This window comes from Rhinichthys klamathensis, unplaced genomic scaffold (assembly GCF_029890125.1).
Source record: "Rhinichthys klamathensis goyatoka isolate OS25496 unplaced genomic scaffold, OSU_Roscu_1.1 h1tg000093l_1, whole genome shotgun sequence".
NCBI lineage: Eukaryota > Metazoa > Chordata > Actinopteri > Cypriniformes > Leuciscidae > Rhinichthys > Rhinichthys klamathensis.
The window spans coordinates 2132533-2204621 of NW_026606632.1; the positions used below are offsets into that span (position 1 = coordinate 2132533).

The following is a 72089-nucleotide window of genomic DNA, read 5'->3' on the forward strand; positions in this document are numbered from 1 at the left end:
GCTGACACACAAAATTACTTCTCATTATTAAATATTGCGCATTGTAGGTATTTAGCATTAGGTTTATTATTAGTAATACTACTACTACTTCTACTACAAAACAATCCAATTGTAGACTACAGTCTCTGACAAAAAGTTTTATTGTCTGTATTTGTAGTTGTTAAACATGTCCTCCTATACCATGATTGAGCTGACACACAAAATGACTTATTATTATTAAATATTGCTCATTGTAGGTATTATTTAGCATTAGGGTTATTATTAGTAATACTACTACGACTACTACAAAACAATCCAATTTTAGAGTAAAGTCTCTGTCAAAAAGTTTTATTGTCTGTATTTGTAGTGGTTAAACATGTCCTCCTATACCATGATTGAGCTGACACACAAAATGACTTATTATTATTAAATATTGCTCATTGTAGGTATTATTTAGCATTGGGGTTATTATTAGTAATACTACTACTTCTACTACAAAACAATCCAATTTTAGACTAAAGTCTCTGACAAAAAGTGTTATTGTCTGTATTTGTAGTAATGTTGAACATGTCCTCCTATACCATGATTGAGCTGACACACAAAATTACTTATCATTATTAAATATTGCTCATTGTAGGTATTTAGCATTAGGGTTATTATTAGTAATACTACTACTACTACTACTACTACTACTACAAAATAATCCAATTTTAGAGTAAAGTCTCAGACAAAAAGTGTTATTGTCTGTATTTGTAGTAATGTTGAACATGTCCTCCTATACCATGATTGAGCTGACACACAAAATTACTTATCATTATTAAATATTGCTCATTGTAGGTATTATTTAGCATTAGAGTTATTATTAGTAGTACTACTTCTACTACAAAACAATCCAATTTTAGACTAAAGTCTCTGACAAAAAGCTTTATTGTCTGTATTTGTAGTAATGTTGAACATGTCCTCCTATACCATGATTGAGCTGACACACAATATTACTTATCATTATTAAATATTGCTCATTGTAGGTATTATTTAGCATTAGGGTTATTATTACTACTACTACTACTACTACTACTACTACTACTACTACTACTACTACTAATACTACTACAAAACAATCCAATTTTAGAGTAAAGTCTCTGACAAAATGTGTTATTGTCTGTATTTGTAATAATGTTGAACATGTCCTCCTATACCATGATTGAGCTGACACACAAAATTACTTATCATTATTAAACATTGCTCATTGTAGGTATTTAGCATTAGGGTTATTATTAGTAATACTACTACTACTACTACAAAACAATCCAATTTTAGAGTAAAGTCTTTGACAAAAAGTTTTATTGTCTGTATTTGTAGTTGTTAAACATGTCCTCCTATACCATGATTGAGCTGACACACAAAATTGCAATATTATTATTAAATATTGCTCATTGTAGGTATTTAGCATTAGGGTTATTATTAGTAATACTACTACTACTTCTACTACAAAACAATCCAATTTTAGAGTAAAGTCTCAGACAAAAAGTGTTATTGTCTGTATTTGTAGTAATGTTGAACATGTCCTCCTATACCATGATTGAGCTGACACACAAAATTACTTATCATTATTAAATATTGCTCATTGTAGGTATTTAGCATTAGGGTTATTATTAGTAATACTACTACTACTACTACTACTACTACTACTACTACAAAATAATCCAATTTTAGAGTAAAGTCTCAGACAAAAAGTGTTATTGTCTGTATTTGTAGTAATGTTGAACATGTCCTCCTATACCATGATTGAGCTGACACACAAAATTACTTATCATTATTAAATATTGCTCATTGTAGGTATTTAGCATTAGGGTTATTATTAGTAATACTATTACTACTACTACTACTACTACTACTACTACTACAAAATAATCCAATTTTAGAGTAAAGTCTCAGACAAAAAGTGTTATTGTCTGTATTTGTAGTAATGTTGAACATGTCCTCCTATACCATGATTGAGCTGACACACAAAATTACTTATCATTATTAAATATTGCTCATTGTAGGTATTATTTAGCATTAGAGTTATTATTAGTAATACTACTACTACTTCTACTACAAAACAATCCAATTTTAGACTAAAGTCTCTGACAAAAAGCTTTATTGTCTGTATTTGTAGTAATGTTGAACATGTCCTCCTATACCATGATTGAGCTGACACACAAACTGACTTATCATTATTAAATATTGCTCATTGTAGGTATTATTTAGCATTGGGGTTATTATTAGTAATACTACTACTTCTACTACAAAACAATCCAATTTTAGACTAAAGTCTCAGACAAAAAGTGTTATTGTCTGTATTTGTAGTAATGTTGAACATGTCCTCCTATACCATGATTGAGCTGACACACAAAATTACTTATCATTATTAAATATTGCTCATTGTAGGTATTTAGCATTAGGGTTATTATTAGTACTACAACTACTACTACTACTACTACTACTACTACTACTTCTACTACAAAACAATCAAATTTTAGAGTAAAGTCTCTGACAAAAAGTGTTATTGTCTGTATTTGTAGTAATGTTGAACATGTCCTCCTATACCATGATTGAACTGACACACAAAATTACTTATCATTATTAAATATTGCTCATTGTAGGTATTTAGCATTAGGGTTATTATTAATAATACTACCACTACTACTTCTACTACAAAACAATCACATTTTAGAGTAAAGTCTCTGACAAAAAGTGTTATTGTCTGTATTTGTAGTTGTTAAACATGTCCTCCTATACCATGATTGAGCTGACACACAAAATTACTTATTATTATTAAATATTGCTCATTGTAGGTATTATTTAACATTGGGGTTATTATTAGTAATACTACTACTACTACTACTACAAAACAATCCAATTTTAGACTAAAGTCTCAGACAAAAATGTGTTATTGTCTGTATTTGTAGTAATGTTGAACATGTCCTCCTATACCATGATTGAGCTGACACACAAAATTACTTATCATTATTAAATATTGCTCATTGTAGGTATTATTTAGCATTAGGGTTATTATTAATAATACTACTACTACTACTTCTACTACAAAACAATCACATTTTAGAGTAAAGTCTCTGACAAAAAGTGTTATTGTCTGTATTTGTAGTTGTTAAACATGTCCTCCTATACCATGATTGAGCTGACACACAAAATTACTTATTATTATTAAATATTGCTCATTGTAGGTATTATTTAACATTGGGGTTATTATTAGTAATACTACTACTTCTACTACAAAACAATCCAATTTTAGACTAAAGTCTCAGACAAAAAGTGTTATTGTCTGTATTTGTAGTAATGTTGAACATGTCCTCCTATACCATGATTGAGCTGACACACAATATTACTTATCATTATTAAATATTGCTCATTGTAGGTATTTAGCATTAGGGTTATTATTAGTACTACAACTACTACTAATACTTCTACTACAAAACAATCAAATTTTAGAGTAAAGTCTCTGACAAAAAGTGTTATTGTCTGTATTTGTAGTTGTTAAACATGTCCTCCTATACCATGATTGAGCTGACACACAAAATTACTTATTATTATTAAATATTGCTCATTGTAGGTATTATTTAGCATTGGGGTTATTATTAGTACTACTTCTACTACAAAACAATCCAATTTTAGACTAAAGTCTCTGACAAAAAGCTTTATTGTCTGTATTTGTAGTAATGTTGAACATGTCCTCCTATACCATGATTGAGCTGACACACAAACTGACTTATCATTATTAAATATTGCTCATTGTAGGTATTATTTAGCATTGGGGTTATTATTAGTAATACTACTACTTCTACTACAAAACAATCCAATTTTAGACTAAAGTCTCTGACAAAAAGTGTTATTGTCTGTATTTGTAGTAATGTTGAACATGTCCTCCTATACCATGATTGAGCTGACACACAAAATTACTTATCATTATTAAATATTGCTCATTGTAGGTATTTAGCATTAGGGTTATTATTAGTAATACTACTACTACTACTACTACTACTACTACAAAATAATCCAATTTTAGAGTAAAGTCTCAGACAAAAAGTGTTATTGTCTGTATTTGTAGTAATGTTGAACATGTCCTCCTATACCATGATTGAGCTGACACACAAAATTACTTATCATTATTAAATATTGCTCATTGTAGGTATTATTTAGCATTAGAGTTATTATTAGTAGTACTACTTCTACTACAAAACAATCCAATTTTAGACTAAAGTCTCTGACAAAAAGCTTTATTGTCTGTATTTGTAGTAATGTTGAACATGTCCTCCTATACCATGATTGAGCTGACACACAAACTGACTTATCATTATTAAATATTGCTCATTGTAGGTATTATTTAGCATTAGGGTTATTATTACTACTACTACTACTACTACTACTAATACTACTACAAAACAATCCAATTTTAGAGTAAAGTCTCAGACAAAATGTGTTATTGTCTGTATTTGTAATAATGTTGAACATGTCCTCCTATACCATGATTGAGCTGACACACAAAATTACTTATCATTATTAAACATTGCTCATTGTAGGTATTTAGCATTAGGGTTATTATTAGTAATACTACTACTACTACTACAAAACAATCCAATTTTAGAGTAAAGTCTTTGACAAAAAGTTTTATTGTCTGTATTTGTAGTTGTTAAACATGTCCTCCTATACCATGATTGAGCTGACACACAAAATTGCAATATTATTATTAAATATTGCTCATTGTAGGTATTTAGCATTAGGGTTATTATTAGTAATACTACTACTACTACTACTACTACTACTACTACTACTACTACTTCTACTACAAAACAATCCAATTTTAGAGTAAAGTCTCAGACAAAAAGTGTTATTGTCTGTATTTGTAGTAATGTTGAACATGTCCTCCTATACCATGATTGAGCTGACACACAAAATTACTTATCATTATTAAATATTGCTCATTGTAGGTATTTAGCATTAGGGTTATTATTAGTAATACTACTACTACTACTACTACTACTACTACAAAATAATCCAATTTTAGAGTAAAGTCTCAGACAAAAAGTGTTATTGTCTGTATTTGTAGTAATGTTGAACATGTCCTCCTATACCATGATTGAGCTGACACACAAAATTACTTATCATTATTAAATATTGCTCATTGTAGGTATTTAGCATTAGGGTTATTATTAGTAATACTACTACTACTACTACTACTACTACTACTACAAAATAATCCAATTTTAGAGTAAAGTCTCAGACAAAAAGTGTTATTGTCTGTATTTGTAGTAATGTTGAACATGTCCTCCTATACCATGATTGAGCTGACACACAAAATTACTTATCATTATTAAATATTGCTCATTGTAGGTATTATTTAGCATAAGAGTTATTATTAGTAATACTACTACTACTTCTACTACAAAACAATCCAATTTTAGACTAAAGTCTCTGACAAAAAGCTTTATTGTCTGTATTTGTAGTAATGTTGAACATGTCCTCCTATACCATGATTGAGCTGACACACAAACTGACTTATCATTATTAAATATTGCTCATTGTAGGTATTATTTAGCATTGGGGTTATTATTAGTAATACTACTACTTCTACTACAAAACAATCCAATTTTAGACTAAAGTCTCAGACAAAAAGTGTTATTGTCTGTATTTGTAGTAATGTTGAACATGTCCTCCTATACCATGATTGAGCTGACACACAAAATTACTTATCATTATTAAATATTGCTCATTGTAGGTATTTAGCGTTAGGGTTATTATTAGTACTACAACTACTACTACTACTACTACTACTACTACTACTACTTCTACTACAAAACAATCAAATTTTAGAGTAAAGTCTCTGACAAAAAGTGTTATTGTCTGTATTTGTAGTAATGTTGAACATGTCCTCCTATACCATGATTGAACTGACACACAAAATTACTTATCATTATTAAATATTGCTCATTGTAGGTATTTAGCATTAGGGTTATTATTAGTAATACTACTACTACTACTACTACTACAAAACAATCACATTTTAGAGTAAAGTCTCTGACAAAAAGTGTTATTGTCTGTATTTGTAGTTGTTAAACATGTCCTCCTATACCATGATTGAGCTGACACACAAAATTACTTATTATTATTAAATATTGCTCATTGTAGGTATTATTTAGCATTGGGGTTATTATTAGTAATACTACTACTTCTACTACAAAACAATCCAATTTTAGACTAAAGTCTCAGACAAAAAGTGTTATTGTCTGTATTTGTAGTAATGTTGAACATGTCCTCCTATACCATGATTGAGCTGACACACAATATTACTTATCATTATTAAATATTGCTCATTGTAGGTATTTAGCATTAGGGTTATTATTAGTACTACAACTACTACTAATACTTCTACTACAAAACAATCAAATTTTAGAGTAAAGTCTCAGACAAAAAGTGTTATTGTCTGTATTTGTAGTTGTTAAACATGTCCTCCTATACCATGATTGAGCTGACACACAAAATTACTTATTATTATTAAATATTGCTCATTGTAGGTATTATTTAGCATTGGGGTTATTATTAGTACTACTTCTACTACAAAACAATCCAATTTTAGACTAAAGTCTCTGACAAAAAGCTTTATTGTCTGTATTTGTAGTAATGTTGAACATGTCCTCCTATACCATGATTGAGCTGACACACAAACTGACTTATCATTATTAAATATTGCTCATTGTAGGTATTATTTAGCATTGGGGTTATTATTAGTAATACTACTACTTCTACTACAAAACAATCCAATTTTAGACTAAAGTCTCAGACAAAAAGTGTTATTGTCTGTATTTGTAGTAATGTTGAACATGTCCTCCTATACCATGATTGAACTGACACACAAAATTACTTATCATTATTAAATATTGCTCATTGTAGGTATTTAGCATTAGGGTTATTATTAGTAATACTACTACTACTACTACTACTACAAAACAATCACATTTTAGAGTAAAGTCTCTGACAAAAAGTGTTATTGTCTGTATTTGTAGTTGTTAAACATGTCCTCCTATACCATGATTGAGCTGACACACAAAATTACTTATTATTATTAAATATTGCTCATTGTAGGTATTATTTAGCATTGGGGTTATTATTAGTAATACTACTACTTCTACTACAAAACAATCAAATTTTAGACTAAAGTCTCAGACAAAAAGTGTTATTGTCTGTATTTGTAGTAATGTTGAACATGTCCTCCTATACCATGATTGAGCTGACACACAAAATTACTTCTCATTATTAAATATTGCGCATTGTAGGTATTTAGCATTAGGTTTATTATTAGTAATACTACTACTACTACTACTACTACTACTACTACTACTACTACTACTACTACTACTACTACTACAAAACAATCCAATTGTAGACTACAGTCTCTGACAAAAAGTGTTATTGTCTGTATTTGTAGTAATGTTGAACATGTCCTCCTATACCATGATTGAGCTGACACACAAACTGACTTATCATTATTAAATATTGCTCATTGTAGGTATTATTTAGCATTAGGGTTATTATTAGTACTACTACTACTAATACTACTACTTCTACTACAAAACAATCCAATTTTAGAGTAAAGTCTCTGACAAAATGTGTTATTGTCTGTATTTGTAATAATGTTGAACATGTCCTCCTATACCATGATTGAGCTGACACACAAAATTACTTCTCATTATTAAATATTGCTCATTGTAGGTATTTAGCATTAGGGTTATTATTAGTAATACTACTACTACTACTACTACAAAACAATCCAATTTTAGAGTAAAGTCTCAGACAAAAAGTGTTATTGTCTGTATTTGTAGTAATGTTGAACATGTCCTCCTATACCATGATTGAGCTGACACACAAAATTACTTATCATTATTAAATATTGCTCATTGTAGGTATTTAGCATTAGGGTTATTATTAGTAATACTACTACTACTTCTACTACAAAACAATCCAATTGTAGACTACAGTCTCTGACAAAAAGTGTTATTGTCTGTATTTGTAGTAATGTTGAACATGTCCTCCTATACCATGATTGAGCTGACACACAAACTGACTTATCATTATTAAATATTGCGCATTGTAGGTATTTAGCATTAGGGTTATTATTAGTAATACTACTACTACTACTACAAAACAATCCAATTTTAGAGTAAAGTCTCTGTCAAAAAGTTTTATTGTCTGTATTTGTAGTTGTTAAACATCTCCTCCTATACCATGATTGAGCTGACACACAAAATGACTTATTATTATTCAATATTGCTCATTGTAGGTATTATTTAGCATTGGGGTTATTATTAGTAATACTACTACTTCTACTACAAAACAATCCAATTTTAGACTAAAGTCTCAGACAAAAAGTGTTATTGTCTGTATTTGTAGTAATGTTGAACATGTCCTCCTATACCATGATTGAGCTGACACACAAAATTACTTATCATTATTAAATATTGCTCATTGTAGGTATTTAGCATTAGGGTTATTATTAGTAATACTACTACTACTACTACTACTACTACTACTACTACTACAAAATAATCCAATTTTAGAGTAAAGTCTCAGACAAAAAGCTTTATTGTCTGTATTTGTAGTAATGTTGAACATGTCCTCCTATACCATGATTGAGCTGACACACAAACTGACTTATCATTATTAAATATTGCTCATTGTAGGTATTATTTAGCATTAGGGTTATTATTACTACTACTACAAAACAATCCAATTTTAGACTAAAGTCTCTGACAAAAAGTGTTATTGTCTGTATTTGTAGGAATGTTAAACATGTCCTCCTATACCATGATTGAACTGACACACAAACTGACTTATCATTATTAAATATTGCTCATTGTAGGTATTATTTAGCATTAGGGTTATTATTAGTAATACTACTACTACTTCTACTACAAAACAATCAAATTTTAGAGTAAAGTCTCTGACAAAAAGTGTTATTGTCTGTATTTGTAGTTGTTAAACATGTCCTCCTATACCATGATTGAGCTGACACACAAAATTACTTATCATTATTAAATATTGCTCATTGTAGGTATTTAGCATTAGGGTTATTATTAGTAATACTACTACTACTACTACTACTACTACTACTACTACTACTACTACAAAATAATCCAATTTTAGAGTAAAGTCTCAGACAAAAAGTGTTATTGTCTGTATTTGTAGTAATGTTGAACATGTCCTCCTATACCATGATTGAGCTGACACACAAACTGACTTATCATTTTTAAATATTGCGCATTGTAGGTATTTAGCATTAGGGTTATTATTAGTACTACTAATACTACTACTACAAAACAATCCAATTTTAGACTAAAGTCTCTGACAAAAAGTGTTATTGTCTGTATTTGTAGGAATGTTAAACATGTCCTCCTATACCATGATTGAACTGACACACAAACTGACTTATCATTATTAAATATTGCTCATTGTAGGTATTATTTAGCATTAGGGTTATTATTAGTAATACTACTACTACTACAAAACAATCAAATTTTAGAGTAAAGTCTCTGACAAAAAGTGTTATTGTCTGTATTTGTAGTTGTTAAACATGTCCTCCTATACCATGATTGAGCTGACACACAAAATGACTTATTGTTATTAAATATTGCTCATTGTAGGTATTATTTAGCATTGGGGTTATTATTAGTAATACTACTACTTCTACTTCAAAACAATCCAATTTTAGACTAAAGTCTCAGACAAAAAGTGTTATTGTCTGTATTTGTAGTAATGTTGAACATGTCCTCCTATACCATGATTGAGCTGACACACAAAATTACTTCTCATTATTAAATATTGCGCATTGTAGGTATTTAGCATTAGGTTTATTATTAGTAATACTACTACTACTACTACTACTACTACTACTACTACTACTACTACTACTACTACTACTACTACTACTACAAAACAATCCAATTGTAGACTACAGTCTCTGACAAAAAGTGTTATTGTCTGTATTTGTAGTAATGTTGAACATGTCCTCCTATACCATGATTGAGCTGACACACAAACTGACTTATCATTATTAAATATTGCGCATTGTAGGTATTTAGCATTAGGGTTATTATTAGTAATACTACTACTACTACTACAAAACAATCCAATTTTAGAGTAAAGTCTCTGTCAAAAAGTTTTATTGTCTGTATTTGTAGTTGTTAAACATGTCCTCCTATACCATGATTGAGCTGACACACAAAATGACTTATTGTTATTAAATATTGCTCATTGTAGGTATTATTTAGCATTGGGGTTATTATTAGTAATACTACTACTTCTACTTCAAAACAATCCAATTTTAGACTAAAGTCTCAGACAAAAAGTGTTATTGTCTGTATTTGTAGTAATGTTGAACATGTCCTCCTATACCATGATTGAGCTGACACACAAAATTACTTATCATTATTAAATATTGCTCATTGTAGGTATTATTTAGCATTAGGGTTATTATTAGTAATACTACTACTACTTCTACTACAAAACAATCAAATTTTAGAGTAAAGTCTCTGACAAAAAGTGTTATTGTCTGTATTTGTAGTAATGTTGAACATGTCCTCCTATACCATGATTGAGCTGACACACAAAATGACTTATTATTATTAAATATTGCTCATTGTAGGTATTATTTAGCATTGGGGTTATTATTAGTAATACTACTACTACTACTACAAAATAATCCAGTTTTAGAGTAAAGTCTCAGACAAAAAGTGTTATTGTCTGTATTTGTAGTAATGTTGAACATGTCCTCCTATACCATGATTGAGCTGACACACAAAATTACTTATCATTATTAAATATTGCTCATTGTAGGTATTATTTAGCATTAGGGTTATTATTAGTACTACTACTACTAATACTACTACTTCTACTACAAAACAATCCAATTTTAGAGTAAAGTCTCTGACAAAATGTGTTATTGTCTGTATTTGTAATAATGTTGAACATGTCCTCCTATACCATGATTGAGCTGACACAAAATTACTTATCATTATTAAATATTGTTCATTGTAGGTATTTAGCATTAGGGTTATTATTAGTAATACTACTACTACTACTACTACTACTATTACTACTACAAAATAATCCAATTTTAGAGTAAAGTCTCAGACAAAAAGTGTTATTGTCTGTATTTGTAGTTGTTAAACATGTCCTCCTATACCATGATTGAGCTGACACACAAAATTACTTATTATTATTAAATATTGCTCATTGTAGGTATTATTTAGCATTGGGGTTATTAGTAGTACTACTACTACTACTACAAAACAATCCAATTTTAGACTAAAGTCTCTGACAAAAAGCTTTATTGTCTGTATTTGTAGTAATGTTGAACGTGTCCTCCTATACCATGATTGAGCTGACACACAAACTGACTTATCATTATTAAATATTGCTCATTGTAGGTATTATTTAGCATTAGGGTTATTATTAGTACTACTACTACTACTACTACTACTACTAGTTTTGTTTTGTAGTACTACAAAACAATCCAATTTTAGAGTAAAGTCTCTGACAAAAAGTGTTATTGTCTGTATTTGTAGTAATGTTGAACATGTCCTCCTATACCATGATTGAGCTGACACACAAAATTACTTATCATTATTAAATATTGCTCATTGTAGGTATTTAGCATTAGGGTTATTATTAATAATAATACTACTACTACTACAAAACAATCCAATTTTAGAGTAAAGTCTCTGACAAAAAGTTGTATTGTCTGTATTTGTAGTAATGTTGAACATGTCCTCCTATACCATGATTGAGCTGACACACAAAATTACTTATTATTATTAAATATTGCTCATTGTAGGTATTATTTAGCATTAGGTTTATTATTAGTAATACTACTACTACTTCTACTACAAAACAATCCAATTTTAGAGTAAAGTCTCAGACAAAAAGTGTTATTGTCTGTATTTGTAGTAATGTTGAACATGTCCTCCTATACCATGATTGAGCTGACACACAAAATTACTTATTATTATTAAATATTGCTCATTGTAGGTATTATTTAGCATTAGGTTTATTATTAGTAATACTACTACTACTTCTACTACAAAACAATCCAATTTTAGAGTAAAGTCTCAGACAAAAAGTGTTATTGTCTGTATTTGTAGTAATGTTGAACATGTCCTCCTATACCATGATTGAGCTGACACACAAAATTACTTCTCATTATTAAATATTGCGCATTGTAGGTATTTAGCATTAGGTTTATTATTAGTAATACTACTACTACTTCTACTACAAAACAATCCAATTTTAGAGTAAAGACTCTGACAAAAAGTTTTATTGTCTGTATTTGTAGTAATGTTAAACATGTCCTCCTATACCATGATTGAGCTGACACACAAACTGAAATATTATTATTATTCAATATTAGGCATCGTAGGTATTATTTATCATTATTGGTATTATTATTATTAATAGTAGTACTACTTCTACTACAAAAAAGATATTTTTTTTTAGAGTAAAGTATCAGACAAAAAGCTTTAGTGTCTGTATTTGTAGTAATGTTAAACATGTCCTCCTCTACCATGATTGAGCTGACACACAAACTGACTTATTATTATTAAATTTTAGTCATCGTAGGTATTATTTAGCATTAGGGTTATTATTAGTAGTAGTACTACTACTTCTACTACAAAAAATATATATATTTTAGAGTATAGTATCAGACAAAAAGCTTTAGTGTCTGTATTTGTAGTAATGTTAAACATGTCCTCCTATACCATGATTGAGCTGACACACAAACTGAATTATTATTATTAAATATTAGTCACCGTAGGTATTATTTATCATTATTGGTATTGTTATAAATAAAACAACCCCATTTTAGACTAAAGTCTCTGACAAAAAGCATTATTGTCTGTATTTGTAATGTTAAAGGATTAGTTTGCTTCAGAATGACGATATTCATGTCTTTCTTTCTTCAGTCAAAAATAAATATGTTTTTTGAGAAAAACTTTCCAGGATTTTTCTCCGTTTAATGGACTTCAATGACAACCAACGGGTTGAAGGTCCAAAATAATTTAGTTTCAATGCAGTTTCAAAGGGCTCTACATGATCCCAGCCGAGGAATACATCTTATCTATTGAATCATTTATTTTATATATCATTTTTAACCACATATGCTCTTCTTGCACTGTTCTGCGGTAGATGACATATTACGTCATCACGGCGGAAAGGTCACGCAGGTGGAAATACCGACCCAGTGGCGAAAAACTCGCTGGCGACATTTCATTTTCTCCTCCAACTTCAAAATTGTTGTTTTACCGATCATTGTTTTACCTTTACTTTTGTAAAGGGCATTTGATTTAATCTTTGCACATTCGTTTGAACACTGGATCGGTACTTACACCTACGTCATGGGCATGACTTTTCTGACAAAGTTCGGGAGGAGCATGTTCAGGTAATCAACCAATCAGCACAAGAGGAAGCCTGTAGCCTTCCCTCACCTCTGTCCCATGACAGTTTCAGAGCATCCCTCCACCACCCCATCGCCTCACTCTTGGCTGGTTTATATCCCAGTCAGGGGGAGGAGGGCATGTGGGGTGGGACGGGACTCTGGGTTCTGGACAAATTTCCGAGCTCAGTTTCATGTACGTGTGAACTCTTGAATTAGATCTCAAATGCCACATTTACTCACAATATTTCATTAATACATTAAAATGATCACATAAAAACCAAAATCAAAAAAAATTTTATTTTACCATAGGGTCGGGTTGGTCTCAGTTTAGTTTTGTCGTTTTATTTCACTTACTTTATGAAAAATATAATTATATAGGTTTATATTAATACAGCACTTATGTGCAGAATAATTTAGTTCACGATTATACAGGAGATTTGTTGAACTTGACCAATTGCTCTTAATGAACTGGACTTTTGTGAAGAAAATTGATGATTGGATATGTATTGAGTTTAAGGGATATCATCAAATATATTTTTTGCTCTCAAATAAAATGTAATTCTACTGTATATAGCCTATGTTACTAAATCTTTTAAAACATGTTCAGTTTTTGATAAATGAATACCAAATCAGGTTTCAAGCTGTGATCATATATTTATTTTGTCAGTAATATATTTGAGAAGAATATATTTAACATCTCAATCATTTTAAGGAATCTATGTATAATCATGAAATACAATGAAAACTTTCTTGTAACTCTGAACCAAATTCTCAATAGCTTAAACCAATTTGTGAAATAAATCACTCTTTCTGTAAAACATTAAACAAGTTCAGGTAGTTAAATCACTGTTTGCAAATCTCATGCACTCTTATTGCAAAACTCTAAACACATTCTAAATCACTAACACACATTTCTCGCTGTGTTGCAAAATGGAAAACATCAGCGGCAAAAGTTAAACACAACTAAAACACAGTTGTCATCCTTTACACACAACGACTCAAATTGTTCACACTCGTTTCTAATGATGTGATCAAACCAACTGTACGAAATATAGGCCAGTTCAGAGTGCACAGTTGGCAAGGGTGCTGTCACGGGTATGTGCGGGTTGAAGACAATGGTCGACAGGTTCCAATTCAAACATAGATTTATTCCTATTTCCAGGATCAGGTTAAGGCATACACACAAAGGTGACGTATAAACAAAGACCGACAAGGAATGACTGAACAGAGGGAACTAAATACACAAACCAATGAACACTAATGATGTGCAAACAGGTGAGACAGATGATGACGAGGAAATGAGGGAGTGAGATCAGGTGTGGAGACAAGAGGGATTCTGGGAGATGTAGTGCAAACAAGACAGAACAGTGCAGACGAAGACTGTGACATAACGCCCCCCTCAAATAGGCGCGACCTCGCGCCGTATAACATCAATAGGGGTGGGGGGGGGTGGGCGCCCTGGAGGCTGACGAGAGCGTGGCCTGTAGGAGTCCAACGCCTCCAGGGCGGAGCAGGAAGTTCAGGCGGCCAGGGCGGAGCAGGCTGTGGGCGTGGCCAGGGCGGAGCTGTCGGACCCTCGGGCGGCCATGGCGGAGAATCCCCTTCGGGCGGCCATGGCGGAGAGTCCCCTTCGGGCGGCCATGGCGGAGAGTCCCCTTCGGGCGGCCATGGCGGAGAGTCCCCTTCGGGCGGCCATGGCGGAGAGTCCCCTTCGGGCGGCCATGGCGGAGAGTCCCCTTCGGGCGGCCATGGCGGAGAGTCCCCTTCGGGCGGCCATGGCGGAGAGTCCCCTTCGGGCGGCCATGGCGGAGAATCCCCTTCGGGCGGCCTATATCCCCCCCCCCAAAACTTTCTTGGGGGGAATCACAGGCTCTGGGACAGGCTCTGGGACGTGGACAGTCTCAGGATGGGCAGACGGGACGTGGAAAGTCTCTGGCTGGGCTAGTGGTGAAGGCCCGGCTATGCTGGATGGAACCAGCGGTGAAGGCTCAGAAGGGCTGGACGGGACCAGCGGAGAAGGCTCTGAAGGACTGGACGGGACCAGCGGAGAAGGCTCTGGCTCGGCCGGCGTGACGCGAAGCTCCGGCTCGGCAGGCGTGCAGGGAAGCTCAGGCTCGGCAGGCGTGCAGGGAAGCTCAGGCTCGGCAGGCGTGCAGGGAAGCTCAGGCTCGGCAGGCGTGCAGGGAAGCTCAGGCTCGGCAGGCGTGCAGGGAAGCTCAGGCTCGGCAGGGCTGCAGTGGGGCGCAGGCGGGCAGGCGACGTGAAGCTGCGGTGCAGGCTTGGCTGGGTTGGGCGGAACCAACGGTGAGGGCTTGGCTGGGCTGGACAGAACCAGTGGTGCAGGCTGCTCTGGACTGGACAGGACCAGCGGCGAAGACGGCTCTGGGCTGGACAGGACCAGCGGCGAAGAGGGCTTTGAGCTGGACAGAACCAGCGACGAAGAGGGCTCTGAGCTGGGCAGGACCAGCGACGAAGAAGGCTTTGAGCTGGACAGGACCAGCGGTGAAGAGGGCTCTGAGCTGAACAGGACCAGCGGCGAAGAGGGCTCTGAGCTGGACAGGACCAGCGGCGAAGAGGACTTTGAGCTGGACAGGACCAGCGGCGAAGAGGGCTCTGAGCTGGACAGGACCAGCGGCGAAGAGGGCTCTGGCACATCTGGACCGATGAGAGGAGGAAGATCGGTGAAGTCATCAAACTCGTAATTAAACTTAAATGGTAAATGGTAAATGGACTGCATTTATATAGCGCTTTCACAGACCCAATGGCCACCAAAGCGCTTTACATTTGCCTCACATTCACCCATTCACACACTCATTCATACACCGACGGGCGACTTAATTAAACTTAACTGTGCAGATGACTGGTTCTGGTTTAACTGGACTATATCGCCCATATCCTCCCCTGTGACCTCCACGGTTCCCACGGAACACAGCTTGGCGGGTTCCCACAAAGGCTTGCTTCCAGCTCTCCATCTTCCCTTTTTTCCTTTCTTTATGGTCGGTTCTTCTCAGCCTGGACGAGAATTCTTACCCTATCGTCCAACTTAGGGTGGTCGGTCTTTCTGTCACGGGTATGTGCGGGTTGAAGAAGACAATGGTCGACAGGTTCCAATTCAAACATAGATTTATTCCTATTTCCAGGATCAGGTTAAGGCATACACACAAAGGTGACGTATAAACAAAGACCGACAAGGAATGACTGAACAGAGGGAACTAAATACACAAACCAATGAACACTAATGATGTGCAAACAGGTGAGACAGATGATGACGAGGAAATGAGGGAGTGAGATCAGGTGTGGAGACAAGAGGGATTCTGGGAGATGTAGTGCAAACAAGACAGAACAGTGCAGACGAAGACTGTGACAGGTGCGCTGAATGATGGAAACAATCTGAGAGGGAGACGAGGAAGAGTGTGTGTAAGAGGTGGTGGATGAGGAGGAAGAGCAGGTGTGGAGAATGTTGTCAAGACTGGATGCCTGTGATGTCCTCAACAATATTCAATATTATTCAGCAATATTATTTATCTGACTGCACTGACACTATTGGATGAGAACTGAATTGAGCAGGGATGCTTTTCCCATAATATGACAGAATTTGCTGGTTCACTACCATAGTACGATGCATTTTTGAAGAAGTCAACTTGCTAGTCACGACTGTTACGGCGATAGTTTCGGGAAACACTGACTCGTTGATCTATGCTGATAACGACGGAACTTGTGACCATAGTTGCCTAACGATGCTTTTGGGAAACTCACCCCTGGATGATGACATCACTGTTTTCTGCTGAACTGCATTTATAGATAAAATAAACTATTTTATGTAATAATTGATGATCTTAGCAATGGAACTAAATTAACACGGATCTGACTTCAGCTGAACAATGACAGTATTTTCTTTTTAAGCTGCTGTACAGCTGAAATGAAGTATTTGCATTACTGATCATCATTTCCCTGTCATCACTTGAAAAGTTGCTTTGAAACAATCTCCATTGCATAAAGCACTATAGATATAAAGGGGACTTGACTTGACTCAGGTCAGACCCAACATGAAGACATGATGCTAAGGCAGAATGAATCTCTCACTGACTTTGAGTTTGCAGTTGCACAACTTCTTTGAGTGTACTGTAACATACTTTTCATTTAGAGTTTTTTTTTTTTTTTTTTTGACCTTTAAAAAAATAAGAACTCGGCCGTTCTTATTTTTTTAGAACGGCCGAGTAGTGGTGATGTTATTTTATTATTTTATTTTGTGACTATGATGGCTGGTGAAAAAAAAAAAAAAACATACAAATAATAACCTGGTTTGCGGGGACAATTTACACATACACAACATGGTTTGTAAGGTCATTTTTTGAAAATGCTTAAAACTCCATATGGTTATCTATTTATGCTTCAAAATAACATACATGGCCTAAGGTCTATGAGGACACTGAGATGTCATCATAAATCCTCCATATAATCATCTATTTATGCTTGAAAATAACATATATAGCCTAAGGTTTATGAGGACACTGAGATGTCCTCATAAACCCAAGTGTCCTCGTAATGCTGGTGAGTAACCTGACATTTTGTCCTTGTAAACCACATTTGCCAGTTCACACACACACACACACACACACACACACACACACACATCAAATTCATGAAATTATCTATCATGACATAAATAGACAATTACATGAAATTCATCAGTGTCTGTAAACTTCACCTACATAAATGAGTTTCACAGCACTACACTGTTTCAGCTTTGATCGCCTCGGTAAACACGTCATAAACGGGGCGTTAACATAAGCCTACTGGCATTTTATGGTTGTCAGCTTTGTTGCATTACATTTACTTCACCAGGAGATGGTGCTGCAATTTCTATCTGAATGAAGCTTCGAGTAATGAACCATTTTCGACCAAGGGGGTAATCCATCGACCGGAAGTTGAAGTCGGCCGGGTGCCGCCATCTTGTAGCAGAACTTCACTTGCGTTAGCATTTCCATTGACTCCCATTCATTTTGGCGTCACTTTGACAGCGAATAACTTTACATCTGAGGCGTTTAAAGACTCAATTTGTCCATTATTTATTTCTAAAGAAATACGACAATGTATAAAAGGCTCCATTACCTTCTATGTTACATTATGGCCCCGTAGAAACAGATTTAGTAAAAATAGGCTAACGATTGCGTCATAACCACTCGACTCTCTGTCGCGCTGTACAGAAATTACCGTATAGACAGAAGTAGAAACTCGCGCGCAATCGGGGGGACGTCGAGGCATAAAGTCAAGGGAGAAGCCCATAGAGAGTTGTAAAGCTGCTCCTGCTGCGAGCTCATGGACAGCTAATACTCACGATCTCCGGCTCTGCAAGTTTCGGAAGGGAATGATTCAGATTCCTCTTGGCACAGCTACTAGAAGATTAACGTCTCAGACAGGTTGCTCACGTCATCAAGCTTAGTTTGAGTCGGTTTGAGTCTGCGCGTCAGGAACGGAAGTGCTCAAAAATCGCTAAAAATGGGCTTCAACTGTCTCAACTGAGTTCCAATGAGATGGCTCTGTCCATTTCTTTTACTGTCTATGTTTTCGACACAATTGACCGTTCGCAGGCCCCTCCCCCAAAACGGCTATTGTCCAATCACACATCATAGCAACCGTTACTATGTGAGCAGGTCCGTCAAGCATTGACTCCAAGCAAGATGGTGAAGCGGTGCGCCCACGGCGTTTGTAAATCGGACACTAGATACCCCGAGAGATTGTCTGGAGGAGTTGTGTTCTTTCCGTTTCAAAAGCCGAAAACACAACGTGCGCTGTCCCTACAATGGATAAAACAGTGTGGACGGCCCCACTCCCAGTTACATGTGTCGAACATGGTTAACTCGCGTGCAGCGTGCGTGAGACTGAGACAATGAGATTAGTCAAAGACACATGGAGAAAGCAGATCAAGAGGATCCACAAAGGAAGTACGTTTTCTAAAGTGTTGTTGTTAACATGATATTTTCGGGGGGAAATGAGCAGCAGCACCTGTAGACTACAGTTTAGACTGAGGAGTGCACGTTCGCAACGGGGAACGCGTGAAGCTTACTTGACAACATCAGTTCATATCAATATCGTAACGAATAGAAATAATGATTGGTTATCTGCATCTCTCCGTCTATTATGTATAGCTAGTTACTTTTTAAACACGAAAATCGCATTCAGCATGACACGCAAGCGGTTGCCGTGGTAATGAACAACCTGCTTGTTAAAGCGAATGAATAATCCTGTATCTGAGGCAAAATTACTAAATATGCAGCGCGAGTTATATATTTCTAACTCCAAACAATTAGCCACTGAAACAGCTTATAAAATCTTCTTCAAGGCTGTGCTGGTTGCATTTGAGGTAACGTTAGCAGCTACAGGTCATGGGGTTTCTCAGATTTCGCTTGAGACTGGTTTGAGAGCTTGAGAGGATTATTAGGCTCGATAGTAGTCGTGTCTCCTTCATTGCGTATTTTTATATTTTGAATATATCCCTCCACTGCATACTGTAACCCCTTTTGCCTCGATCTGGAGGATATCGCGGAGGTTTTGCTCCAAAAAAGGTCACTGACGCACCTCTTCCCGTCATGGCAATCTGTGGCGCTGGTCGTGTTTGACCATTTGTTTGACGGGCGTAGCAACAATAACTAGGGGGCGTGGCTTTTGCGAACGGTCAATTGTATCGGAAAGCAATAATGCTTCGAAACGCTTCATTTGGCCATCACTAGCGGGAACCGGCGAACATTTAAACATTTTAATAGTAAAACAAACAAATACAAAACAAAAGTATAAGCCAGCTGGCCACACACAACAGAAACAAAACATAAAATCAGGCCTGTTCCTTTTGTGCTTCCGCTCCTCCGTGAGAGATATGAGACCGCTGCACAGGTGTCATTCATCACTCGCGTCGTCCTCTCACGTCCCTCGCCCTCGTCCTACTCGCCACAGCCAACTAACTAGACATTTTGTGTGAAATGAATTTCAAACTCATTTGGCAGCTAACGTTAGCCTTGTAGACGGAAGAGTGATTTCTCTGATGTTTGCGCTGCTGTTCTGGATTAGTGGGAGTGGCTTGCGGAGCTGTGCAACGTGGTGCATTGTGGGAGTTGTTGTCTTACATACAAATGCGCCCTAAAGTTATTTTCTGTCTTTTCTTGGTCAAGAGGGCACCAAAATCAAAATTTCTTTTACATTTCGACTACATATATAACCCACTTTCAATTAAGATTAATGTTGAAATGGGTGAAGTGACCCTTTAATAGGGAGCCAATGCAGTGTTGACATAACCGGGCTAATATGGTCATACTTCCTGGTTCTAGTAAGAACTCGAAGCTGCTGCGTTTTGCTGTAATTTGTTTATTAAGCGTGCAGGGCAACCACCCATAATAGCATTACAATAATCTAGCCTTGATGTCATGAACACATAAACTAACTGTTCCGCATTTGTCAATGAGAGCATATGACATAATACTCATCGCTTTGCCTCAGAAGGCCTTTATTAACCCCTTGGAGCCGTGTGGAGTTCGTTTATGATGGATAGATGCACTTTTTTGAGCTTCAAACTGATGGTTGCAATCCACTGCCATTATAAAGCCCGGAAGCGTCATGGTGTTTATTAATATAAATCAGATTGTTTTTGTCTGAAAGAAGAAAGTCATATACACCTAGGATGGCTTGAGGGTGAATAAATCATGGGGTAATTTTCATTTTAAAGTGAACTACTCATTTAATGCAAAAATTGTTAGTACATGTCTCCATTTGTAGAATGTTGTGTGTTGGTCTGGGCACTTAAAGGGTCATGAAACCCCCCTCTATCAGCTCAAGTCTAGCTCATAATCTTTTTGAAAAATGCAACTTAAATGGGCGTGGATGGCTGTGAGAAGAAGTGAGGGAGTGGGTGTGGCACGGTAGGGGAGAGGGGGAACTGTCATCAGCCAGCAGTGTTGCCAGATGTACGATAATTATCGTATTTGTACAATAATTTTGACCTCTGTACAATGTACGATCAATAATGAACAATAATCTCAGAGTTTTCAGTCGTTCGTCCAAACACACATCCTACCGCTTCTCTCTCTGACCCCGAATCATTTCGCAGGCTCGCCTGCCTGCACGTACACACACACACACACACACAACACGGTGTCGCCCGGCTCGCACGTCAATACTACACATTCACAAGTCTCCCGCATTAAGCATACAATTGATATATTATCGAAATATCTAAAATGTTCATAACGACCGCTTATTTAACAAAAGGCAAGTAAAATGACCAGGGTTACATTTTAGACACACACTCTGAAGGGATAGAAAAGTCCTCAGGACTTGGTACCGCATTACTCGCAAGACGTAACTTGCATTGGTCATCGACAAGGCCGAAGTCCACCATTCTCCAATTCTCGAAGCTCTCTCGGGTAAAATGTTTGCGGCACTTGCGTCCCATGATTGTCTCTCTCCTTTACTACCCGTACGCGATATCACAGTTTGACATGTCTGTGGAAAGATCCACGTGGTGTCATGAATAATTAAGAGACAGTGTCTTCTCATAGGATATAAAAATTCAGTCTCATTAATAATTATGAGAGACCGATGAGTCATCAACGCACTACACTGTGCACTGCCACGTCACAGCCTGCGATGAAGATTTTAAACCCGGAAGACGAAAATAGCTGGAAAAAAAAAAAATTTAACCATTTTCGCCCTACTATTAAATCTAACAGATGCTAACATTGTCTTCAATGTTGTTCAACACACATACCTCTGTTAAAATCTCAGAAAATTTGGTTTAGGGTTTCATGACCCTTTAAGTAAAAGGTTGCAAAAGGCTCATGGTGATGCTGTAGCCAGAAGCCCAGTATGGAGTGCATTCCATACAGTCAGCACTATGTAGCTTTCTGATGTCAGGTATCTTCTACTCTTAACTTTAGGTTTGAGCGTTTGATGTTTTGTATCGAGTATCTTTGAATCAATTATGCAACTGGCATGATACACGTTTACCTGACTAATAAGAAAGTGTTACATTTCATTTTATTCTTATCTACTCTGAAATAATTAGACAAATTAATATTGGTCTATCTTTGCAAATTGACTTCCGACTAGAAATAATGTTAGTGTCTACTATCTAAAGGGACTAAACAAAGTACTTTTTGAAAAAAAAGCAAACATGGACTGCCATCTAAATAATATTGTCAGTAATATTGTACTTCTAACTTGACCAATACCGGCAAGTTATCTAAGATTGGAAACTCAAAAATGTCAAGATAAATTATTATGTAAATGACCAATTATCAATTGGCATTCCAACCTAAATTCAAGGTCATGATAAAATGGAGTCAAACAGTGATTTAATTAGAACTAAATAACTTAAACTGCAATAACTTATGCACAGCAGTGCAAGGAAAATACAGAATGCGCAGAAAACCTTCAGCCACACCATTGGATTAAGTCGTTGGGCCAGTGGCCCTTAGAGGATGCAACACTCACTTTTCACAATCCAATCTACATTTTTGTTCTTGTCCAAAAAGCAGTTTCACTTGGAAATACACAATACGATTTTAAAGTCAGTAATTTCATACCCACTTCAACAAGATGTGAAAAATGAAATCCTTGATAGTGTACAGAGACAATTTGAACTTGTAAAAAATCCTCAGATGGGTTTTTAAAAATGTTTTTTATTGTACAAAACCCCTGTGTGTAATTTGATATCAATATCCAAAAGTAATTCTCACAAAAATCCTAAAATATGAATAATCTGAATTGGCCAAGAGACACCTGAATCAATCCCCAAACAATTATGAGTAAAAATGTAAAATAACAAAATAAAAAAAATTAAAAGAATCAAACAACAAATGCACATCTACACATTTGGACCTTACACAAAACCTTTTCCTCAAACCACACATATTTAAAAAAAAATAAAAATAAAAAAAAAAAATAAAGAAGGAGAAAATTGTGATGGAGACCATGTGAGTGATATTCTGGAGCATCTCACTGAGCGTAGTAATGTGTGAACTGCCATTTTTGAAAAGTATTGATGGGATCACAGTTCTTAAGGTAGATGCCAGCTTTAACTCCAGCTTCCAGACAGATGGGTTGGGAATGACTCTCTATCATCACATGCTCCGTCTAGACAGATATAGAAGGTAGACTTTGGTCAAAACATTATTACACACTTGAACTAATCACACTTAAATCTTGAGCTAGGTACCCAAGAGTACATACAACTAGGGATGCACCGATCTGATACTCAGTATCTGAGTTTTGCCAGATCGGGTAACAGTCAGACAAGACTGATCCAGTCAAGCTCAAACAAAAGGACAAAAAAGCACCACAAAAGGTTTAGTGAATTATATTCCAGGTGTTCTGAAGCCATTAAATTGCTTTATTTGAGGAACAGATAAATTGAAGTTCACAGAAACGGTTTCATTCGCAGCAGCTGTCAAATGTCATTCTCCATTCAGCATCTTCAAACAGTGTCACATACATTTACTACAGTCAGCACAGTAAATCTCTCTCCAAGATGTTCCAATGTTCCCATTATTATGCATAATCTGAACATAAAGGTCAGGGCTTTTGTTTAAAATGAGTTTATTGGTGATTCTGAATGGTGTGGTGCTCACTATCAGATGAAAGGACTGAATAAAACTCGTCATTCACACAGTAATTGGAATATAAAACTCAATGAAAAAGTTTCAGTAAACAGTTGGACAGACAGATACTCTCAGTGTTGCACACACACGCACACAATATAACATATACCTGGGACTCCATGTGCTTTAAGCATATCATCATATTCATTTAGTGCCGCTCTGTATTGGAACCTTTCATATGATAGTTTTGCTCAATAAAAGATAATTAATATATACTGTATATGCTATTTATTTGTTCTATCATTTAAAAAAAAAAAAATTAAATCTGTTTTAAATTTTAATTTTACAAAATGATTGTTGAATTTAAGAATTTATTAATGCTGCGTCTCAATTTGCCTACTTATACTACACCCTAAAATTCTGTACTGATTTTGAGAAGAAAAAGTACATACTTTTGAGTTTGTATCAGATTAGTAGGCAAGCTTTGGGACATACTAATTCATCATAATTGCGTCTTTAACGGACCACTCTGTCGCTCAGTTATGTAGATCCTGTCACCGTTTAAACTACCCTGTCAATCATCGTGTCACAGTTAAAATCCTTCACATTCAATTTAATGTCCTACTGTATTGGACAGAAATGTATTAGCATTTTTTGAAATGTATTAGCATTAGTTGATCTTTAATGTGGATAACTCTCCTTATGTGTTTTTGCATAATGATACATTTAAAAGTTAATGACCAAACATATCTTTATAAAAGTTCACAATTAAGTTTTATGTAACTTATTTCCTGTACTAATATAGAGCACTGCTTTTGTACTTTTGGCTGAACTGTTTACTTGTTTATTTCCTATTGTAAAAACTTCCTATACTTTTATAATGGCCATTGTTGTTCATTTAAATATTATTTGTTCAACAAATAATATTTTATTTTATAAAGAGGAAATGGTCCGTTAGTGATTGTGATTTCGACTTCAGTGAAAGTTACATTATTATGCCATTAGATGGCGGCATAGACAGTCTTAATGATTGAGTCGATACAGTTAGATAGAGTTTGATCACTACTGGGGCACAGGCCCCCCAAGAATTTTCCAAAAGTGCTAAATTTACAAGGGGGGTCTGAAGTCATGTTTTTAACAAACATCAATGTAAGTATGTGCTGCAGATAATTTAATTAGTTTGCTTTTACAGTGTAAGGGCTTTAAATCGCCTGTAAAAATTATTTTAGGTATCAGAAGTGGTTACGGTTTGATTGATGACAGTTAAAATTACCTTTGGAACTCTGTTTTACCGTGGTAATTTTTAACCCCTTAACTGTCACCCCCTTTTGGAGAATAGATGTGAAAATGCACTTTCCAAACTTAAATGGTTGTTATTCAAGAATGCTTTGGAATATATACCTAAGTTTGGTCTTGTTTTAAAGAAGACACAGACTATTGAACATTTTAAAAAAATGAAAATATGAAAACATTTTGGAAGTTTAAATTGCCTGTAAATCAAATGTACTGTACAAAATATTTTATTTTATTTTATATAATATATATATTTTACAAAATAATTTTTACTATAAAATTACAAAAAAATTAAAGCCATATGTCTATATCATAAAATTTGAAGTTGATTTCACAAAAATTGAAGTTCCTATAAGATTGTTTAGGCGCTGCACCAAAATTATCCACCGGGTGTCACCCACATTCCATTGACATTTTTTTGATGGGTTCTCCTGTAACAAATTACTCAATTTCTATCCAAATTTCACTTCTATCACAAAACAGACACCAAACATGGAAACTTGAGACTCAGACCTTTCCAGCAATATGTTTTGTCAAGATTAAAAAAAAAAGGTTTTGATTATAAAGTAGTTAAAAATACATTTTGTAATAGTAGGTATGTAATGGATCAGCTGGACTGAGTGGCAAAATAGCTGCTGCATGACTGGATTTAATAGGGGAAACTGCGAAAACGTGAGTAAAACAAACCATTATCAGTTTAAACTAAAGGTTGGACTCGATACAGTGTTCCTTAACAACTTAACAAAGATCCAGTGATCCATGGATATTGACATGCAGCCAGGAATCATGTTTCCTGATATTTGTATGTGCCTGATTTCGACGCCAGGGAAATACATAAAGCAAATTTGACTGTGAATGCTTTATATAAATAAAATATAGGTAGGTCTAAATCCCGGTGATCACTTATATCAATGCTATAAATATCGTCCCTATTGCCCAGGCCTAAAACTTGTATAGTTTTTGTCAGTGTTTATTTAAAAACATCCAATTATGCAGAATATACAATGGTAAATATTTAATTGAGGAATTGTCAATACAATATATAACAATACAAAATATAGAGTATGATTTTACCCCAAAATTCAACATTTTTACAGTCTGTAAAAATATACCTCAGATTTCTTGTCAAATCTATCTGTACAGTCAATCTCAAAGCTCTTTCCCGTTTTAGTTGTGTTTTGTGTGTTTTGTGCAGCATTTTTTCACGCTGAAAACAAATGCTCAGTCTTTTTGCCAATCAGTGTGATTAGGTGACGTCACGCTCATAACCGCTATATGAAACCTGACTGCCTGATATGGATGAGAAGGTTCAAGTTAAGTAAAAAAAACCTCTCTTTTATTTTAAGGGTAATGTTTTCATTAGATATGCTTAACATGTCGATGCAGCGTCAGAGCATGCTCCTGTCATTCATTATCGCTCCTAATGGCTTTTAATTAATCAAATAATAAGAGTATAAAGGTTTTGTAATCATTATCAAATTACTTATTGATGATACTTGCTCAGGTGGTTACTGGGTTCCTCTGTCAGCTTGCATCGTTATATCTATAGACTATTGTTCACGAGAACACATAGCATGCATTTCTAGGGTTGTCAAAAGTACCGGTACTTCGGTACCAAGTCGGTACTGAAATTTTTTTAATGTGAAAATACCACGTACTGCGTACCGGGTATATTCGGTACCCACTAATAGGCAGCGGCTTTCAGCCGCTTCCGTGTTTATCTAAGCGCGGGGCTCCAGACTAACTTTTTTACTAGGAGTACTGTAGCCGATGTATACCACGATATATACTAGTATCTGTGAATATAAAACCGCAAAAAGACTATTTAAATGTCCCATATTGTCAAAAATGAAATTTCCTGGCTTTTTTCATGACAACAGGTCTAGGGGCTATGTAACAACCATATATGTTTCAAAACAGTCAATCCACAGACAAATGCACACAGCCTGCATAAAGTAGCTGTGCCTTTTCACGAGCCGTTGTGACTTCCGTAAAAACGTGATGTCAGAACTACTCAGTCACCACGCCGAGCACTGCCCACCGTCTCTCCCTCCTTTTGCCCAACCCCCCGACAACATCGATGCTGAGCAACAACAACACGGAAACATGTTGAGAAAATGCTGTTCAGTCGATGGATGTAGAGACCTGCACTCCCGAGTGCAGATTTGATGGCCGTGTGCGGGTTGTGGGAGAATAAAACGATTTGCGGGACTGCCGCAAAATAGAAATATCTAAAAATAAAACATCTAAAAACAAATAAATTGTTATTCATATGTTGCACAAAAGCAACAAGAATAACTAAAACTAAATAAAAATGATTTACAGGCCAGAACAAGTTTCTATTTATAACATGTTTGCAGCATTGAGCAATGTAGCCAATCACAGACAAATGTGTTGATTTCTTCAACGCAATGGCCAATGAGATGCATTTATGATAAAATCCACTCACCGCTCAAAACAAAATTTTTGTTCAGTGCTGAATTCTGCATGCTGGCAAATCCTCTGATTATAACAAACGAAGTGATGAAATTATGAAAGATTTATTGTGCAGTCAGCTTCATTGATAATAATGGAGCTTTGTGAGATCGCGATGAACTGATGTCAGCTTTTTAGGAATTATTAAGGGAGCACACTGCCAAACCATGCACGCAGTAGCCTATGCTTGCTTTTATGTTAAATTAACAGTGGTTTGTGAATGTTTATGTTTTAATAACAAATAATTTATCACCATTATTACAGGTGTTTTATTTACCTTACTTGCGAGCATCACCAAGCCACAGCAAGCTACAGCATACATGACCCTAGTTACTTGTGGTTGGCCTGGCCGTGCGTCACTCAGAAAACAACAGGCCAATCAGAGGAGAGGCTCATGAATATTAATTAGACAGGCCAAAATCGACCTGTTCTTGGCAGAGCTGCTGAGAAAGGAGCTGTACAAATATATTGAGATGGTTTTTGGTACTAATTCCACAAATATATATTCTTAAGGACATCAAAACCTAAAATAAATTTAGAAAGGTGTACAATATGGGACCTTTAAATATTAATCATGTTCCGCTTGTCTGAAGCATGCATGACACTCGCAGTGTTTTCAGTATTTGCTGCCTCATGATATGAGGACATGAATGCATGAACTTCATCTCCAGAGCCGCTCTGAGAGTCACTTAATGAGCATTTTGTTGTTTTATTTGAGGAAAAACTAACGTCATATTATACACACACAGAAACTCAAAGGTATTCACGGCAACCCGTCAAAATTTGGTTTAACTTGAAATTGACAGAAATAACTATATTAGACTACTGTTGTACAGTAGATTTAGCTACGTCTCAATGTAATAATACTACTACTACTATTTTTTTCAAATAGTTAAATAAAATAGAAAAATAGTTCCAACAGATTTTGCTGTGGGGGTTAATTCATGTATGTTACATGTGCAGAAGCAGCATGTCTTACATGCTCACAGCAATGTCTGTGAATGTATTGGCAGCAAGTCTCGGTACTTGCTCTGCAGCAGCAGCGTAGCAGATCTATTCTGCCAAGACCAAAGACCATATCCATTACAATTTAAATATTATTGTTCAATAAATAATATTTTATTTTATGTAAATAATATGCCATATTTGGTATTAAGAAAGGGTTTGTAATGCCTGGCTCACACTACAGGAGTTTTAAAATCCTAACCAATTTTGAAATCTGGTTGCAGCTCACAAGGAGAATCTTTGCAGATTTTCTTCCCTCAAATCTTAAACATGCTCACACTACAAGATTTGAAAATCGCAGCGCATCACACACTACACAATGTTATTAAGATTATCGTGCCAGAGGAAGTGCCTCACGTGATCTCACGCAGCAGATCGGAAGCAGAAAAGCGGATGTAAACAAAATATCTGTCCCTCATATCAAGTCATATTTGTGAAAAGGTTGCCGTGACCAAGGAAAGAGATTTTTTTTTTTTAAATCATCCTTTTAACATTTAAGGTTAAGGTATTTCTAATGAATGGCGTCAGCTCTGGTCAATACAATGAAAAAATGCCATTGATCTCTATGAAGTGAAGCATCAGCTTCGCGTTGCCCATGCACCGCATTGCTGCTCAGCTGAGCCTTGTAAAGTGGAGCTCAAAGTTAAAATTAAATATTAAAATAATTAACAGCTCGTTACATTACATCTATATTTGAACGAATCCGCATTTTTTTAACATTTCCGTTGAATGAACAGTTTAATGACTCACTCAAAGACAGTCCTTTGCCGCCACCTAGTGGCGTAACAATGTAACTGGACTGAGCGACAGCCTGTCTAAAACACGCAGAGACGAGCAATGCCGAGTGGTAAAATATCAGCAGAAAGCCTTTAGTAAAGTGAGATTCGAGGATCGAAACTAACTGTTATATAACAATGGCCTAAAAAGCTTATTGTCAGGTTTATGTTCTGTTATTATATTATGTGGACCCATATGTTGACATTGTATCTTCTGTTTACTCCACTTCGTTTCAATGCGCTTTTTAGTTTCGGTTTCATTACTGAACATGTAGGCTACTCGTCTTCGTGCCTGCTGACCACAGCGTAACACTTATTTATTAAGCAAAATTACAAACATGGAAATTCCTTCACCACGACAGCCCAATTGTTTCTTATTGGCTATTGAGACAGTAGCCTACTGACGTACCGGTAATCACAATCTTGCTCATCCCGATAAATATCAAACATGTTTGATAGGATCGGGGCGAGCCCGATTTGTGTGAGAGCAGATCGGGAGGTGCAAGATTCGATCTGTGAAAGCCTCACATTACCAGATAATCTGCGCCGAACATCGGAACCGATTCTCGTGAGGGGAAAATCGGGCATAAATCGGCCTAAAACTCCTGTAGTGTGAGCCAGGCATTAGTGATTGTGATTTCAACTTCAGTGAAAGTTACAGTATTACTCCATTAGATGGACGTGACCTTATTCTGAATAAGACAATATTCTGATTAAGGTGTTTACATGAGTTGCATGTAGAATATTCCTTTTAATGTTCCCGTTTTACATGTTATAGAATATAGATTGATTAATGGCACACGTCATTACGTCACCATGCCACGCAGTTCGACGTTCCCTCTGTATCAACATACTGTTCATCTTCTTTATGGTACCATATACAGTTCTGGGTGTTTCTTTTTAAAATTTTACTTTTTACAATTTTCAGTTAATTATTTGTTATGCTATACGTGCAAATGCTATAAGTGTGGCTTTAATCGGCTTAATATCGGAATATTGCTGTCCGTGTAAACATACTGTGTGTGAGTAGCATAGTATTGAAGTAAAATAATGACAAATGTTTTCGAAACAAAAAAGCTTGTTGAATTGCACTACTTGAAAAAATATGCATTGCATTAACCCTGCTTGCATTTTAATGCATTGTGTTTTTAGGGCTTGCATTTTTACGGGCTGAAATTCAACATGGTTGTATATTTAAGCTGTGAATATTTCAATTCAAAACATTTCACACACGTTTTCATTATTAAAAATTCAATAATCCATATTCACCTTTCAGATTTCACTTCCAAAATTTTCATTCTGTTTAAAAAATACAACCTATAATCTTCGACAGGCAATTTTCGGGCCATTTTATTTTGCTTTACAAATTCGCTTCCACAAATTCAGTGGTTCAAATTCGACAGATATATTCAACATTTGACATCCAGAAACGGCAGGAATATCAGTAGATTGTCGATTGATAATCTCCATAGCTGTTAGTCGACATCACCAGCAGGGGGTGCAAGTGCGTGTTGACGAAGAAGACTAGAGCAACGGGTGAGAGAGTCATTCATTCACGAAAACGGATTTACAGAAATGGAGCAAGTGGTAAGTATTTGTGATGATTATCAGGACCAGTTTATATATGGAAAAGCTGATAAAGACACAAAAGCTGTTTTTACATTTAAGTCTTCACAGTTAGTTTTGCACATGTACAGTAAGCAGCTTTCTCTACCGTGAACAAGATTATACTGTAATCGACTAACTACCCCGATGTACAGATAAAACGTTAAATCTGAGGTAGTAGACATATATTCCTCTCGGTTTATTCCTTAGTGATGTCGACTAACTACCCCGATGTACAGATAAAACGTTAAATCTGAGGTAGTAGACATATATTCCTCTCGGTTGTTTAGTTTTCTTAACTTTATAATGCAGCGCTGTGCTGCAAAACTGGGGATTCCCTCAATAAGTCATTCTCCAGGATTCCCTTGCGGTCAGGCCTCTTAATGCTTAATGGACTAATACAGTGATGTAAAAGACCAAACTCGCACCTTATTGGGGATGTAGGCTATACTATACAGTAACAGGCAAAGCAGACTCAGAATATGAATGTAATGCGCAAAGTTTCACGCTAAGCGATTCAAAGTAAAATACTGGCATAAAGTTGGCATGACACTGGATATTCGATATTCGCACATTTAGAAACCGTCTCTAAAGTTACATACGGCATTGGTACACACGTTTCTAACTTCGGTAACACTTTACAATAAGGTTTATTAGTTAACATTAGTTAGCATGAACTAATAATATACTGCACGTATACAGCATTTATTAATCTTTGTTAATGTTAATTTCAACATTTACTAATACTTTATTAAAATCTTGTTAACATTAGTTAATGCACTGTGAACTAACATGAACAAACAATGAACAGCTGTATTTTTTCTTAACTAACGTTAAGAAAGATTAATAAATACAGTAACAAATGTATTGCTCATGGTTTGTTCATGTTAGTTAATACATTAACTAATGAACCTTATTGCTCATGGTTTGTTCATGTTAGTTAATACATTAACTAATAAACCTTATTGTAAAGTGTTAGCCTAGCATTTGAAGAGAATGACTTACAGTCATAAAACCAACTGTAAAGTGTTCATGTAGGTGCCAACCGAGAGGAATATATGTCTACTACCTCAGATTTTACATCGGGGAATAACAGTATAATCTCGTTCACGGTAGAGAAAGCTGCTTACATGTGCAAAACTAACTGTGAAGACTTAAATGTAAACAAAGCTTTTGTGTCTTTATCAGCTTTCCCATATATAAACTGGTCCTGATAATCATCACAAATACTTACCACTTGCTCCATTTCTGTAAATCCGTTTTTGTAAATGAATGACTCTCTCACCCGTTGCTCTAGTCTTCTTCGTCAACACGCACTTGCACCCCCTGCTGGTGATGTCGACTTACAGCTATGGAGATTATCATTCGGCAATCTACTGATATTCCTGCCGTTCCCGGATGTCAAATGTTTAATTTTCTGTAGAATTTGAACCACTGAATTTGTGAAAGCGAAATAAATCGGAAAATTGCCTGTCGAATATTATAGGTTGTATTTTTAAACAGAATTTATATTTTGGAAGTGAAATCTGAAAGGTGAATATGGATTATTGAATTTTTAATAATGAAAACGTGTGTGAAATGTTTTGAATTGAAATATTCACAGCTTAAACAACTATGTTGAATTTCAGCCCATAAAAATGCAAGCCCTAAAAATACAATGCATTAAAATGCAAGAAGGGTTACTGCAATGCATATTTTTTCAAATAGTGCAATTCAACAAGCTTTTTTGTTTCAAAAACATTTGTCATTATTTTACTTCGATACAAAGACTTTTATATTGAAAGAAACTGAAACAAGGGTGTAGGACGTTATTTTACGTCTCAAATCAAGGGAAATTATGTCTGTGTGTGAAAGCTCACTACAGAGCTACTAGAGGTCAAACTTAAATCAAAGAAAGTGCTGGAGCGACGTTCTCACTGCTGAGCCTCAACTAAAGAGAACCGTGTCGATATCACCACAGTGATACTTCTCATGCTGAGAGATAAGCAGCTGTATTTTTATGAGGAAATATCACATATTGTGTTTAAAAAAAAAAAAAAGACACAATGAGAAGGGTTCCTAATCTGTTTTATTTGAGCGCATGAGATGATGCATATTACACATAGGATTAGGAATATTTTGTTGCTGTTCATGGTCAGCGACTATTTTTTTCCAGTGGAAGGAAAGCATTTAGTGATTTTACTTCATGAAAGTAGCATTAATACATATTTTTGGCTTTAATATTTATATTGTGTGGTTTTATAAAAGCAATAAGGTACTCGAAGCTAGTGATGTATGGTGAATAAGTCACGACTGAAGGGTATCAATGATGCTATACCTAGAGATTGTATTTTGGCCAGGACTTACCAAAACTTTACCAGACTTGTGCATCCAGCGGAGATGTGGCTTAGTGTTGTCACATGGTTCCATGATAATCTGTGTTTCCTGAGGAGCCAAGCAGGAAGTGTTCTGTCGAAGCATCCTTAACCAGGTGTAGCTAAATTGTTGACTCTGTGAGGCATGAGAAAGCAGAACAGTGCTGTTATGATGAAAGATTATACAGCAGAATAGAATACCTAATACATCTGCATTGGATTTACCTTATCTGTGAGCTCACATTTATCAAAAGAGAATATGCCATTTTGAAATACCAAACATTTTCTGGCTCCAACATTAAAAATCTGAAAAAAGAGATGTAAATTTCTAAACAGAAAACAACGAACAAACAATACAAGAAGAATGTCTCTAAGATTAGTTACAGAAGAATTAGGCAAATCAAATATATATCTTCTATAATAAATGTCCCCTAAAGTTTAGATATTTTCTACCTACCACTCCTTCAGCTTTGACCAGAGGGGCGTCCAGGTCTGGGTACACATTCTCCAAGTACCATTTAAAGCTTTTACACTTGAGTTTTTCTCTCAGCTGAATCTGTTCTGTCAGATTTCCTATATCAGTCACACTTTTGTCCAGGAGGTGGTGGTAGCCATGACCATAAAATATCTCTTTATATTCATCCATCCACACCTCTACAACCCTGGCCAAGTTTCTCTCGACTGTCTTCACACGGTCTTTAGGGAACTTGTAAGGATTATCGCCACGGAAGATGTGGCCGACACGTGAGCAGGGGATGATTTCAATCTCGCCGCCACACATCCAGATCTACAGCACAAGTAACACATTACCTGCTACCATTGGGCAATCTATACAATTATTTAAGTATAGCTCAATAAAAGTTTAAAAGGACTCATATAAAAAGAAAATTCCCCCAGTTTTAGACCAAACATAGTCATATTTCTGTTTTTCATTAAAAGTCCATGCTGATATGTCTACAAGACTGTGCTCGATAATTTTAAAAAAGGAGGGAGAGAGAGAGAAAGTGGCCAAAAATGCAATACAATGAACTATTTTATAAAAAAGAAAAAGAAAAAAAGATCCCTTTAAATCTTTGGTCTCTGGACTCAGCTAATGCACCTTTGCTAATTTACCTTGAAAGAGATTTCCATGTTTTCACCACCCCAGACATCCAGGCCTGGGTCGTATGCCCCCAGCTCATAGAAATAGCTCTTATCTATAGAGAAAAGACCCCCTGCCATAACAGGACACCTGTGCAAGAATAAAAACACATTTAGAACCCCAATTAGAACTGAAAGTACACATAAACGTCTAGGTTACTATTGTAAACACCGTTCCCTGAAGGAAGGAACAGAGAAATTACGTCAGAATTGAACTGACGAATTGGGAACTCGCCTTAGAGCCCAATCACCTTCGAGTGTAAATTAAACGAGCCAATGCACATTGGAGTGCAAGATTTGCATCGTGAACTCTGCCCCGCAGAGCGGATATATAAAAAAGTGCATGTGCAATGCACATTCAAGTTTGTACAATCCTGGAGTACACTGGCTCTACACAAAGATTATTAAATCACAGCGAGGCGCTGTGTGCTAACACCCATGAGGAAGCAACACTCCTGGTAGAGTGCGCTCTCACCCCAAGGGGGCACGGCTCGTCTTGGACCTGGTACGCCAAGAAGATGACATCCACTATCCAGTGGGCCAACCTCTGCTTAGAGACAGCCTTTCCCTTCTGCTGCCCTCCATAACAGACACAGAGCTGGTCTGAGGTCCTGAAGCTCTGCGTTCAGTCAATGTACAGGCATAAAGCGTGGACGGGACAGAGAAAAGCAAGGGCTGGGTCTGCCTCCTCCAGGGGCATCGCTTGCAGGTTTACCCCCTGGTCCCTAAAAGGAGTGGTGGGAACCTTGGGCACGTATCCGGACAGGGGGTCTCAGGATAATGTTAGAGTTGGCCTGTCCGAGGATTTAACCTTCCTGTGCCTCTCAGGTACCTGATGATCAGGTCGTGCCTTCCCACAGATTTACCATTTACTGCATCATGATGTGCGGCAATAGCAGCAACATACACTTTCAGGATGGAGGGAGACAGCCTTAGCTCCAACCCTTCCTGCAGGAAGGAAAGCACAGCCCTGATCAGGCGTCTCCGGGGGGTTTTACCTCAAGGCAAGTCTTACCTCAGAGGAATGTGGCAGGGAGTGGATGTCGCGAGGAGCATTAGTTCTGGGAACCAGGTCCAGTTGGGCCAGTAGGGCGCAACTAGCAAGACCTGCTCCTCGTCCTCCCTGACTTTGCACAGTGTCTATGCGAGTAGGCTCACTGGGGGAGGGAGTAAAACAACCGACAATGGGACGTGTCCAGAGAGGCAAACAGGTCTACCTGTGCGGCTCAGAAGCGTCTCAAGATCAGCTGGAACACCTGGGGATGGAGTCTCCACTCTCTCGGAAAGCTTGGGCTGTCGTGAGAGCTCGTCAGCTGTACGATTGAGCATGCCCGGAATATGAGTGGCACGAAGCTACCTCAAATGCGTCTGACTCCAGAGGAGGAGATGGCGGGTGAGTTGCAACATGCAACGGGAGGGTAGATCAGTGGCTTTCAAACTTTTTTAAGAGCGACCCCTTATTTTTCTTTTTAAATTGATGCGACCTATATAGGCTATAGGCTTCAACCATTTACATGCAATCAAATCAAGCCAAGCATAAAGCCAGGAACACACCAAGCCTAAGGAGTAGAATACAGCAAGTATAACTGTTTTGGGCTTTGACTAAACATGTTTTTGTAAGTGAAGCCCTGCAAGACCCATATGTAAATAATATATGGATACGACATTTATGTCACGTTCTCGCTTGTAACTTCATGACACATGCTCCAAATGTCAATGGTGATTGTAAACCATTATTTACAGCAGATTCTCACGATAAAAATAAGTCCAAAATCAACATAATCCATTGCGTCGATCACAAGATATTTCTCACGGAGTTACGACACAAAACACAGGCGCACATGTAGCTAAGTAAAATCTAATGTAGCGGCCGCGGTGCTGTCCGTACGGACCAGTACGTGCTTGCCTTGCAGCAGCGATTTGAAGCTTGCACGTCAATGTGCATTGGCTCGTTTAGTTTACACTCGAAGGTGATTGGTAGAGCCCGACCGATTTATCGGTCTGCCGATTTAATCAGCCGATATGAGCCTGTCGCAGATATATCTATATAAGAATTTTCTTTTACAGAACATATAACGAAGATAAAATGCTTGTAAAATGCTTGTACATTATAGTCCTTCACGTCTATTACAATCTCAAAACTCTGGCCAGTTGATAATACCTAAAATATCAAAATCGACTGCTGGCGGTAGATCATTTTCCTATTTAGCAGCTAAACTCAGGAACAGTCTTCCTAACATTGTCCGGGAAGCAGACACACTCTGTCAGTTTAAATCTAGACTAAAAACACATCTCTTTAACCTGACATACAAATAGAAAATTATACATTATTATTATTCAAATCAGTTAAATGTTTATTAGGCTGCATAAATTAGGAACCGGGAACACTTCCTATAACACCCGATGTACTCGTTACATCATAAGAAGAATGGCATCTACGCTAATGTTAGTCTTTTTGCTTATTCCGAGGTTTACTGTAATCAACCGGATCTGGGCCGTATCCAGATCATATGGTGGACCTGCACCTAGACACGACCGCAATGCATGATGTAGTCAGCCAGATCCGGGCCGTATCCAGACCAGATGGAGGACCTGCACCTAGACACGACCACAACGCATCCCTGAAGTGTCAGCAGAGGTTGTCAACTAGACTCTCCACTGTGAAGGCCTCATCGACACGACAGCCATCGGCACTAGGGGTGGAACGGTACATGTATTCGTATCGAACCGAAACGGTACGGGCGTCACGGTTCGGTGCACGAATTTACACGGAGAATACACGGTATAAAAATAAATAAAACTCGCGTGCAAATTAATTAATGTAATGCGGAACTACTGTTAGATACGCGGGTTCTTTAGGGACACATAATCTGTTCCATCGGCTTAGCTCTGAACGCGCGTTCACTTCAAACGTTGGCTTTATACGCGCGTCCTATTCGCTTTGGACTAGCGTCGAACAACACGCGAATTTGACGCTCTATTCGCGTTTGGTGTGACCGTGACCACATAATGAACAGGCAGCGATGTCAAGATTGCAATGCTGGAGTGTGTGTGTGTGTGTGTGTGTGTGTGTGTGTGTGTGTGTGTGTGTGAGAGAGAGAGAGAGAGAGGAGAGAGAGAGAGAGAGAGAGAGAGAGAGAGAGAGAGAGAGGAGAGAGAGAGAGAGAGAGAGAGAGAGAGAGAGAGAGAGAGAGAGAGAGAGAGAGAGAGAGAGAGAGAGAGGCGATCGAACAGTGGAAACATAAAAAACATACTCCGTCATTTTGTTCAGATCATTAAACCTGCAAAGTGTTTACTTATATTTGTGTACACTCGCAATAAAACACAACATTGTGCTTTTGTCACACTGTAAACTCCATTTCAAAACAGTCTGTGTGTTCCATCTTTTGGACATTCGTCATATTGCATTGGTTTCCATTTCTTGTCCTCGGAGCACTAATCTTACACATTCAACATTGATTAAAAAAAGAAAATCGAATGTGTTTTTAATGGTAGTATTATTTTATACAGAAATCAATCATTTATAATTCAGAAGAGAATAATGTTACATTGTCAATTAATAATGTTAATTAAAATTAAGGAAAACAAATATATTGATCTGAAATATAGCAAAATAATTTAAAATTAATTCAGGTACAATTACCAAACATATCGCAAGGTCTTTTTGTCTTTTTATTAATTTAATTAATAAACTAATTATATAAAACTATTGTCAGTGCACTACAAATAAACTGATTCTGTCTTTGTTAAAAAAAACTTATTTAAAAAATACAATGCCTTCTGCATTTTTGTTTTGCTTTTCCCTCCATTGTACCGAAATCGTACCGAACCGTGATGTCTGAACCGAGGTATGAACCGAACCGTGACTTCTTCCACCCCTAATCGGCACTGATCCTCATCAAACCGTCTCCATACCGGCGTGACTCCAATCTTCAAACAGATGGAACTGGATAATATTCTGATTGTTTCAAACTAATCTGACTTCTGACCTATAATGCTGCCTGAAACATAATCATACACTGTGCATTCATTGGCCAGAGGAGAACGGGTACCCCGACTGAGCCTGGGCTCTCCCAAGGTTTTTTTTCTCCATTCTGCCACCTGATGGAGTTTTGGTTCTATGCCACTGTCACCTTTTTCCACCTTTGTTGCCATTGGCTTGGCTTGCTTAGTTGGAGACATTACATTTAACATTTAATTTAATATTCAACAATAATATTGATTTGCCTGCATTGACACTATAATACAAGAACTGAACTGAGCTGGACGATGACATCACGGTTTACTCCAGAGCGGCTATATATAAATAAACTAAATTAACCCCCTGGGGTCGGCGGTCGCGCCGGCGATACCAGCTCGCTTTTTTCTTATCAGTGCCAAATAAACTCAAAATACTCTGTTGATTTTGATTTTACATATAAGTGTTAAACATCATTCAAAACTGTTAAATGTCTTCTTTTATTTGTGTACACTCACAATAAAAACAAAATGTTGTGTTTTTCGTAAAATAAAGAAAATAAACATGATGCGCGTTCTGCCGTCTCTCTCAATGTGAAGTTCATTCTGAAACGGGACAGAAAATTAACTGTAACTCAGCGAATGTTTGTCATACAGACTTGAGACATGTCTTTACAAAGCTTGAAGTCTCTTTTTTCAAATGATGTAAATTATATCAAAAACAAATATTCTCTAAGTAATCCATATGAAAGCAACGACATGTACAGTTTCTTCAGTCCGTGTTCATTTCTCTAATGTGACCACACCCACGAGCGCACAAGCGATTGACATGCAAATAATCCACATGAAGAATCAGAGAATCAGAGACTTCAGTAAAGTACTCCTCTGCTTTTCATCGAATTTGGAAGACACGTTGTGTTTGTGCTGTGCTGTTTACCTTGGATTTACCTCAGAAGAATTAGAAGAACGCAATTTGAAGATGAGAAAGATTTTTAAGGTAAGACATGTCCACTCATAATAGTAAGCATGTTATTATTATATAAACTTTACATTGTAGCAACTAGTCAAACTGGTGCCAGACTAAAATGTATGTCATGAAATGAGATTGGAGTAAAAACATGAAGCCTTCTGCAAAATTTATGTATGTACACGAGGATGTTTTTATATTCGATAATAAAACACAGCATGATATAAAAGTAGGCTAGTATGAGTGTTTAATATGGTGAATATTATAATGTTTAGACCCGTGTTTACTGTTAAATACTGTGTTTGTGGATATCTGCTCAAACGTAGATATGTATAATGTGGTAACAATAATGTTTCATAGTTTGGAGCGGCTTGATCGCTTCAGTAAATGTTCTCTGCACATGCTGTTTGAGTCACTCCCGCTGTGCGTTTGAAAAGCAAAACGCACCAAACATTAGGCTTCATGTTTTTACTCCAATCTCTTTTCATAACGTCATAACGAATGGAAAAATTTTAAGTAACATGATAATCCATATATTTTTCTCTAGTGTAGTGTTACTGAAGTGTTCATTTTTAACTATTTATAGGCCGCCTGCAATAGACTATTGTTATTATTTTACGCAGCCCTACACGTATATGGCTACAAGGCACAACAAACCTGGTGTTTCTATATATATATATATATGTGTGTGTGTATTTTATCAATTTTAAATCGCAATTTTAACTAGAAAAAACTAAAATGTATTTCTAAGATCGTGCAGCCTATCGTTTATCTTGATATCAGCATGTTCACAGTTGTTTAGTTTTTTTTACAGGGACCAGATGCCACTGATAAGTCCTGCTGACTTGTTCATGTACAGACTCATGTGAATGTTTATGGTAAAATGAAAAATCAAACACATTAGAATGACAGGTATGTACTATGTTTCAGGAATGGCACAAAGTTATGTGACTGTTCAAGTCTCTGTCTTTAGATCAGTGTGTTCAATAATGTGCTTTTTTGTCCTTTGTTGTGTATCTTTGGATTATGTTGTGTTGTAAATAAATCCAAACAATCAAAAAGCCATTCTTTTTTAAATCTCTACTCATTTGTGCAAGGTTCCTCATAATGATAGGGCCTGATAGCACCTGATAGGGCCATTATGGGAGGGTCTTTGTCTTTCTCAGGTGTGAAACATAAATATTTATGATGATTCAGGCGCTCCTCGCATAGAGCTTTCTTACACAAAACATGTCTTACAAATTTTAAATCAATATATTGTTTTATCTGAATGAGTACGCAGGATGATTTTCACATAGTTTTGAAGCAAATATCCTAGGCTGCTTGATACAATTTTCAAAAGTCTTGTGAAGAAATAATCAGTATGGGTTTCATGACCTTATTTCAGTGACAATATTTTTTTTTTCACAAACCACGCATGAACGTCATTATCTCAAAACTACAAACTTTTACATACATGCTGCTGAGTGCTGACATATTATTGTAGCAGAGTTTGTGCTAAATACAGTGTAATCAGACTTTAGCCATGAAAATGTCACAAGTAATAGAAATAAGCACAAACGTCAGAGCATATCAGAACACCTCCAGGACCCAGAAAACACCTCAGACACCAGAGGGTTAATAACTTTTTTTAAACAAAAAAGAAACATCACTGAACTTATTAAAGGCACACCGTGGACTTTGTGACCTAAAGAGTTGGTAAAGAGTTGACGCATATGAGTTATTTTAAATGATTACTCAGGCCAATATAGTCTTTGGCCAGGTCATGTGACCTGGAGAATGCAACCTGAATCAGAGCCAGGTCATCGTGACCACAGTCTCTGATATACTCATGGAGCTAAGGCGACGTCACACACATCAACAACAACATATATGAAGCACGAAGACACTTGCGTGCATTTCAGACGTGATACTCGACGATGGAAAAAGCTAAGAAAACGCGGTCGGAAGACACTTAGGAAAAGGAAAAGAGAATCTGACCGCGTGAGGAACCGGACAAGAGTCCAACTCGGTCGGGCTTTCACTAGTTGGCGCGAGCTAAAAAGCAGCACTGGAGGCAACAGCGATGCTAACCTGGTGGACTAGTAAATAAATCTCTTATTTCTAAACTTGTTTGCGTTCTATGTTGTATGTTGTTGCGCTTGCTTGTAGTATGTCATTTTTTTACGATGCTGTTCATTCATCCATTGTTGATAATTATACCAGTCCAATAATTTTCACATATGTCTAGCTAGCTATTTACGACAGTGCAAGTAATCCACACTTAGGAAAAGGAAAAGAGAATCTGACCGCGTGAGGAACCGGACAAGAGTCCAACTCGGTCGGGCTTTCACTAGTTGGCGCGAGCTAAAAAGCAGCACTGGAGGCAACAGCGATGCTGACCTGGTGGACTAGTAAATAAATCTCTTATTTCTAAACTTGTTTGCGTTCTATGTTGTATGTTGTTGCGCTTGCTTGTAGTATGTCATTTTTTTACGATGCTGTTCATTCATCCATTGTTGATAATTATACCAGTCCAATAATTTCCACATATGTCTAGCTAGCTATTTACGACAGTGCAAGTAATCCACAGCGACCATAGGGGTCGCTGTTTGACAAAAACACAATTTCTACATAGTGTGCCTTTAAGCTGGACTGTGACGCTATTTTCGTTTGGAAACAAACGTTTTTGCATTGTTCCCGGTTATCTCTGTAAAGCTGCTTTGAAACAATCTGTATTGTAAAAAGCGCTATATAAATAAATGTCACTTGACTTGACTTATGTATATGTATTCTATATACAGTACCAGTCAAAGGTTAACTGTACTATAATATACACATAAAGAATATCTGCCTATATATCAATATTAAACTTAAAAAAAAAAATCCATATCGGTCGGGCTCTAGTGATTGGGCTCTCAGACGAGATTGAGTAATTCGTCAGTTCAGTTCTGACTTAAAGGAGAACTCCGGCGCAAAATGAACCTTTGGTCCTATTACGCATTGTTACCTAGTCAACCGTTCCCTGAGATTTGTTTTCATGATTATCGAATGTAAATAGTTTTATCTCTAAAAACAGTTTAGCCTATAAAGCTAGTATAACGGTAGTATATTGGGCATAGATCAATGACAAATAAAAATCGCTTGTTAATACCACTAACAAGGCTCAAAATAGCCGCACACTAACACGGTAGCATAATGAGGGTCCCTACCTTCAAACCGAAGCATTGAGTCAACTTCGCGTATACAGACGGGAGCCATCTTTGAAAAAGAGTCTCTACCAGTTGATCTACGAACGCCGATCCAAGTGCGCTGGTGAGATGTGAACGAGCTATAAGTTGTGATAAGGTGAGTGCGAACAGCAGGCTTGGATCGGCGTTCGTAGATCGACTGGTAGAGACTCTTTTTCAAAGATGGCTCCTGTCTGTATACGCGAAGTTGACTGTATGTAAAAAATATCTTCTTATTAAACTGTCTGGATACTGACAAAGTTCTCAATGCTTCGGTTTGAAGGTAGGGACCCTCATTATGCTACCGTGTTAGTGTGGGGCTATTTTGAGCCTTGTTAGTGGTATTAACCTCTTAACCTTCTCCAGAGCGTCGGCGCACTGAAGCGTTTTTTTATTTATTTAGTTCAAATATACTATCAGATTTAATGTTATACCTTGACAAACTATACATCATTAAAAAGATATAAGACTCAAGATTCAGTATTTGACCACTATTGTATTCTGAGAAACTTATAGTGACAGTTATGTCTTAATTTGTGTCAGGAGTTATGAAATTAAAAAAATGAGTCGATACCTTTAATATGAATTATGAGCGTCAGCTGGTCCATTCATAAAAAACACTCCGTGCTGTCGTCATGACAGCGATTCACAAAACAACGTCCCTGAGGGCTTTTAGCTCAACAATGTGCAGATGTGGAGAAATATTGATATATTCTCATAGATTCACATCATATTTCTATAGACAGGAATAATATTTATTGAATTTATACCCAAATGCGTCGATGTAATCATAATGATCGCTTCTTACTGAGATGTGCTGTGTTTTCCATTCATACCAATAGCATGGGGGCGCTATTATGTCCAATAAAAGTCCATATATGGATCATGAAGAAGACCCATAGTCATGTGACATTCCAGGACGTCACTGAGTGATACAGAAAGTACAGAGATCGCTGTAACATGCAGATAAAGATGTTTTGAAGACAATAAACATGATTGCAATGATATTTGAGTTACCTGTGTTCTTCAAGCCATGCCAGGTATTTCATAATAATAGATTATATTTATAATGTAATGCTAATCGATATAGATTTCATCATCGTTCAGAACACTAAATAATACATTTTCTGTCTGATTTTTTTTTATCTGAAGCCAAGTTAGATCACAGAAGATTATTTAAAACACTAGACTTGCGTTATATAGTGAGTTTGGAGCGCAAACATAGTTTTAATCTCATAAATGGTCGTGTATTGATGGTGTGCTAAGCTAACATGCTAGCGGGCCCAGGCGCACCTGCCACGAGCAGTTATTGTTTTATGATTTTTTTTCTAAATAGGAATGCTTACTGAAATGTTTCAGTGCATTTGATACCAGTTTCAAATATTTAGTGAGAACTTTGATAAAATAAATTAGGGTTTGAAACCCTATGAATAGCTTGTGAATAGCCAGTCGTTAGTAGCTATAATGCAGACAAAAGAAATGCATATTTAGAGCCATAATAACCAGTCTGGAGAGGTGTAAATGTGTGCAGAGGAGACTGAGACTGAATGGGGCACCACAAAACAATAGAGACAATAGACTGAATAGATGACTCAGAAGATGACTAAACATCAGTTTGCTAATAGAGTCTAATCAAAATAAAGTAATTTGACATGATCTTGAAAAACATTTAACTAAATACAGAGCTTTATACTTATCATTTTCAGATTTTAAATATAAAATGGTCAGACATGTGGCTTTAGCTGCTGTGCATTTCTAGATTGCTCCAGGGCCAACTTCAATTTTATTTTCATGAAGATGTTTCATAAAAATAAATTTCTAATAACTTTACAAAACTTTGAAGCTATTTAAAATTGTTTTTTTCATTATGACAATAATTAATTCTACATTTACAATAAACAACCAGGTGTCAGCTTTCAAATGAGATCATACTTGTGCTTTTAGTGCAAAGGGTTCATGAACTGTATCTGTTTCAGTTTGTGTATGTCATTTCTGGGGATTTTTCAAAAGTGGGCTTGAAGCTTAACAGGTTAACAAGCGATTTTTATTTGTCATTGATCTATGCCCAATATACTACCGTTATACTAGCTTTATAGGCTAAACTGTTTTTAGAGATAAAACTATTTACATTCGATAATCATGAAAACAAATCTCAGATAACGGTTGACTAGGTAACAATGTGTAATTAGACCAAAGGTTCATTTTGCGCCGGAGTTCTCCTTTAACATCCAACGTGACTGACTGATAGGGAACTACTACGTCTAATATTCTTCATAGTTAATTTGTAAGAGCGTAGTATCTGCATGGACATTGAAAAAACAATTATACAATATGGTGTTTCATTTATGAAAGAATCAATGACTTTGATTTTTTTTTTTATGTTTACAACTTTCTTTTTTCATGAACTGAGATGAGCGGGGTCATCTAATTGTTGAACAAAACGAATGAATTGGGACATAAAACTGAATCTCTCCTGTGAATGGGAATCTGCTGACCAATTAAATATTAAGGATATGCTTTATGTAAATCACTTGTTCACAGTAAAGAGAGAAAGGGCTCAGAAATATTATCTACATGTAAAAATGACTGATAACAATTAAAAATATACCTGGAAGAGGCAATTATCAAAGCACCAACGACTCATGTAAACGATACGCCGATACATGGCCATGTACTTATGAGTGCCTTTAGGGAAGTATTATTCTATGTATTATGTTAAAAGAGACAAAAAATATTGTATCTTCATTTAATTGGACATGAACTTTAGTCCATGTCTGGCAACATTTAGTTTTTACAAACTGATTATATTAAACTCTCAAACGATATTAAAATAAAATGTATATATATATATATATATATCTATATATATATATAAATATTATATTGTATCTATGAGACATAAAAGGCTTTCTTATCCTTTGGCTCTCTCTGGTGGACAACATTAGTTTCACGCCTTAATTCCCATTGACATACACTTATCAGTCAAAAGTTTTTAATCGGTAAGATTTTTAATGTTTTTAAAAGAAGTCACTTCTAAAAAAATAAAATAAAAATAAAAACATTAAGAAAGGGTGGCAGTGGCTCAGTGGTTCATGTGGGTTGTCTACAAACCGGAAGGTTGGTGGTTCAATCCCCGGTTCCACCTGACCAAGTGTCGAGGTGTCCATGAGCAAGACACCTAACCCCAGCTGCTCCCGACGAGCTGGATGGCGCCTTGCATGGCTGCCGTCGCCCGTCGGTGTATGAATGAGTGAGTGAATGGGTGAATGTGAGGCAAATTGTAAAGCGCTTTGGTGGCCATTGGGTCTGTGAAAGCGCTATATAAATGCAGGCCATTTTAATATTGTAAAATATTATTTCAATTTAAAACTGCTGTTTTCGATGTGAATATATAATAAAGGGTAATTTATTCCTGTGATCAAAGCTGATTCATCAGCATAATTTCTCCAGTCTTCAGTGTCACATGATCCTTCAGAAATAATTCTAATGTGATGATTTGATGCTCAAGAAACATTTCTCATTATTATCAATGTTGAAAACAGTTATTTACAATTTTATTTCAGGATTCTTTGATGAAAAGAAAGTTCAAAAGAACAGCATTTATCTGAAATAGAAAGCTTTTGTAACATTAAACACTACTGTAACTTTTGATCAATTTAATTAATACAAATTCTTACTGACCCCAAACCTTTGAACAGTAAAGACATTTATACTGTTACAAAAGATTCTATTTCAAACAAATGCTGTTCTTTTGAATTTTCTATTCATCAAAGAATCCTGAAAAAATTTGTACACAACTGTTTTCCACATTGATAACAATAATGAATGTTTTTTGAGCATCAAAGCCGCATAGTAGAATGATTTCTGAAAGATCATGTGACACTGAAGACTGGAGTAATGATGCTGAAAATTCAGCTTTGATCACAGGAATAAATTACATTTTAAAATATATTAAAATAGAAAACAGATATTTTAAATTGTCATAATATTTAACAATATTACATTTTTGTTGTTGTATTTTTAATCAAATAAAAGCAGCCTTGGTGAGCAGAAGAGACTTCTTTTAAAAGCATTAAAATCGTACCGATCCAAAACTTTTGACTGGTAGTGTATGGCTGATAGATTAGAAACTGCTGTTAGCCCCATCACGCATTGTAAATTCATCAGAAATGTGTTGTTTAGATGGCCTATTTGTCGTAGTTCAGATTTGACCAACGCTATTACACTGATGTTACCTGATGGGGTCTGAATCCTTGACCTGGTTCTTTCTAATATATTCTTCAGGTAGAGCACTCCAGCCAAACACCAGTGGCCATCTGAAAATGCCTCTTTGGAAGTTATCAACAAGCATGTAACTGAAACAAAACAAACAAATAAATGCATTTTTGTGCATGAATTTTAACAGTTTAGTGGAGCAGTGGAGGACCTATACACTGGAAATAGCTCTTTAGTCTCATGAGGACATGGTTATTACACCATGGTATTCTTTGAAGTGCCTTGTACAAAAGGGGACCCTTACGGAACGAATATATATTCCCCACATATGAATGATCAATATATTAAATAATTTAACAGTATATTTGAGAATAAACAGAGTAATATATTACAATACATAAGGAATTTCCACTGTTCATATATTTACTAATATATCATAATGTATGTAATTTTATATTCAGTAATACACTTCATAATATATAGATGTATATGTGATCAGATATGGTACTGCATGCGTGATATATTGCAGATATATTTACTCATGCAAAATAAACACATATATAGAGAAATATATAATGTAATATATATATATATATATTTTTTTTTATTATTTACATTATAAATGTTTCATACTTTCAAGCTAGTTAACAAGAGCACAAGCACACATGCATGTACTAAAGTATTAAGCCAAAAGACTATCATTGTGATGAGGAACGCACAGCCATTACTTTAAAAATATAGTAATTATCGTCTTAATGATGATCGGCCAATCATCAACTGAACCACAGGCTCTACTCTTCAGCACAATGGAAACCCCAAAAACTCACACATACCAAAACATCTTTTAAATTCCGAAATAATAGAACACTAACAGATCTCCCCCTATATTAATATTGAGCAAAAACATTAAATAATACTTAATTTTAACATTTGCTCTCCTTTCAGAAGCCAGTCAGAAGCAAAGCATGCTGGGAACTAGAAATCTTGTTGTAACTCATTCCGTGAATGTGTGTGTATATATATGTGTGTGAACATGCATTCACATTTATATGGGAACATGTATGTGTAATATATGTACACAATAAAGGATACAACTTTGTGAATATTACATGTACTGCTATTTTTGTCTTCATTTATACATATTATTCATAAATATATAGCCATACATGGTCAATGCATATATTGCAGTGTATTGAAAAATATAAGCACTATTTCCCATATATGGAAATGTATTATGTAATATATTGCATTATATTTTGCAGTATATTCCCATTTATTTTTGTTCCGTAAGGGGAGCTCAACAGTTATTTAATTGCAAGACTGAATATACTTCATTACCTCATGTCCTTATCGCTGATGACCTCAATAACAGGACAGACCACTTTTTTGCGGTCCAGGTAAACTCTTTCTAACAGTGGCTCCAACCACCCCACGTTACACTCAATATGAGAGTCCAGGAATGTCAACACTTCACCTGCAGATGAAACAACATATGTTGAAACAATCATTACAGCCAAACACTAAAACAACAATCATTGTTTATAGCAGAGATACCAGCTGTCTATGCTATGTATCCCAATTTCCAAACCAATTCAATTAAGCACAAATCCAAGGACACGCATATTGCTACTGTATGGATTGAAGCTTTCTCAGTAAAATGAATTAGTGCGAGTGTACAGTACCTGTAGCAGCACTGGCCCCTGCAATCCTGGCTCTGATGAGGCCTTGTCTCTCTTTCAGACGAATGATTTGTACTTTAGGGAACTGAGCCATATAAACATCCAGCTGCTCCTTCAGGTAGTCTAGAACACAAACAAAATCCCTCATAGAGAAACAAAACCACAGAAAGGTGAGGACTAACATATCTTCAGTTGCTTCTTTAATTAGAGGTACTTTTCTGACTTCTATGACAATTTTAAAGCAAAAATGCTTAATTTTAAAGAACAGAGTATAACATAAGTCTATAAGTCAGAGGCTTTTACTAACTTTTTCTTTAATGATTAAATCCATGCTTATATTTTTATTCCTGGACTTTCGATGTTTTGCCATAGATTAAGCATTGTTAAGTTAAACTTGTCAAGATTTTAGGTAGTCAAATGAGTTCCTTATTGAAGAAGTAAACAGTTATTCTATGGATTACTGTGAAACATAAGCCTGTTTTGTATCATGTTTACCCTTGTATTGAGTGCTGCTGACTTGTGAGTTTGGATCACCCAAAATGGACCTTAACACTATGTGTGAGGTCTAAAGCTTTTAACTATTAGACATAAACCCTGTCACTGATCTCACATAATTCAAATCATTTCTTTAAAATGCAAGTAAATCAGCACAGAATTGTCTCTCAGACCTTTGGTGCTGCAGTCGTCCACCAGAATGATCTCCTTCAGCAGGTGTGGAGGAGACCTGTTGAGCACACTGTGCACTGAGCGCACCAGAGTTGACCACACCTCATCCACAAAGCAAAAGATCACGCTGGTGTTGGGCAAGTCATCATGAACAAGATTTTCTGAACATCTAAACAATACAGGGTATGGAGGTGTTACACAGTGCTACATCTGCTTGCCATTACCTCCTCGAATACAACAAAAATATTATGGTTCAAACTCACGTTTGGGGTCTGGTGTCTGGAATGGCTCTATCTATTGGTATCTGTTCACTCAGGAATACATTAAAATATCCTTCACTCCAGCGTCTTCGACTCTCCAGTTCTTTATCTCTGGGAACACGTGCAGGCTGTCCAAACTGTCCCACGGCCTGTGGATCTCTGGGCAAGTCTGTCACATCTAGAGCCATAACCTTATGAAGCTCTCCTGACCTCCTCACTCGCACACTAGGAGAGTGTGCTGTTTCTACTGGTTTTTTAGTAATATCTGGTTTAGTTTTGTTGAAAGTATCGGCATGTTTCTCTCTATTGTCAATAATATTTGTCGGTTTATCAGTCTTTGTTGGTTTAAGAAAATCGTTACTCAAGTTATTTTGTAAACCTGAATCGACATGTACTTTCTTATGTGACATTAGTAGTGTGTCATTGGTATGATTAACTTTCTCCACAGTGTTTTCTTTGAGCGCAGGAGAATACATTTTCTCATGGACAGCAGGCAGTGCTTTAGTAAGTAAATGTGCTTTAACATCTAGATTTGCTTCTGTCTGTCCAACAGCAGCATTTATTTTGTTCATCTTTGCAGATATGCTGTTCATTTTGCCGTTAATTTCAGTTTTTGTCTCATTTGTTTTTGGAGGGATGCTAATAATTGTTCCTTTCACAGGTGATTTCACAGTTAGATTCACTTTGGTTTGATTAATTACATCCTTTTGTTCCACAAAAGACTTGTCAGCCATTAACATTGAATTCAAATGTTTATCGTCGTTTAGCAGAGCTTGGGGTTCTGTCCTAAACTTTGGCCACTTTCTGTAAACCTCATCAACTTTCTTTCCAAACCTTTTTTTGTTTTTTAAAAACTCCCTCTTTTCTACGTTTACTTTTTGCAGAGGATGTTTAAAGACATTCTCTACATTGCCTTTACTCCTTCTCTGTTTTAGTACAATCTCTCTCTCTTTGAGATCCTGATTCACATCATTGAAGGATATCCTCAGTGCTGCGATATCAAAGAGGAGCCAGATTACAGATGCGATAAACACAAACGCTAGGACCCTCCCACTGCCTCTGAAATACTTTCTAAACTTCATTTTTTTTAATGTTCACACTCAGTGCAGTACTGACTGACTCCACATTCTTAAACTGATGTGACTACCTGAAATATTCACAAGTCGCAACTGAATTAGAAACAGATAGATTATTTATGTTCTATGTGGGTCATTATGTAGATTATTTATGTTCTATGTGGGTCATTATGGAACAAAAGGAATGAGTTCAATTCGAACCAAAGTTTTAACAACATAGCAGAGAAGCCGCAAAAGTTAGCAGAATGAAACAACTCTGTCACTACAGTTACAGTCGTTATTCAAGCTATCGCGATACTAGAAACGGGATTTGATTGTGGTTTACCTGGGCATACAGACGATGTTTATTCCACTTGTGACTGGTGGTGTAAATAGACAATTTAAGATGTTGTAAATGTTGTTTGCTAAACACCAAGTGTGAGAACGTAGCCATGGAGGGGTTACTACTTCACTAAACATCCCGAACTCAAAAACGACTGCGTGGCAACATTTCTGCAGTCTGTTGTCCTGGCAAACTTCCGCAGTTTTGCACTGAAAGACATTAGATCCACAATAAATCCATTTTAGATATTTCGTTTCAAAGAACGCTGATATAGTCGCGTGAAACTTCCAATTGAGATCGTCGTCGCAAAGTTTGTCATCACACAGGTGCTGCTCCGGTCTTCTCAAATGAATGTGTTCTGCACTCGTTTCGAAATTCTAAAGGTTTGTTTCGACAATTATCTGGTGCCACTTCTAAGCACACACACGCACACACACACACACACACACACACACGCGCGCGTTCCACTGGGTTAAGGACATCCTCCTTTAAGCCCGTAGTTCCTGCTGGCGTCCTGCACATCAGACCTGCCCTGTTTTACACGTAGGCTAAACACATTTATGTGACGACGTGTCAATATACAGCGATATTTTGGACGCACTGACAAATTAAATCCTGTTCAGGGTGTGGTACGAGTTAGACATATAACTGTATGTTAGTCAATACACTCGTTTAAAACATAAAACATTATATCACTATAGCCTAGTTGGTTTTTTGATTACCATGGCAATATAGCATGATTGAAGTAACTTACTTGGTGCACACCTACTTGTTCCATAAATAACTATTTTACTCATACTATTAGAATAATAATACGGGAATGTAAAATGACCAACAATGTCCTTTTAAAATAAAATATAAATCTTATAGGCCTATTTTAACTTATTTGACTATTTGTGTATGGATATTATCTCAACCAACTTAATGAGGTAGCCTACATAATAATGCTTTTTAGCATTAAGTAGGCTATGCTGCAACTAATCCATTTAGTAAAATTAATAAATAAAAAAAGTTTTCTAAAGAAAATGATCCATGATTCATTCACTATTGCCTGTTTATATTTGTGTACAAAACTAATTTCAAGCATAAGACCAAGAAAAATATAAATTCAGTCAACTGTGTCCCAAACTTTTGACTCAGTGTAAATACCATATAACTTGCCCAGTGCCATGGATGGGCATTCAGTTCCATAGTATATTTCAAAGTATCACACTATTACTATATGATACCTTGTACCAAGTATTTTTTTGAAGAGTAGAGGATTAATATTAACATGGTTATAACTTATATCTGTCATCTGTGTATGCTCTGAAAGATTGTGAAAGATTTAAAAGCTGCTATTTAGATCAAGTCTGGTCTAACCTGTTTTGTTGCAAGAGAAAACCTGAAAGCCTATTGTTCATCTAGAATAAACGAATGGTTTTGAAATAAACAGCACAGTATTATTATTACACTCACAACACACCTTTAAGGAGAAACATAAAATGCTTAAGTGTCATTCGTTAACATTAGTTAATGTATTAACATGAACTAACAATGACCAATACATTTGTTACTAGTTAATCTTTGTTAATGTTAGTTAATAAAAATACAGCTGTTCAATGTTTGTTCATATTAGTTCACAGTAATGTTATGTTATGTTAATGTTTGTTAACTAATGTTAACAAATACAACCTTTGCTTTGAATAATGTATTAGTAAATGTTGAAATTAATATTAACTAAGATTAATAAATGCTAGAAGTATTGCTCATTCTTAGTACACGTTAACTAAGGTAGTTAACTAATGTTAACCAATGAACCTTATTGTAAAGTGTAACCGAGACTAGATAATATATCAATAAAAAGTAGATAATATTAAATTAAATATTAAATAATATTAAAGATTAATAAAGTCAAGCTGCCAATAAAGGAAAACAGAATATACCAAACGATCTAAAAACTAACAAATTCCAAAATTCATGCTATTTTTACAGTTAAACTTTACTTATTAAAAAAAAATATGATAAAAATTGTACATGAATTAGAAAAAATTAAATGATCACTTTGACTGGTGGCTTAAATCTTGGAGAGAATTGTAAATTAGTTTATATGTTACCTGTTTATTCCAAATGAGTAGTAGAATAGAATAGAATAGTAGAAGATGTAATTACTGTGGTTGAACATGTTGAAAAGAACCTTGTAAAATGCAGACAACCCCCTTAATTGAGATATTTTCAGACCCCGAAAAAGTGACTCTGGCATGTCTTGAGTTGAGCGGAACAATCGTGCAATATGTCTTTATAACATGCTAATTAGGGATTTGGAATTAAAATTACAACAGTTGGTCTTTCATTTGCATAGAGGTCATGTTTAGCTAATGTGTCTCTTGTTAAAACCGACAGCCAGCATGACTATGGTTAAATCTGACCCAGTGACATTTCATGTTTCAAATTATGCACAATGTGTGAATTAAATTAATTAGAGAATTCATTAAGAAATATGGCTCATGGAAACGACCGTAATATTTAGTTATGTGAGGTCATTTTCTTTCATTGTTGGAGCTAATTTGTTTCATAACATTTCCTGCTGTACTATCTGCCCATGTTAACTATGATGTATGCAATTTGTTAGGGCTTTAATTAATTTTGATTACATTTTATACTAAATGTTCAGCTTGTTTGGAGAGATGGCTCCCATTGAGAAAACCTTTCAAACAATTAATTTGAAATCAATTGCTTCCTTTTTCACCCCCTTTAACTAGTATGGCACCGTGTGGGAAATCTGTATGCTATTTCCTGCAGCTGTGATTAGCTGTAAATAGGCGTAATGAGTGATCATCTCCACCTCTGCTACCGCAGCAGTCAAATAAATGAATTGGACTGTTGTAATGGTTGTTGTTAGTTGTCTACCCATCCTCACTCCGCAGCACTCTTTTTAATTAGTCCTGGATTGCAATGTTTGGGCCTGAGATGGTGCATCTATTATGTCCAGCGCTATAGCCTTTAAACAGGACCTCGCCTCAAATATGTAAATCTCTTATTTGCAGGCAGAGACAAACCCAGCCCATCAGTTTCTGCCAATCAGCTTGAGTGACAGAGGAAGAAAGTAAAAAAAAAAAAAAAATAGTCTAGTTATGTTGTATAAGATGACATTCAATGTTATAAATTAACTTGCTCTATATTAGGGCACAATATTTTCCCACCTGAAATTGATTTTCATTTTGATAACATGAAAACAGCGTGGCATAAATTGATTTACAAATGCTTCAATTAAATCATTGTGTTATAAATTCTCAAAACAATTATTAAAATCTATTTACCTATATATTGCACATTACAGGTATACTCAACAGAGATAAGTAAAGCACACTTTTTTTTTACGTTCATATACGTGTCATGACAGATTTTGATGTAATCACTGTTTTATCCATCAAAAGCACTTTAATGCACATAAAAAAAACACTTATCCATGAGACAGTAAATCAGGACTAAAGATATAATGCAAATACCTTATTATGCAATATAAAATGTTAGATAACAGGTTAGAAACATAATTTATCATGAGCCCTGGGTAATTTCTGATTACATTAGGGGTGAATTTAAGTTAATTGGCACACATTCCCATTCATCTCAATGGCAAAAAGTGGCGGATAAAGCTGTGTTTAAATTAGAGAGGGGACTCTGCAGGGAAGTGGGGAAATTCATTCCTTTATCAGCTGTTGAACACTGTCACTAGATGGCAGCTTAGTTCATTTAATAACAGGTAAATATAAACGTACCCAGCGTACCCGAAATTTGGTGCTAAGAAATTTTGGTGCGTCGCTAGACCCCTTTTACTGGGCACAAGCCTATTACTTTTGAAGATAATTACTTATATTAGTACCTATAAATATTTATAATATAAATGTATGACAATGGAGCAGTACACCTACCTGAAAATACATGTTTTTGCTGTTTAGAGTACACAAAAGCAGTTTTTAGGACAGCAGCCACTGGGCAGAAGTGAGGGCAGAGCCTATACAGTCTTAATAGAGTCACGCCCCATAAGTCAAGTAGGCTAAGTTTTATTTACATAGCGCTTTATACAATACAGATTGTTTCAAAGCAGCATTTCGGCTGTTGTTCAGCTGAAGTCAGTTCAGTGTTGATTCAGTTCTGTTGTAAAGATAATCAATTATTAAATTAGTTCATTTCAAGCAGTTCTGCAAAAAATAAATAAATAAATAAATAAATAATTATGGCAGCATCCACCTCAGTTCAGTTCTCATACAACAGTGTCAGTACAGTCAGATCAATAATATAGTTGAATATAAAGTATCTCCAACTAAGCAAGCCAGAAGCAACAGTGGCAGGGAACCCAAACTCCATCAGGTGACAGAATGGGGAAAAAAAAAACCTTGGGAGAAACCTGCCAGGAGCCAGTTCACCTCTGGCCAGTGAACGAACACAGTGTGATTATGATTCAGGCTGCATCAAAAGTCAGAATTCAGAGCGGAATTGGTAGCATTCAAATATTCATCCAACCACAGAGTCATACGTCACAGTCTGAGGACAGCAGCACCAGGCCAGCAGTCTCAGGCCTTGTCCACACTAATTCTCCACCAGGCACTGTTGTTGTGCGAATGAGTGGGCCATAGCGCGTTAAGGGTTTTCTGTTAGAACGGTGTCGTATTAGCGGCCCCTAAGTTAATAACTAATGATCTTTGCAATGGAAGTGAATCGATCAAAACTAACTTTAGCTGGACACTAACTTTATTCTAGAGCTGCTAAAAGCCAAAACAATCTCTGTTACTTTAATTTACTATTATCACTGTAAAGCTGCTTTGACACAGTCCATATTGTTAAAAGCGCTAAATGAAGGTGACTTGACTTGACTAATACGGTTTCGTTTGAAAACGCATCTTTTTCCTTCCGTTTTGGCCTTCCGTCCACTGAGACAGCATTTTTATTAATGAAAATTAAGCTTTTTGAAAACGCTGTCCAAAGTGAATAAATTTGAAAATGCCATTTTCACGTTGTAGTGTATCAAAACGGAGGTATTTAAAGGGCACCTATTATGCAAAATTTACTTTTATATGGTGTTTGAACATAAATGTGTGTTGGCACTGGCAGTGTGTGTACACAACCACCCTATAATGATAAAAATCCACCCGTGCTTTTTTTTTTTAATCCTCATAAATCATAAGCAGTGTCTCAGAACAAGCCGTTTTCAGATTATGGGCAATTTATGAATAAGACTTTAATGTGCACTTCTTGTATTGTTTTATTCAGGTATTTCTGGACAAAAACAAATGCTTCACCTTTTGTGTGAAGTTCAATAAACTTCATAAAACTCATCAATACCTTTTTTACCATCATTCGGGCATGGTCCGCTACAACAAGCTTGTACTAATAGTGGATAAAAGCAAGGTGACAAATAAGTATATAACCGTAATTAAACTAAACTATACCTCTTCTATCTCCATGCAGCATAAATTCTCTGGCTCTGTAGGCATTATTGTCTGACTGCGGTTCGAACTGAACACTTCTAGTACAGTTTCTGTTCTGACATTTTCATTCCGTGAGATGAGATCCGTGATCAGCCAACTATTTTCAAAGGAAAGTAGCTAACGCCTTCCCTAAAAGTCGCTAAATGTCGCTAGATGACGTCATACGACAATTAGCATATGCTAATACGACGTCATCGCGTCGTACTTGCGTTCTGCCTGCCTAATGTGTTTTCACTCTAAATTCATGCTCACATTCTGTATTTTAATATGATATAATGTAATGGGGTAGAAGGTGAAGGACTACAAACTAGATGGACTACAAATCCCATGAGTTAAGATGCTATAAAGGGAAACCAAACTGTTTAGACTTCCTCTTTGTGGTACTATGTGGCAAGCAGGAAAAGCTGTTTGGGGTCTTTCAAGGCTGTGTAATAGCAGATGAAAAACCAAGTTGATTAATGAGCAGCATAGAACTGAATTGGGAAGGTAAGGGTTAAAACAAAAAAACTGCTGTGCGCTCAACAGATTAATGTGCTGCTGCTCATCTGAGCCACTCACTGAACAGGGTAGACACAGCTAGAGAGAGTGACGGCAGGGAGAAAGCAAGACCTCGTGCTCGTAGGACAGTACTGGCAACATTTGGAGGATACTGAGGTTTGTCCAAAAAGTCGCTAGTCGCTTTTGTGAAAAATAATGCTAAAGGGGTCTGAAAAGTCACCAAAAATAGCGACAAAGGCGGTAAGTTGGCAACACTGGATGAGATTGTCCTGACACTGAAGCGCAAGCTCTTGAAGCTCCGCCCTCTGGGAGTAGCAGCTCATTTGCATTTAAAGGGACACACAAAAAACAGTGCGTTTTTCCTCACCCCCCCCCCCCCCCCCCCCCCAGTCAGTTAAGACTTCACATACACAATCTGGGGACATCAGAGACTTATTTTACATCTTGTAAAAAGGGGCATAATAGGTGCACTTTAAAAACTATGATGTAAGTTTAGTCATTTGACGCATATTGTACCAACGGATATTCATGTTTATACCGGTATTGTGCCTGTTATGTGCTATTTATTTTCACACTGTTGCTAAAATATGTTACTCGGCACACTCTTCATATCACAGTCCTGCAAAGATGACAGAACAATTTACTCACATTTGCTGTCCTGCGACGATACATGAGAGCACTTGTTAGACCAAACATATGGTGACTGAGTGTTTCCTGGACGCATCAGTGAATGGTGAGATATTTTGCTAAATAAAATGATCCGTCAGAAGAATTTGCGATAACTTTATTATTTATTATTATTATTTATCCATCTGTATCATCACAGTGAGCTTTTGTGAGGTTTTACGCATGCGCAGTAATGTGAATTTAGCGTTTTCAGGCGTTTTCCAAAAGTTTTTCATCCACACTGTAACGTCGGAAAATGCCTGAAAACGCTTGTGTGGACGAAGAGCGTTTTTGAACAAAAACACAGTTTTCAAATGTATCCGGATTAATGTAGACTTAGCCTCAGACCAGTGTTGGAGTGTAGCTTTTAGTGTCATTAAGGGTAGGTTTTGTGGTTGGGTGGGGTTGGGAATTTGTTAAGATAGAGCTAGTTATAGTAAAGGGTAGGGTTTGTGGTTGGGGCAGAATATGCGATGGTCAGCCCCACCCTAAATTCTTGTCTGAAGCTTCTGTCCTCAGACCATCCATAAATCAAATTGAAGGCAAGCCTGCAATCTTTGCTGAAAAAAGCACAATGCCTGCTGACGCTGTGGTACGCAGGGAAGGAGACCCACCAGAGGCGTTTTTTTAATGGATGTCAATGGAGGAGAGGCTTCACAATGCTAAATAAACCGCTTTTGTGAGGAAATAGCTTATCATTAACCTCAGGTGCTCTTCGGACATCTCTGACCGAAAAATTTTCTGTTTTGAATTTAAAAAAAATCACAGCTTCATCGGAATGTTACGAAACTTGGTGACTTTTATGGCATTAGGTATGTGAGCACACACACAAAAAAAATTAGGTCATGATCCGAGCAGGCTAAGTGGTCATACATTTTTTTTTGCCTTTTGTGCTCTTCGGTCAAAAATGACCGACCATAGGAAATGAATGGGAAATTGACAAACGCAAAAATTCTGAGAATTTTTGCGTGTACAATCTACAAATCGGCCACGATGCAGAAAAAAAGTGCTCAACAATGAAGGGGTGACACCCTAAAACATCAAGAGAGCAAAACAGACACACCCACCCCCCAACACACACACATACAAACACACTTTTATTCACATACACACCAATGTATTGTGATTAAAAAAAAAAACTTTTTTGAATTTTTAAAAATCACAGCTTCATCTGAATGTTACGAAACTTGGTGACTTTTATGGCATTAGGTATGTGAAAACACAAAAGAATTTAAGGCATGATTCGAGCAGGCTAAGTGGTCGTACAAAAATTTGTCACACTTGCTCTTCGGTCAAAAATGACCGACCATAGGAAATGAATGGGAAATTGACAAAAACACAAAAATTCTCTACAAATCGGCCACAATGCAGAAAAAAAGTGCTCAGAAATGAAGGGGTGAAACTCTAAAACATCAATAGTGAAACACATAACATAATTAATAATTATAATGAATGAGCTGGTGTACAGCAAAACAAACTTTGTTGCATTATTTTCCTGTTATCACTGTAAAGGTGCTTTGAAACAATCTGCATTGTAAAAAACGTTATTTACCTGTTAACCTTCACCAGTGCGTGGGCGCTCTGAAGCGTTTTTTTTTTTTTTAAATAGTTTAAAGTTACTATCATATTTAATGTTATTAACTTGACAAACTATACATCTTTAAAACGATATAAGACTCAAGTTTCAGTATTTGACCACTATTGTATTCTGAGAAACTTATAGTGACAGTTATGTCTTAATTTGTGTCAGGAGTTATGAAATTAAAAAATGAGTCGTTACCTTTAATATGAATTATGAGCGTCAGCCGGTCTCATTCAGAAAAAAACTCCCGTGCGATCGTCATGACAGCGATTCACAAAACAACGTCCCTCAGGGCTTTTAGCTCAAACATGTGCAGATTTGGAGAAATATTGATAGATTCTCATAGGTTTACATCAGACTTCTATAGACAGGAATAATATTTATTGAATTTATACCCAAATGCGTCGATGTAATCATTTTGAGCGCTGTATACTCTGATGTACTGTGTTATCAATTCATACTGACAGTCTGGGGCGCTGTTTGCACAGTAAAGTCCATATATGGATCACATGAAGAAGAGCCATAATCATGTGACATTCAGGAAGTCCTGACACAACAAAGCTATCCGAGATCGCTGTAAAGTGCAGATAAAGATGTTTTGAAGACAATAAACATGATTGCAATGATATTTGATTTACCTGTGTTCTTCGAGTCATGTCAGGTATTTTCATAATAATAGATTATATGTATAATGTAATGCTAATCGAGATAGACTTTCAAATTGTGCAGAATACAATAAAATAATATATTTTCTATCTGATTTTTTTATCTGAAGCCAAATCAGATTACAGAAAGTTATTTAAAACACTCGACTTGCGCTATAAAGTAAGTTTGGAGCACAAACATAGTTTTATTCTCATAAATTGTCGTGTATTGATGGTGTGCTAAGCTAACATGCTAGCTAGTACTGAGCACCTGCTACCTAACTTCGGTGTAATTTTTATGATTTTTTTCTAAATAAGAATGCTTACTGATATGTTTCGTTTTTCAAAAAGGGCATTTGATACAGTTTCACTGTGAAGTGAGAACTTTTATAAAATAAATGAGGGATTGAAACAGTGTGAATTGCTAGTCGTTAGTGATTATAATGCAGACAAAAGAAAAGCATATTTAGAGCAATAAACAGGCTGGAGAGGTGTGAATATGTGCAGGGGAGACTGAGACTGAATGGGGCTCGTTTTTGCATCACAAAACAATAGAGGCAATAGACTGAATAGATGCTTATAAGATGACAATAAACACCAGTCTAATCAAAATAAAGTCATATGACATGATCTTGAAAAACATTGAACTAAATACAGAGTTTTAGACTTATCATCTTCAGATTTTAAATATAACATGGTTAGACATGTGGCTTTAGCTGCAGTGCATTTCTAGATTGCTACAATGCCAACTTCAATTTTATTTTCATGAAGATGTTTCATAAAAATAAATGTATAATAACTTTACAAAACTTTGAAGCTATTTATAACTATTTTTTTTCATTATGACAATAATTAATTCTACATTTACAATAAACTTCCAGGTGTCAGCTTTCAAATGAGATCTTACTTGTGCTTTTAGTACAAAGGGTTCATGAACTGTATCTGTTTCAGTTTGGGAATGCCATATCTGGGGATTTTTCAAAAATGGGCTTGAAGCTTAACAGGTTAAATCAGTGTTTCTCAATCCTGCTCCTGAAGGACCCCCAACACAACACGTTTTCTTTGTCTCCCTAATCAAACACACCTGATTCACCTCATCAGCTCATTATCACATGGGAATATATGTGATAATGAGCTGATGAGTTGTTTATAAACACCTGATTAGGTGTTTATTTATTATCAAGTGTCTATATGTTATTTTATCAATTGTCAGGGTTTGTTTTGTTTGTTCTATGATTGGCTCAGCTAAAAGGCCAATAAGAGACTTATTAACTACCATTATTCATTTTAATTATACTAATGTCTAATTACAATTTCTACAAATGTATAAAACTGATCAGAGATCAGGTAAAACCCACAGACATTGGTTCTCAGTGAAATACAAAATTGAAATGACTCCTCTGATGATCTCAGAGATCATCGCCCCCAGCGGTGAACCAGTGAAATTTCAAAGTGTTTTGAAACAGTTATGACATAATGCAGCCTCGTTTACTGAAATCACGTGACTCTGTCAGTTTGATACACACAAACCATTGATTCAGAGCAAAAGATTCGTAAGGTTTCGAAGCTTCATGAAGCAGTGTTTCATCTGTCTTCTTCATCCTTATCCTGTGACAGAACAACCGACCAAAAGGAATGGAATATGCGATTTTCTGTTTTCAGGACTTTTTAACCTTCACTGGACAATTCTGCTGTCTTGCCATCACCAGCCCCTTTGAAGATGAGAACCTGAAGTCACTGTTCTGGATCGGGGCGAATTTCCATCACCCTGCAGACCTCCCAGACACCTCTGGGCTGAACTGGAGGGACACTATCATCCGGTGTGGAGAGTGTCTAACCCCGGTCCAGAACACAGCTGGACCCAGAGCCCGTTCCACCACCGTCGACCACGGAGGAATCATGTGTGTCCCCCTCAGATGGAGAGCTACCACCCGCTGCGATGCGTCAGTCATGCAGTGCCCGAACATAAGAGGGTAGCGCGGACCCTCGCCCCAGAAGAGGAGCCCTCCAGTGAGTCTGAGCCCACGGCATCAGTGGCAGAGGGTATTCTGGTGGATTTTGAGACTGAGGACTGGCTGATTGACTTCAGTGCGGAGGTGTCGTCTCCCACTCTATCCCACCCCATTTCAGATTTTTCATCGCTGTTCCTAGACTGTACCATATTCTGTACCATATTCTGGATGAACTTTCTTCATGTTTTCTCTGAACCTTCATCGTTGTTTCTAGACAGCACAGCCACCTGCATGGACAATGTATGGTTACCTTCGACCCTGTCTAGCCTTCATCTGCCTCCATCACCGCTCTGCTCAGCCAGTCCTCCAGCCCCGCCTCTACTGGAGGTCGTCAGCCCTTCGCCATCTCCTGCTATGCCAAGCTTACGTCGAGCCTCAGGTCCTACAACCACCATCAGTGCCTGAGCGGATAGATCCAGTGGCTCCACCTCTGGCCTCAGATCGTTTAGCTCCTTCTCGGCCCGTCGACCTGTCAGCTTCGCCTTGGCTCCTCCCACCTTCTGCTTCACCAGACACCCTTGACCTTTCAACTCCACCGGGTTCCCTCGTCCCAACGGCTCCCCATTGGTCAGTCTTCACACCACGGACTTGCAGATCTTCTGCTATGCTCCTCCACCCCTACGCCTTGGTCAGAGCCATACAGTATATAGTAGAGTTGCTACAGTGGAAGTTCAAAATGCTTGACCGTCACGTGATTCGCGTAGACTTCAGATAGTTCCAGGAAGTCCCTTGAATCTATTTAAAGACAATTTAAATAGATAGTTAGAGAGACAGAACTTTTTTTTCCCCTTTTTTTGTAGTAATTTGTAGTCAATGAATGCATTGATTTGCAATATTTATATAACACACCAACATGTGTATGTAGCATGAGTATGTAGTTACAGCAATGTTGTTTTTAAAAGATAAAAATCTGCTAATATTTGAGGATTAGTGTGGTAAACCATCATTGCCTGACTTGTTAACATATTTCTGTCTAACGTTACCTTGGTTAAAGACTGTGTTGCAGTTGTTTTGAAGTATTTTTGTATGTTCTGAAACTTGTATGGTGGTTAAGGGTATCATGCAATGTTCACAAGGACAGGAAACTTGCAGCTGACAGGTGATTGTCTTAAAATCCATTGAAAACAAGTGAAATGTAAAATTTAATTAAGTGAAATTTAAGTAATCTTAATGTTAATCTTAATCACTTTACAATAAGGTTCATTATCAGTTCATGCTGACTTTTGTAGTTAACTAATGAACCTTATTATAAGTGTTACCACAATTATGCATCCCATGCTCTTATTACTATATAAATTATTACATAACAGTATATTAAATTCTAAAACAAGACATGATTATTCATAGTATATACTATATATATATATATATATATATATATATACATATATACACACAATGTATGTTTAGTATTCAGTTAATAAAGTCAAGTCAAGTCACCTTTATTTATATGGCACTTTTTACAATACAGATTGTATCAAAGCAGCTTCACAGTGATAACATGAAAATATCATCGTCCACCTGAAGTAAGGCAGATAATAATATTGTTGAGTATTAAATGTCCCCCAACTAAGGAAGCCAAAAGCCAAAACCGTGGCAAGGAACCAAAACTCCATCAGGTGGCAGAATGAAAAAAAAAACAGGCTCAGTCGGGGGCCAGTTCTCCTCTGGCCAACGAACGAACAGTGTATGATTATGATTCAGGTAACATTACAGGTCAGAAGTCAGATAGGATAAGAACATTCACAATATTTATCCAGTTCCATCTGGTTGGAGGTCGGAGTCATCAGGCCGGTATGGAGACAAGCTTGTTGAGGTCCGAGCTTGTTGAGGCCCTTCACAGGGCTTATGAGGCTGGCACTTCAGGGATGCGTTGTGGTCGTGTCCAGGCGCAGGTTCACCGTCTGATCTGGATACGGGCCGGATCCGGCTGACTTCAGTAAACCTCGGAATAAATGGAAAGACTAACATTAGAGTAGATGCCATTCTTCTTATGATGTAACGAGTACATCGGGTGTTGTAGGAAGTGTCCCCGGTTCCGGCTGACCTAATCTATGCAGCCTAATAATCATTTAACTGATTTGAATAATAGAAATGTATAATTTTCTATGTGAATGCCAGGTAAAAGAGATGTGTTTTTAGTCTAGATTTAAACTGACAGAGTGTGTCTGCTTCCCGGACAATGTTAGGGAGACCGTTCCAAAGTTTAGGTGCTAAATAGGAAAATGATTTACCGGCAGCAGTTGATTTTGATATTCTAGGTCTTATCAACTGGCCAGAATTTTGAGATCGCAATAGACGTGAAGGACTATAATGCGTTAAGAGCTCGCTCAAGTACTGGGGAGCTAAACCATTTAGTAATTTGTAGGTAGGCAGCAATATTTTAAAATGTATGCATAGTTTAATAGGGAGCCAATGCAGTGTTGACAGAACCGGGCTAATATGGTCATACTTCCTGGTTCTAGTGAGAACTCTAGCTGCTGCGTTTTTGGACCAGCTGTAGTTTGTTTATTAAGCGTGCAGGGCAACCACCCAGTAGAGCATTACAATAATCTAGCCTTGAGGTCATGAAGGCATGAACTAACTGTTCCGCATTTTTCATTGAAAGCATATGTTGTAATTTAGATATATTTTTAAGATGGAAGAACGTGACTTTTAAATGAAAAATTGCTATCAAAGGGCACAGCCAGGTTCGTAACCGACGACGAAGACTTGACAAAGCAGCCATCAATTGTTAGACAGTATTCTAGGTTATTAAGTGAGGAAGTTTTTTGGCCAATAATTAGAATCTGTTTTTTTCAGAGTTAAGTAGAAGGAAATTACTAGTCATCCAAATTTTTATATCAGCTATGCACTCCATTAATTTTGTGAATTGGTGCATTTCGTCAGGGCGCAAAGTAATATAGAGCTTAGTATCATCAGTATCATCAGCATAACAGTAAAAACTAATGCCATGCTTCCTAATGATATCTCCCAAGAGTAGCATGTACAGAGTGAACAGCAACGGTCCTAGTACTGAGCCTTGTGCTACGCCATACTGAACTTGTGATCGATAAGACATCTCTTCGTTTACTGCTACAAACTGATAACGGTCAGATAAGTATGTTTTGAACCATGCTAATGCTATTCCACTAATGCCAGTATCATTTTCAAGTCTATTTAAAATAATATTGTGGTCGATGGTATCAAATGCAGCACTAAGATCGAGTAATAGTAATAGAGAGATACAACCACGATCAGATGATAAGAGCAAATCATTTGTAACTCTAATGAGAGCGGTCTCAGTACTATGGTACGGTCTAAATCCTGACTGTAAATCCTCACAGATACCATTTCTTTCTAAAAAGGAACATAGTTGTGAGGATACTGCCTTTTCTAGTAATTTTGACCTGTAATTGACTAATTCTCTAGGATCAAGTTGCGTTTTTTTAATAAGAGGTTTAATAACAACTATCTATCTTAAAAGGTTTTGGTACATATCCTAGTGACAAAGATGAATTAATGATATTAAGAAGCATCCTCTGGAAGCATCTCTTTCAATAGCTTAGTCGGTATAAGGTCTAACATACATGTTGTCGATTTAGATGATTTAACGAGTTTAGAAAATTCTTCCTCTCCTATAGCAATAAAGGAATGAAATTCTTCCTCAGGGAGACTACAACGCACTGTCTGATGCGATACTGTAGTAGATGGTGTCATAGTTATAATTTTCTCTCAAATATCATCAATCTTGTAAGCAACGAAGTTCATTATGTCATTACTGCTGTGCTGTTTGAAAATGTCCGGTGTTGAAGTGTTATTTTTCGTTAATTTAGCTACTGTTTCGAATAAATACCTAGGGTTGTGTTTGTTTTCTTCTAAGAGTGTTGAAAATAAGCAGTTCTAGCAGTTTTTAAGGCCTTTCTGTACACAATCGCGCTCTCTTTCCATGAAATGCGAGAAACTTCTAATTTTGTTTTCTTCCAGCTACGCTCTTTTTTTCTGGCTGCTCTCTTAAGGGCCTGAGTGTGCTCGTTGTACCACGGTGTTGGAATATTTTCTTTAATCTTCTTTAAGCGCAATGAAGCAATTGTGTCTAAAGTGCTGGATAAGAGAGAGTCAATCATTTCTGATGCATCATCGAGTTCTTCTAAGCTATCTGGGAATGCTGACGAGATTAAACTGATCAGGAAGATTATTTATTAAGCAATCTTTAGTGGCAGAAGTGACAGTTCTACCATATTTATAACACAGAGTCACCTTTGCAGCTTTGGCTAAATTAAGTATGCATGAGATTAAATAATGATCTGAGATGTCATTGCTCTACTGCAGAATTTCAACAGCATCAACATTTACTCCATGTGACAATTTTAGATCTAAAGTATCATTACGACAATGAGTGGGTCCTGACACGTGTTTTCTAACTCCAATAGAGTTCAGAATGTCTTTAAATGCCAATCCCAATGCATCTTTTTCATTATCTACATGGATATTAAAATCACCAACAATTAGGACTTTATCTGCAGCCTAACTCTGATAGAAAATCAGTAAATTCTTTGATAAAATCTGAATTGTGCCCTGGTGGCCTGTATACAGTAGCCAGCACAAAAGTCGAACAGAATTTATCACTTACGCTACATAACGTTACAGAAAGTACCATCACTTCAAATGAACTATATTTGAAGCTTGATTTCTGAGTAATACTGAAGAAATTGCTATAAATTACAGCAATATCTCCCCCTTTTCCTTTTAAACAAGCCTGTGTTTAAATATATTTATAGTGGTATAGTAATATAGTAGTTATAGTAGTTTATAGTGTTGTAATTTTCTGGTTTTACCCAAGTTTCTGTCAAACACAGCACATCTAGGTTATGGTCTATCATATCATTAACAAAAAGTGCTTTTGAAGGAAGGGATCGAATATTCAGCAACCCAAGCTTTATCTTTTGGTCGCATGCATTATATTTGTTTTTTATTGGTTGAACATAAATCAAATTTTTACCCTTAAATGGGGTTGGGAGTTTTTTGTATTTCCTAAAGAGTAAGTAACAGTAATTTAGTAATTTCTTTAGTAAATAACATGTTGATGTTATGGTGTAGTCCAGCAGAAGTTTCTGATACCAGAGAATCCAACATTGAAAGTCACAGATGACCAGGGCATAGAGGTGGAGGAGGATGTCTTTCCAGAACTTGCAACAACCATATAAATGTTTTTTCATCCACACTGATAATGGTTATGACATTTACGAATGTTTGTTTTGTTTTATAGATATTTTGAGAGTTTGTATCTCAATATAGAGACAAAATGTGTGCATTTCAGAACTTCCTTTTGCTGAAACATCCAAGAACTCTGCTGACTTATTCTGACACAATATGTTACTCTCACTACTTGTGGTAAAGAAAGTTATACAGGTCCTTCTAAAAAAAAATAGCATATTGTGATAAAGTTCATTATTTTCCATAATGTAATGATACAAATTAAACTTTCATATATTTTAGATTCATTGCACACCAACTGAAATATTTCAGGTCATTTATTGTTTTAATACTGATGATTTTGGCATACAGCTCATGAAAACCCAAAATTCCTGACTCAAAAAATTTGCATATTTCATCCGACCAATAAAAGAAGTGTTTTAAATACAAAAAAAAGTCAACCTTCAAATAATTATGTTCAGTTATGCACTCAATAGTCAATACTTGGTCGGGAATCCTTTTGCAGAAATGACAGCTTCAATGCGGCGTGGCATGGAGGCAATAAGCCTGTGGCACTGCTGAGGTGTTATTGAGGCCCAGGATGCATCGATAGCGGCCTTAAGCTCATCCAGAGTGTTGGGTCTTGCGTCTCTCAACTTTCTCTTCACAATATCCCACAGATTCTCTATGGGGTTCAGGTCAGGAGAGTTGGCAGGCCAATTGAGCACAGTAATACCATGGTCAGTAAACCATTTACCAGTGGTTTTGGCACTATGAGCAGGTGCCAGGTCGTGCTGAAAAATGAAATCTTCATCTCCACAAAGCTTTTCAGCAGATGGAAGCATGAAGTGCTCCAAAATCTCCTGATAGCTAGCTGCATTGTCCCTGCCCTTGATTAAACACAGTGCACCAACACCAGCAGCTGACATGGCACCCCAGACCATCACTGACTGTGGGTACTTGACACTGGACTTCAGGCATTTTGGCATTTCCTTCTCCCCAGTCTTCCTCCAGACTCTGGCACCTTGATTTCCGAATCACATGCAAAACTGAGCAACAGTCCAGTGCTGCTTCTCTGTAGCCCAGGTCAGGCGCTTCTGCCGCTGTTTCTGGTTCAAAAGTGGCTTGACCTGGGGAATGCGGCACCTGTAGCCCATTTCCTGCACACGCCTGTGCCCGGTGGTTCTGGATGTTTCTACTCCAGACTCAGTCCACTGCTTCCGCAGGTCCCCCAAGGTCTGGAATCGGTCCTTCTCCACAATCTTCCTCAGGGTCCGGTCACCTCTTCTCGTTGTGCAGCGTTTTTTGCCACACTTTTTCCTTCCCACAGATTTCCTACTGAGGTGCCTTGATACAGCACTCTGGGAACAGCCTATTTGTTCAGAAATTTCTTTCTGTCTTACCCTCTTGCTTGAGGGAGTCAATGATGGCCTTCTGGACAGCAGTCAGGTCGGCAGTCTTACCCATGATTGCGGTTTTGAGTAATGAAACAGGCTGGGAGTTTTTAAAAGCCTCAGGAAACTTTTGCAGGCATTTAGAGTTAATTAGTTGTTTCAGATGATTAGGTTAATAGCTCGTTTAGAGACCCTTTTCATGATATGCTAATTTTTTGAGACAGGAATTTTGGGTTTTCATGAGCTGTATGCCAAAATCATCAGTATTAAAACAATAAAAGACCTGAAATATTTCAGTTGGTGTGCAATGAATCTAAAATATATGAAAGTTTAATTTTTATCATTACATTATGGAAAATAATGAACTTTATCACAATATGCTATTTTTTTGAGAAGGACCTGTATGTAATGTTATTATTTTGTCTGACCCTGGGAATATCTACCCTGTTACATGTTATAGTTTTGCTGAAGCAGCTCTTAGATTATATATACCTCATACTGTGTTGTTTTTGTGATCTTCAGATTTGACTGTCCTGCAGCAAGGGGTTGAAGGGCCCTCCTCCCCAAGTCTGACAGATACATTGTCTGTCTCAAGCAGTCTAAGCAGCAGTGATTCTGGATCTCAATTTATTCAACCTTTAATGGACAGCGTCCATGCAATATTTTTTTTAACTTGCATACAAATAGATCTTATGCTTTAGACATGACTGTTGAAAAAAAAAGCATTTTGAAAGTATATATGGTTATTAAATTAAGATTAAAAAACAGGTTTAAAAAACAGGTCCAAGTTTGGTTTAAATTTTTTTAAATAATATTTTCTTTGTTTTGAGCAAATTCTCACTTCTAAGCCAGCAGGGATGACTGTGATAAAAAAGAGTATGAAGAGACTAAGAGTTTGAAATATTCCACAAGGCGGTTAATGGTGAACATTATTGTAGCTCACATGCATGAAAAAGAAGGGTAAGAAGCTTTAAGAAGACATGACTTTATCCTTTTTTTTTTTGTTGTTGAAAAAAAAATCTGACAATAATCTTAAAACAAATGTTTTCTCCTTTGCAGGAGAGATGTTACTAAAGCAACAAAGAAGTTACATGCCCTCGGGATTGTGTCACTGTTCTCATCTTTGAAAGACCCATACTCTAAAAAAGGATATGTAAGGGTGTATTCACACCTGCCTTGTTTGGTTCGATTGAATCGAACTCTAATTCGTTTCCCCCCTTGGTGCGGACCTTTTGGGCAGGTGTGTAAATACAGCAATCGAACTTGGGTGCGGACCAAACAACCGAACCGAGACCCAGCTGAAGAGGTGGTCTCGGTACCAGTGGCGGTTCTACATTGAATTACACTCTGGGCGAGTCCCCCTTCGAGCGCCCCCCCCCTCACAACAGAAAAAAAACAACAACAATAAAAACACATACCGTTCATTTGAAAAACACAGTAAGAAAATCCAGTTATTTTGCTATATTAATCTAACTTTCAGGGAAGAACCATTAGCTCATTGGTTACTGCCTCGAATTCTATGCATGGCACACTTTTAGTTATGACTTGTTAAACTATACTTTGTCACGAAATAGAGTTTTTAAAAGTGAAAGTGGCCAAGAGGTACTTGTAGTAACACAATACTGATCTCTTAAATAATTTCTAATAACTCTAATATTAACAACTATCCAAACTGTTTTAGACCTAAAATAGCTTTTGTAGGCCAGTCACTCTTAAATGTCAGAGAAAAGGACAGAATCAGAGATTATTTTTTAATAGAAAATTGTACTTTGCATATTATAGGCTACTGTAAAAACACATGATTATAGTTGATTTTAGTTGATCATTATGAAAATTATTTTCATTTCATGAATATAGTGACCAAAATGATCACGGTTAAACACAGAATCTTGTTCAAAAAGTAGGCCTAATACACAATGAAATCTATTCACCAATTAGCATTAAAGATGATGGCCAAATTTTAAAGGAGTGTGTTTTATTTTATCTACTAACATGTACACGTTCAAATAAACTTTTGACAAAAAAGGTTTTATAAAAAGATAAACCTCACATATTTCAGCCTTTAAATAATCTTTATAAAAAGAATGGGTCATTAAAGATACATACCTGACATTTATAATGCACAGTAGCATATCTTTTATTATTAATAGTAAAATTCGGTCCGATTTTCCCATGGCTGTCGTTGCTATACAACCATGCACTGCGCTCTCCACAACGACAAAGAAGTTTTAGTAGCTAATGGATTTCCACCACAGAAAAACGCTTGCTGTAGCTCTGCTAAAAGATTTATTTACGGAGAAGAGAAAAACACCCACGTGTTTGGGTGCACCCCCATTCTGAAATGTTTAAAAATTTTCATCTCGCTGCTCCTGGAAAAAATGAGCGCGTCGCTTTAATTATGAGCGCGCTTCCCGTGCGCCTATTTGAAACAATGACCTCGAGCGCGCAAAAGACGTGATATGTGAACGGCCCCTTGGTGAGTTACCTCCAACCAGGAGACTCCCTTGACATCGCTTCTGTGCACGGCACCTTCTCAGCAAGCAGGGGCGCCATTGCCAATAATTGAATTGAAATTATAGAAAATAGAAAACCTTCGTGGCGCAGAGGATTTTTTTTAACTGCTCGTGCCGCCCCCCATGTGACATGAAAAAATGCCGCCCCGGGCGACTGCCCGGTTCGCCCGTGCCTAAAACCGCTACTGCTCGGTACGGTTCCAAACGAACTCTGGTACGGTTCGTTTACGGTGTGAACATGAACCGACCCAATTGCAAGAAAGCACTGCGTCTTTGAGTTAACAGGCTTCCGTAGTCGGAGATTTTGGCATAATGGTTTGTGTTATTGTTGTTCAAGTGCGAAAGAGAATTCCATTCCGGCGCGCTGTCTGGCCACACGATACTGTTGCGCGTCTTTCTGCGCGTCGTGTGTGTGCATCATTGGAATGGAATGAATGAATGAGTGTGTGCATCAGGACATTCACATACAGAGCGTTCTCTTTCGTCTAATTGCGCATAGATGCAAAAAAAGCTTTTGCAGTTCATATAATGTAATGATAGTTACAATACAAGGATGATGCTGCGTTAAACTGGACAAACTTAATCGCAAGCGTTAACATTGACAGCAGTATATACAATAAGAATCTCATTATTTGAATGTGTGAACATAGCCCCTCTCTATGAATGAAAACTTTATACCTTATCCGTCTTCTGCGCAGCTTCTTCATATTGCGTTTGTACAGAATAACACAAAATTAGTAAAAGAACAAATATTGCAGTACGAAATATCTCCATGCTGAGCCTTTTTTGCACTTCCTGATTTCCCTACTTGAGAATCCTTGTCCAATGAATGGACGACCTTAGCACACGTGTGGTTTTGTTTACAAAATTTGGTTCACTTGCAAAAAGAGCAGTGTGAAAGCGAACCGTACCAAAAAAAAAAAAAATTATTTGGTCCTGACCAAAGCAAGTGAACTATCGGACTTTCCTGGTGTGAATACACCCTAAGTTTGCCATAAACATCTTATATGCTCTTAAGCCACTGCAATTGTATTATTCTGTCCAGGAACATTTCTATGACATTCAGAGCAACAAAAGCTTTCTT

The 72089-nt window shown here is 36.6% G+C and overlaps 1 protein-coding gene across 2 annotated transcripts; it reads right to left on the reverse strand.

Annotated features, from left to right (window-relative positions):
* Window positions 1–23384: 23384 nt before the first annotated feature.
* LOC130086085 (polypeptide N-acetylgalactosaminyltransferase 5) lies at window positions 23385–50845 on the reverse strand. Of its 2 annotated transcripts, XM_056252228.1 has the most exons (10): window positions 49659–50845; window positions 49398–49564; window positions 48733–48852; window positions 48389–48524; window positions 47071–47190; window positions 34676–34793; window positions 34020–34349; window positions 33788–33868; window positions 33555–33698; window positions 23385–23590 (listed from the first exon to the last, which is right to left on the reverse strand). In XM_056252228.1, the coding sequence occupies exons 1-10, from the start codon at window positions 50735–50737 to the stop codon at window positions 23453–23455; spliced, it is 2433 nt and encodes an 810-aa protein (XP_056108203.1). In that variant the 5' UTR covers window positions 50738–50845; the 3' UTR covers window positions 23385–23452. The 2 variants fall into 2 exon arrangements, with proteins under 2 accessions (XP_056108203.1, XP_056108204.1); XM_056252229.1 differs by lacking the exon at window positions 34020–34349 and having other exon boundaries at window positions 23386–23590; window positions 49659–50843.
* Between the last annotated feature and the right edge of the window lie 21244 nt (window positions 50846–72089).

Bases quoted from the DNA above. Each gene is read 5' to 3' on its own strand.
- LOC130086085 (XM_056252228.1), bottom strand. From the start codon at position 50,737: ATGAAGTTTAGAAAGTATTTCAGAGGCAGTGGGAGGGTCCTAGCGTTT. The intron at 47,191-48,388 runs GTAATGAAGTAT...GTTTTGTTTCAG, and splicing joins ATCAGCGATAAGGACATGAG to TTACATGCTTGTTGATAACT. The intron at 33,699-33,787 runs GTAAATCCAATG...CATGCCTCACAG, and splicing joins AATGTGAGCTCACAGATAAG to AGTCAACAATTTAGCTACAC.